Source organism: Nicotiana sylvestris, chromosome 7 (genome assembly GCF_000393655.2).
Source record: "Nicotiana sylvestris chromosome 7, ASM39365v2, whole genome shotgun sequence".
NCBI lineage: Eukaryota > Viridiplantae > Streptophyta > Magnoliopsida > Solanales > Solanaceae > Nicotiana > Nicotiana sylvestris.
In genome coordinates, this window is record NC_091063.1 from 33,136,421 (window position 1) to 33,208,509 (window position 72,089).

The window sequence follows — 72,089 nt, forward strand, 5'->3', positions numbered from 1 at the left end:
GGCCAGCTTACGAGACCACTCGGTCAAATTGGGACCTCATTCGGTAACCAAAAAGTCGCTAAAAATATATATGCAGAAAAATGCCGCTAGTGAGCTCGCCTCCGGACAAAGTGATAAAAATATAGGTATGACACTTACGTGTGAAATTCCATTTCTCAGGATAGGGCAGAAACTCTCCAGGAATGATATCGATCGTCCGAGCTCAAATGAATCGGCTCATCCATCCTCGGTCTTCGTTCTCTTCATCGTCAACAGTAGGAGACTGAGTAGATTGACATTGCAGAGTAATCAAACCTCGATAATGCAGCAGCTGATATAACCTCATGAGATGACTGAGGGTAAAGTCGAGCCTGACCTTCTCTGCAAAGTATCTTATCGTCTATACTATCTTCCAAAGGGATGGGTGAGCCAGCGCCAAGGTAACCTGATATCTCTGACAGAACTCAAGCACGACCCGATCGAGGGGGCCCGATGTAAAAGTGTGCGTATACACACTCAAAAACCCCTCGACGTAGGTCATGATGCTATCCTTAGAGGAAGGTACTTGTAGCACCACCCCTTCCCCCCATCCATAGTATTTTCTGATCATTTCGAGGTGCTCTTCCCCTAGTGATGAGATGAACCTCGACGCGTGCTCCCAATGTCCTTGGACGTTGGGAGGTCTCTCCAAAGTAAAGTCTTTCCTTGATACAAAGTACCGCGAGGCCCGCTCACCGGGCACCGGTAGTGTACTACCGACCGGACGCAGAACAAAAGTAGAACTCCCCTCTCCTTTATGGGTGGATATCGACGTAGCAGTTATGACTACGATAGAATAAGAGGAGGAGGGTATAGATCTGGGCAAAAATTTTGAGTTAAAGCGACGAGAGAAATAGCGCAAAACACCAAGTTCTATGAGAGAAATGCTTCCTCAGAGTAGCAAAATCTCCACTTAGGAAGCAAGTGAATGAATATATAGGGGCAAAGCAGCGGTTGCTCGCCTACCCAAAGGGCCAATTAATCCTGGCCATGGTAACGTCACTTTTTCCTTGGGGAAATGTACTGGCGGGACCACCCGGGATAACCCCAAGGCCCCCTTTTATTAAATCACATGAATACTACTACCTCAAGAGAGTTGAGAGGTTTCGAGACCTCGGGGGCTTCATGACATCGCAAGCACCGGCCCCAAAGCATCCATCAACCTAACTTCAATATAGGACCCAATTTCAGGGGTCCCAATTATTCCAATAATGGGCTCCATAGGATTAATATTTCAATTCAAAGATTAGCTCTGCAAGAACAGAAAGATATGAAGTATGGAAAAACTTGGGGCCGAAAAACCCTTTTTCATTGACAGAAATATGTTTACAAGGGACGTCTTTACAAAACTCACTCCCCCGAGAGTACATGCACAGAAAGGAAAAAGGAATAAAGCAAAAGCAACACAAGGCCTACTCTTCATCGCCACTCTCTTCTAAACCATCTCCAGGATCCTCATCTGGAGCGATCAAAAGTGCCAACTTTCTCTCCAACTCTCGAGCATCCATAATTCCAACTGACAGATCGATGCCTTTGACCTTGATCTCCTCCAAGGTTTCTCTCCTCGCCTCCGCCCTAGCATGTTCGATGTCCCAAGCTAGTTTATGCTCGGCCTTTATCGATACATCACAGTCTATTTGATTCACCGTGGCTGCGTCCTACAAGTATATAGCAACATTTCCTTCGATCTCGGACTTGGCCGCAACCAGCGTGACAACCTACTTTCGAGTATTTTGGAGAAGATCGTGGGTCGATGCCAACTCTGAGGTAGCCACCTCATTTTGTTCCTTCAACCCGTGGATCTCCTTATCCTTTTGCCCAATCAGCAAATCCCTTTGACCGATTTACGAAGGGAAAAGTAAAACCGTCAGTATCAAATTATGGGAGCGAAGAAAATACCCATGCATAACAAAATACCTGCTCGGCAAGGGTAGTTTTTTCTCGGAGTGCTCCCTCCAAAGTAGCGTGGAGCTCACCTGACTCTTTCTCCTTCCGGGCAGAGCGAGCTTCCGACTTTCGCGGTCTCAAAAACAGCTTCTCAAGTTCCTTCTCATGACATGAAAGCTCCTCGTTAAACCTGGAGAGGACATGATCATAAATCCCCTTACACTACAGCAAAACATAGAGTTAAAACAATGAAGAAAGATGCTCGAGACTAAAGGAAATATACTTAAAGCAGCTATCACCTGCTACATGAACCTCTCCGCCACCTTGAGAGAGCCAGGAGCGTCAAGATCGACGTTCTCGCTAACATCGTCAAGAATATTGCCGTGCGTGCCTCCCCCTTTCAGAGGACCCCTGTCTTTGGCGGCTTTTGCATCTTGAGCATCCCTTATCTCCCCTGACGAGAAATGAGAGCCGAAAATGAAATCATCTATGTCACCAATATCCCCGAGGAGCAACTCCTGCTCTTGGAAATCTTCGGGTCGAGACCCTTCAGGGTCAGCAACAATGGTCCCCCCAGCGGAAACTGCACCAAACTCCTCGAGGGTCTTCGATCTATGGAACCGGCTTGAGTCGGCCATTCCCGATTCAGTAGCCTTCGGTCGAGGCACTTGTGTGGCTCCCGTGCTCGACCTCATCCTCCTACCAGCTGGTACTCATCATCATCATCATCCTCAACGCCGGGACTTGCTCCGGAAGTTGAAGCTGAGGTCCTAGCAACTGCTCGAGGCTCGCGTGACTTAGGTTTATTTGCCACGGGAGGATCGGCAATTGCCTTACCTTTCTATTTCTTGCCCTTTCCGGGCTCCGAAGTCTCCGTCTCACCACCACGGGTGGCCTCATCAGCATATTCTCACCAAGGCTTGCACGAGCGTAGTAACCGTAATTTATTAGCACAAACGATATGGGGAGAAACATAAATCTAAGGCATAGGTGGTAAGGAAGCTTTACCGTGATTCTTGGCCACCCATAGCTTCTTAGCCAGGTCGGTCCAAGATAGAACATGATATAGGAATGCGATGTCAAACCGTTCGATCCACCCCGACAAATCCGAGACCACTTCGGAGTAACAAGCGGTGGTTGCAGGAAACACAAAGAGGTCATTATTTCGGAAGAAAGGAAAGAAGATCACAAAATATGACTAAGGAAAAAATGCTTATGTTGTGTGTTCCACTTCTCTGGGAAAGGCATCCTCCCGACCGGAATTATGTCTGAGGTTTTCACCTGGACAAACCTACTCTTCCACCCTCGGTCCTTCCCCTCGTCGGTGATCGAGAAAAATAATTTTTTGGTCGATGGTGAAGCTTGATCAAACCTCGATAAAATCAAAGGTTGTACAACCTAATCAAATGGTTGAGGGTAAAGGTCTCACCCACAACCCCTTCAGTGAAATGGTGGAGCATCAAGACTATCCTCCAGAAAGAAGGATAGATTTGGCCGAGCGTCACTTGATATTTGTCACAAAAATCGAGGATAACCAGATCTATCTCTAGAGGAGAGGATTCAGAGGAATTGACAGGACCCAAAGTGAATGGGTAAGTATACACGTAAAGGAAGCCAACCTTGTGATTTGTTATATCTTATTCAGGGCTGGGAATCTCCACCTCTACTGCCTCGTTCCATTGGTAGTCAGTCTTTATCGTCTTTATGTTGGTCACAACACTAATGTATCAGGACACGTGTTTGCATCGGCCCGATGTGGATAAGGTGTTATCAATGGTAAATTCCTTCGACATATCAAGCTTGGTAGGAGTACATTTCTCCAAGGTAGGTATCACTTTGGGTTTCCCTTTAGACTTTCAAGATGAAGAGGCAACCTCGTCCTTTCGAGGAACCATCTTGAAGGTTCTGGCCATGATGATGGCGAAATTTCTCTAAGAAAAAAGAAGAAAGGATGCAAGTAGGGATGGGTCTAGCTTTGCAAATCTGGAGTAGTTGGGAAAGTAAGAGTTATCCAACAATTGGTGAATTTATAGTAACCTTGTGGGAAGCAGAAGGGACGAACTAGTAGCGGTTCGTGGGCTTCTCGATAGTCACATTTGACGGCAACCCTTGCGCAGTTTTTGGGCATGGCATTTAATGCTCTGGTAGGCTGATGTCACAATGATGATGCCCTCGGGTTAAAAGCTCATAATCATTTCTCATCGCTCCTCTATAAGAAACGCAGGGACTATTTGTATACGGTGAAATTAGAGGGTCCAATTTCTCATCATCGAGGCACCTGAGAAGGCCGTCTCGAACTCTCGAGGCTACAAGGTTATGTTTGAGTTTCCTCCCTCGAGGTTCGTCGACGCTCGACCTTGGGATAACATTGACCATGGCTATGATAGAGATGGGGAGTTCCCAAGGCACGTGGCCAGGACTGACAGAGCCTAGTGGACTACTCTAAACCCGAATCAGGGCGTCACCTAGCTGTCCCATCCCTATATCTTTGTAATTAATGAATTTTGTACAATGCTGGGATTCCCTCCTATATAAAGGGATCCTTGTCATTTTGTAAACTTCTGTTGATCCAATTTCTCCACACAAAATATACAAGAACATTCTCTTTCGCTCTCTAACATATTCTCTTGATATTATTGCTCCCATTTATTATCTTCGTTATTGTTCATCATTTAATGCTTATCATTGGCCATAAAGAGCCTTCGCTAATTCTATTTTAACTATTAGTCGTATTCCGCCCCCCTCGATAGCTCCCTGCCAAGCTCCGAAATTGACCTCGAGGCCCCGAATCGACAGGCTCGCGGCCCTTATAATTGACCCAATAGTTTGATTATCGCCCTATCCTTAACTATTATTTCGTTTCTAAGTCTTACATACATAGCATTGACTGCTTAACAACTAGCATAAAAATAGATCACGTAATTTTAGAGTACCATAAATAAATTTAATTGTTATTACCATTTTCAGGATAAACATATTTCTTAAGAGTCACGATGTCATATCTACGAGACTGAATTCCCCATATTGGGGTTCACTCTATTTATCTTGCCCAATCTATTGATTTGTTTGTATCCTCTTATCTATCCATAACCATGCTCTTCTTGAATCAACTACTAACTACTCGTTGGCCCATTCTCATATCAATATTCTGCGTAATCTCTCTTGGGTTATTTCCTTTGTCTTAACTTACATCTCTTACTGGCTCCTTATTTATGAATACCATCTCAGGCAGGAACCCTTACTTCATCTCTTTGACATTATGTTTTCATAATGTTGTGGAATCGTAGCATATCTGTAGGATTCAAATAAGTGCAATCTCATTCCTTCCTCATTTTTAATCACATTCTTCCCTTACCATTCCATAGTTACTAGAACCACTTAATTCTAACTTAATGTCACATCACTCCATATTCCCCCTTTAGGGGAGTAATAATATTTAGAATTATCTACCTATAGATGTTTTACCTCTTTGTCTTTGGCATCTTTTCACATCATCGATGACCCTTACTCGCCTTGCGTTAATTATTTTGGACCAAGGATAACAAATTTCCTTAATCGCGAGGGTGTAACTGGCACATATAATCCCTTAAGCTTAACTTTGTTTACCTTTCTTGCTTTAGGAAAGCATCTTCCTGAATGACTTTTAAAGGTTATTCTTTTGTCGTCCATTCTACTATCACCGGAACGCAATCTCTGAATTCTCATGATGTCGACTATTATCAAATCACTGAGTCCCTAATTCATTTTTCGTTTATCTTGTTCACCAATCCATACTTATTTCTATTATTCTGGGGTTTAACTTTTCTTTTTGGTAGTTGCATTGGAGTAACGAACTTATTTTCTTGAAATGAGGATATGACTTTATGTCTTATACTCTTTTGTTGTTCAAGGCTTGTCACCTCTCGTCCTTTCCCTCACTTGACTATAGACTCCGTAATACTATTATATTTTTTATCTACCGTTGTCATCCATGTATCACGTCTTACTCATAATGCTTCATTTACTCTCTTTGTATTTCCCTTCTAACATTTGTGTCTATCACTTTATTCTGAAAACTTCAACAAGACATTCTTTTGCCTTTAGCTCCACTTGCTCCATCCACTGGCCCTTCAGGTTGCCAAACATTCTCTCTCTACTAGGGACGGGAGCAACACTAAGATAATATTTATCCCTTCCAGGCTTCCAGTGCCTATCTTTGTAGTGCTCATATCTAGCTGTACTATTTTAGAGTGCACCATCTAGATATCTCATAAGGAGACCTGTTACCAAATTTGCAATATCCTTGAAAAATGCCAACTAACACAAATAATCCTTTCACTATTTTGGGTTACTCTAACCCCAGTCGGATCCTGATATCTCGTCTTCTTTTAAACTATACATGTCAGCCCCCATAGGGCATAACTGAAATGAGTGTTATCAATTGTATATACCTCTGTTATTGTTGAAGGTAACTCAAAAGGCTTATATTAATCTGCCTGAATTGTAAATGCTGATAATCTTCATTAACTGGGTGGCTCGTACCTTTCTTTACTTGTCCAAACTTGTATCTATCTTCTGAATCTCTCATTGCCTTTCACGATAGTGGTGGATAGATATTTTTACCTTAAGGCTCCTTAACAAGAGGCTTACATGTCTTAGTACACACATAATCTACTAAAGACCTAACATTTACTCATCATAAGCATCATGAAAAATCATGTTCCCGTAACTCGACTCTTCCATAGCCACATTCAATCTCTTACAACTTGTCTTTCTGGATGTAGGTATCGTCTCATTACGATTAGAAGTTAGGAGTTTGAATTCTTATAGGTGAGCTCTATAACACGATCTAGAGTAAGAAGAAAGAGTGATAGTCCTAAATGCCTTGTAGCCTCCTACTTATAAGTGTGGTTCACGACACACCCATAAACAAGACTCTACTAGATACGGCTTGTAGACTCCCTAGGACATAGTTTCTCTAATACCACTTATGTCATGACCCAAGCCAATGGGCCTCTACGGGCACCAGTACCTTACACAACCGAGTACCAACGTAATATATCTTTCTTATTACATCATCATACGTAAGTGGGCCAGAAGAGGCGTCATGAGATAACCAGAGTAAACATGAGGGAATACCGGACATTGAATGACCTAATTTGATATAGAAACTCATACTTGTGACATACGGGCCTATAATGCCAATGTGATCCATTATATACTTAAAATATAGGCCGACAAGGCCATACAAGTATCTGTATATATGACATCTATCTACAAGTCTCTAAAAGTACATGCTTATCATAAAGGTTGGGACACGGCCCCGCCATACCAAACAATACACGTCTAAATCATACTGATCAAACAAGAAACTCTGGAGCAAATGGAGCACACCAACATCTTCCGCTGAGCTGATAGCCTACTTGGAGGACTCTCGACCTGTCTATCGGGACCTACGGGCATAAAACATAGCGTCCCTAGGCAAAAGATCAATACATAAGAGACATAAATGAAACATATAATAAAGAATTCCGCATGTAAATCTAAATAACTTTGTAGATTTTGAAACATTTATAATTCCATGCACATGCGTATAAATGTCATGTCATGCATAGGTATAGGTGTACATAACATCATCAAGCCTATGAGGGCATCCCATCATATCATCTCGGCTACTATGGGCAAAATCATCAACGTATACTAGTTGATCAGGTGGTGCTGCATATATAACGCCGTAACCTTTTCCCATATCCTATATATATATATATATATATATATATATATATATATATATACGCGTATATAATGTCGTTTGATCATGGGTCAATGTATATGTATAAATGAATGCAATGCATGAGAAGTATGTCAATAAAATCTCTTGGAACGTCATAAGACCATTATACCTCTGATTAATATCATGAAATAAACTTTATCAACTTACGTATTTTTTGAGACCCATGAATAAATGATAAAATAATAAGACATATGAGAATTCAAGAACATAGGCACCTCTAATACTTCTATGAATAGAGTCATTTATGGAAGTTGTGCATTTTGCTCGTTTCGTTTGTGTCGTATAGATCATGCAAAAAAGAAGAAGGGATAGCCTTAACGTACCTGAGTCGATTCTCTTGATAATCCTTCTAACATACGTTAATTGCGACAAAACACGTGACAACAAGATTGGAGTAGGGAAAAATTCGTATGATATTCTTGAGAAATATTGCAGCGTACTTCCTTATAATTGTAAAATCTCATGTTTCTTAAGATGCTATGAAATCTCATGTTTTTGAATTTTTGAAGATCCATGAAATCTCACGCAATTGAATTCTTGAAGATCCTGAAAGCTTACGTTCTTGAATTCATGAATATCATGAAAGCTTACGATCTTGAATTCTTGAAGATCATGAAAACTTATGTTCTTGAATTCTTGAAGATCATACTTTAGCATTTGATATATGCTAAAGTATAGAGGCCTTATATTTAATGGTTGTGGGCCCCACTTCATGTGGTGGCTTAGCCACTTATCCCTTAATCTTTCCATCTTATTAACAATGGTTTTAAGAGTCATAAATGGGGATAAGGGGTGTTGCTATGTTAGAGAGCCTTTTAGGCTTATCCACCCATTCTTAATTATCTTGCTAATCTCCCATTAAATTAATAATTACCCAATTATCCACATAATTAAGAATTATCTCAAATTACTTAATATACTACTCACTTTTAATACACCTTATACATCTTACTATCATGGTCATGTGGTACCTTGTATGACACTAGTCCATAAAGACGGGGTATTATAGCTTGAACCGCATTTTATCTCAAAATGTCAAACTTCAACGAAACTCGTCTTTTTTTTATTTGCTTACCCTCTCACCTTCACGGATTTACCTATGCCTTGTTTGAAATAGCATAATACTTATAATCCCAAAATAATCTCATTCCCGAGCTTACATCAATTAACTTACAACAATACTTTAACGTACAAAAATACAGGATATAACATCTCATTTATGAGCTTTCATCAATTTATTTATGGCGTACTTTCACGTACGAAAATATGGGGTGTAACATCAACTATACCGTTATAAAGAAAGAGATCTTTGCCATTGTGTATGCAATTGAGAAGTGTTGCCCATACTTGATGGGTGCAAAAGTCATTGTCCACACGGATCATGCGGCGCTTCGGTATCTTATGAGAAAGAACGACTCCAAAGCTCGGTTGATGAAATGGGGGATTTTGTTGCAAAAGTTTGATATTGACATCTAAGATAGAAAAGGTTGTAAAAACCAAGTGGCGGACCACTTGTCTCATTTGGAGGGGGGGAGGCCGCATGATGGCCTTGAAATCAATTACTCCTTCCCCGATGAGCAATCATTGGTTATTTCAATGAAATAGGTGCCATTGTTTATGAATTTAGAAATTTTCTTGTGTGTGGAATCATTCCGGATGAGTTCTCTTCAAACCAAATGAAGAAGCTCAAACAAGATTGTCAAGATTACTATTGGGATGAGCCATACCTATTCCAGATTTGTACAGATGGGGTGATTAGAAGATGTGTACTGGAAGAAGAACAAGTTAAAATTCTTGGGGCTTGTCATTCTTCACCATATGGTGGTCATCATGGTAGAGCGACAACGAAAACCAAAGTGCTTAGTTGTGGTTTCTATTGGCCCCTTCTTTACAAAGATGTAATGAATGTCAAAGGGCCGGTGGAATCTCAAAGAAAAATGAAATGCCGCTCACTATCATTTTGGAGATTAATATTATTGATGTGTGGGGTATTGACTTCATTGGTCCATTTTGAGTTCTTATCTAAAAACCTACATCTTGGTCGCGGTGGATTATGTGTCAAAAAGTGTGGTGACGTTCTTGAAGAAGAATATTTTCACAAGGTTTGGTACTCCGTAGGCTATTATAAGCAATGTGAGGCTCACAGTTTTGCAATAAGGCTTTTGACACTTTACTTAGCAAGTATGGTGTTACTCATAAAGTCATGACTCTCTATCATCCACAAGCTAGCAGTCAAGTCGAAGTCTCCAACCGGGAGATAAAGAGTATTTTATCCAAAAAGGTAAATGTTAATCGGACAGATTGGTCCAAGAAGCTTGATGATGCATTATGGTCTTACCGAACAAATTACAAAACACCTATCGGAATATCGCCATACTGGTGAGTGTTTGAAAAAGCTTGTCATCTTCCGATGGAACTAGAGCACAAGGCCATGTGGGCTCTAAAGAAGTTGAATCTTTATTGGGATGCAGGCACTAACTTGAGGTTTGCACATTTGAATGAATTGGATGAATTCTGGTACCATGCTTATGCAAGTTTGTCCTTGTACAAAGAAAAGATGAAATATCTTTGACAAATACATTTGAAACAAAGTGGGAGGACCAATTCGTCAACCTGGAAGCTTTCACTAGCTTCCATACATGGTGTCCAGAAAGGTCGCTAACCCTTAAGCGACAGTTTCTGCTGAAAGATTTGGAGAGGTACAACCCAGCAGTGTTGAGACAGTTCAGTAAATGCAAGGGGTGGATGTGGTTCACTCACAGTGTAGTGGATGCCAAAGAGTATCTTGTCCGTGAATTCTACGCAAATGTGGCTCATATGAAAAAGAGGACAAAGGTAACCAAAGTGTGCAACCTCAAAGTGAGATTTGATAAGCATACACTCAACACATACTTGGGCTTCGAAGATGTTAAGCCGAAGGAATATTTGGAGAAGTATACACTGGGAGACGCAGCATGACCTTGAAGAGCGGAGATTTTAGATACACTAGGGCCACCACCACCATGGATTGCCACTGGTGTTCCTATTCACCAGAACACTTTGAGTTTCGAGGCGAAGGGTTGGCAAACCTTTGTCTACAGCAGACTGGACTCGAGCCAGAATGAGACTCACCTTCTGGTCCATCGGGGCAATTACTCACCTTCTGGTCCATCGGGGCAATTCTGCTTGCTTCTATTATGGTTGGGTACCCTATCAATGTGGGTGTCGTGATGTTAGCCAACATCTTAATGATTGCTTGACTAGTTGACTTGTCCTACATGTATTCCAACACTATTATAGAATATCTCACTAATGCATGGGTAGAGCCGAGGGATTATGATACAAATGGGAGGCTGAAGAAGCCTTTCTCTTGGTACTCACTGAGGGATGCGAACAACCCGAAAAGGAAAGGTCAGCCTTCTACCACCACAGGAAAGTCTAATGAGCTAGTTGTGGTAGTTACTGAGACAGTTGATATTCTATCCACTTCGGCCGAGCCTTTCTTTAGTACCTCAGTTATGCCCCTGCCATTATCTACAGCCCCTAATGCAGTTCTTGCCACAACTTTCACCTCGGCTTTGAAGCCAGGCCCAATGCCTACAGTCTCACTTTCTGTACTGCGAGTCTTCGAGACATTGGAGAGTCTTAACAAATAGATGCATACAACTACTACAACGATGTCTGACTTATCCAATATTGTTGTAGCACAATCTACTACTCAGGCACCTCAGTTTCCCCCGGCCGTTGAAGAGACATTGAAGAAGCTCCTAGAGAACTAGAACACAATTATGGCTACATTGGTACATGACGGGTCAGTGATCGAAGATCTAGGAAAGGAAGTAAAGAAGATGAGAAAATCCATGGATAGCAAGAAGTCAGTGGACAAGCTCCGAAGAGAAGTGAACAGAATTGCTCCAGCCGGAGATCTTCCATTTGACATGTTACTTGACCCGAACTAGTCGGCTCCAGATCCTGCAGCCCCATTTGTATCGGTAGCACCAGCTGACCAATCTGAAGTGCCAGACCTTACTGCCGACACTGCTGAGGCAGCGCGTCAAATGTTCGCCAAACCAGCCACACCTAGAGTCGATGATGATGAGATTCATTTGGCTGAGCCATAGGGCGATGATATTGTTGGGGACACAATAATGTCCAAGGAGCTATAGAGAGTTTTCTTCACTCTTTTACTCTTATTTTGCTAAGCATTAGGGATAATGCTTGTTTTTATTCGGGGAAGGGGGATAGGGTAGAGTATATTTGATACATTTGATACATTCTGAGATAATTGGACTTTAATAACTTGATAATATTATCTCTTTTCTTATTTTTCTATCAAATAGAAAAGTTAAGGTTTCGACCTGGCTGTTTTAGGACATATAGTATAGACTTTACATACTTACCAATGCACTTTTGTACTGAAAAGAGTACTTGTCTCTTCCATTTGCTTCTAAAGCATGATGATTCCACGTGTCTTTTAATCCAATAGAGACAATATATTACATTTACATTGCTATCTTGATATCTCTCTTGGGTCCATTTCTATTGTTTTGTTCTCTTTGCTTCTGCTGAAGTTTTTTTGAGTATTTGATTTGCGTCTATCAACATATTTTGTATGTCTTCTTTGACTTTTTTCCTGGGTTTTGTGAGTTTGCTTCTGCAATTTCCTTTTGGTGTATTTTCTATCTCAATTTTGGTGCATAATATATTCATTTGTTATCACAATATTTTGTGACTGTAAAACTTTCGTAGGTCTAGCCTGATACACAGAGCACTTTATGTGTTTTTCTATTTATGAATTATTTGATAAGTGGAAAAATTATTTTTGAATGTTTGACTTAAATTCTGAATTGTATTCATCCGCTTTAAGATTCCTAGGAATTTCTTATGTTTCAAGTAATTGGAAAAACGGTTTCAATTATGTTCTGTCAATATGTAAGTTCATACATGTCAAAGTATAATAAATTGATAATACCTCCTAATGTGTTTTAACATCTTTTTTCTCAGGGGAAAATTCTTAGAGGCGGCTAAGGTTCTAAAGTGGATTGAAGCTGACATTACAGTTTTCCACATATTGAGCTAACAAAACTTAATAAAATCAGAATTATGTTATAGAAAGAATTTAGCTTTGAACTCTTTCTTCCTTTTGCAGGAATATTGTGGCTAAAGATGGACCAAGATGGAGAAAGACATGTAAGTTTGCCCCTTTTTATTGTATGTTTGACTGTTGTTATATGTAAATTTTTACATTCAGATTCCGGGTTAGAATATAATACTTTATCTATTAACTTCCTTGCATTTGGAGTTCATATATGAGGATAAAATATGTTCTTGGATATTATAAAATTAGCAAAATCTAACTATTGATATGAATTTTCCGTTTCTTCTAACAAGGATGCATAATATCTAGTTCTTTTTCTATCCTTTAGGAGAGTAGTTTGACAATGCATAATAATCTTTGCTAAAATTATCAATGTAGATATGTCCTGAACTTGAAGAAAACTACTTAAATAAAGTTCATCTGCCGAACAACCTCTTCATATTCATTTCACTAGAGCATAAGCAACTAAAATTCAAGCTCATTTGTTCTACTTATAATCATAGGGAGGCGAATTAAGTAGATAATAGAACTTTAGGTTTTGTTGACTCAAGTCTCAAGGTATGAGGACATATGCTTATGGTGTGTTATAACCAAGTTAAAAGAAGAATTTTATAATTGAAAGATCTCACAACAGTATAATAATAAAATAAATAAACAAGACTGGATGGTACATGAAATGTATTTTTTCCTTTTTGATGACCTAGATATTGGCGAATCCTTGGGACCAACTGCAACCTTCTATACTCATGAAATTTAAATACCGCACTTAGTTCGCATGGCACAAGACTCAAACTTGTGGGATAAGCTACAATTCCTCAATATTTGCCACTTGAACTACGCCCTCGGGCTGGTATGCTAGACGTATTGCCAATGTATCATTTGTGCATCTTCACTTTCTTAGCATTATGTTCATATGGCATAGAATAATTATAGGAAGTAACCAGAACAACTCAAGTTTATGTGTATCTAGTGAAATATGACAACACAATGATTTGAAAGAGAAATTGTAGGTTGTGGTGTTAATATATACTCCATGTCTACTACATATAGATATTTTGCTTATTCTTTTTAAATTCAATTAGCAAATTAAGAGCATCATAATAGAATCACAAAATTCAATGCAAAAATATATAAAAAAGTAGACTAACAGGCAAAATGACCACCAAGTCAATTTTTTTAGTTACCACCAATGTTGTCAAATCTTGGATGAAGTGAGTTTTTTGTCTGAACTTAAGGTTTTACATTTAGGTATTTACTACATTGTTTAACTAACTGTATGACTTTATGTCACGACCCCAAACCACCCTGGTCGTGATGGCACCTATCACATTACTAGGCAAGCCGATTCAACATTTACAATACGAGTTCTTTTATAAATTCATTTTTCTAATCAGATAAGTCTCAAATCTCTCATTTATAATCTATATAAAAATATGTGGAAACAAGTACGTAAATACATCAACATAGTGCGAATCTTGTGTCACTAGTCATGAGCCACTAAGTACAACTCAACATTGTCTGCTTAATACAAAACAAGTCTGAAATATAAAGTACTAGGATAGGAAGGAGAAAGGCAGGGCTGTGAACACCGTGCAACTACCTTGCTAATTCCGAAAATACACAGAAGCTGCTGAAAGCTCTCACTCTGATTCTCTACTACCTGGATCTACACACAAGGTGCAGGGAGTAACGTGAATACGCCAACTTAGTAAGTAACCAAATTAAATAAAGTTTGAGTGCAGTGACGAGCATTTAAAATCATATGCATACTTTATTAAGAATCTCAAAAGAAATATCGAAGTCAAAATCTGCAGTTCGATAACCAAATGTCTCGTAAAAACTCCAGTTTCAATGAAAATCCTTTAAAGCATTTATTCAACATTTTTCAATAAAGGCTCAGTATGAAAGAACAGTGAAAACATAGCATCTCATAAACAAGCCCCTCGGGCAAAGTATCACTCATAAGTATAACCCCTCGGGCAAGCCTCTCAGTCACTCGTGACTCGACTCTCGTCAGTCAATGCTCACACCCAACACTCCCACTCAATAGATATCTCATAATAATAACCGATGCGGCGCATAACCCGATCCATAATGTATAGTCGACTATGCTCACTAGGAGTGTACAGACTCCGGAGGGGCTCCTACATCCCAAGCGCTATATCGCTGTGGCGCGCAGCCCGATCCAACATATCGCTGTGGCATGTAACCCGATCCATATATATATAAATATCGTTGCAGCATGCAGCCCGATCCATATACATATATAAATATCACTGCGGCTCATAGCCCGATCCATAAATATATATATAATACTCACCATCGGGTCCTCGACCACTCTCTCAGTCATTAACCTCACAGCCACTCGATCATTTCAGTGAAAATTAGGGAACTCAGCTTAAACAGTTTTCTTATATTTGAAAGAAGAGTAATGAAACTGAATCAATAATAAACAGGTAAAATCATGACTGAGGATATGCTTTCAAATCAAAACAGTGTGAGAAAAGTAGTAAAACACCCCTAATGGTCCAAATAGTTCGGTACAAGGCCCAGAACATGGCATTCCGCCCAAGTTAACAGATTCATTTCTAAAACACATGGATATCATATAAAGTTTATCAAAATATGTAACTTTACAGTTGCCACGGGACGTCCCAAATCACAATCCCTACAGGTGCATGCCTACATGCCCGTCACCTCATTTATCAAAACAGTACAAACTTCCGGGGTTTCATACCCTCAAGTCTAGATTTACAATCCTTCCTTACCTCAAACCAGATAAAATCCTACTCCGCGATGCCCTTGCCTCTCGACTCGGCCTCAACTCACCTTGAATAAATCCAAAATCAGAATCATAACATCAATATAAGCTAAGGGAACAAAGCCCACGCGAAAATAATCAAATTACACCATAAATTCCAAAATTGGACAAACCCGACCCCCGGGCCCACATCTTAGAATCCGATAAAAATCACATCAATAGAATCTTTATCCTCCCACGAGTCGATACATACCAAGAACATCAAAATCGGACCCTAAATGGCCCCTCAAATCCCCAACGGAAACTCTCCAATACTAAGCCCTAGTTCTCCAATTTTAAACCCTTAAATTCCAATAATTTCAAGCATAATCAGTAAGATAATGCCATAGAATGAAGTATTGGGTTCAAAAATCATACCTCCAAGCTTTATCCCTTGAATTCCTCTTCAAATCCTCTCAAAAAGCTCTCAACCCGTCTCAAAAATGGTGGAACAAAGCTGAAATTCACAAAAGCGGGTTTATATAGTTTCTGCCCAGGCATTTTTGCACATGCGCACAAATTATTGCATATGTGGTCCGCACTTACGGAAAAATCTCTGCATCTGCGGATTTTCACTTAAAACCCCTCGTCCGCACCTGCGGTCAATCTATCGCACCTGTGGGCTCGCAGGTGTGCCTCAACTCCCGCTTCTGCGCTGCCCAACCGCATCTGCAACCTTCCTCGCTTCTGCGGTCTTTGCACCTGCGGTCCCCTAACCGCATATGCGGTTATGACAGAACTAGTAGCTTCAGCTGCATTCTCCAACTTCCAAACTTTCCGATAACCATCCGAAATCATCCCGAGGCCCCCAGAACCTCATCCAAAAATACGAACAAGTCACATATCATCAAAAGGTCTATCAAACCTCCCCCGAATTATTTGAAATTTTTCACACACATCAAAAATGACATAACAAACCTACTCAATTTTCGGGAATTCATTTCCAACCCTGATCTCAAAATTTCCACTACCAACCGGAAAACGTCAAAATTCCAATTTCACCAGTTCAAGCCTAAATCTACCACGGACCTCCAAAATACATTCCGTTCACGCTTCTAAGTCCCAAAACACCTGACGAAGCTATCCGAACCATCAGAATTCACATTTGAGACCTTCTTCCCATAAGTCAACATCCAGTTAACTTTTCCAACTTAAGCTTACTCAAAAGAGACTAAGTGTCTCATTCCTCTACACAACCACTCTGAACCCTAACCAAACAACCCGATACCACATAATACAATTGAACAACACATAAAGAATCATAAATGGTGAAAATGGAGTGGTAACCCATGAAACGATCGGCCAGGTCATTACATCCTCCCCCTCTTAAATAAATGTTTGTTCTCGAACGAGTCAAGAAACATACCTGAAGCCTCAAATAGGTGAGGATATCTGCTCTGTATCTCCTGCTTGGTCTCCTAGGTGGCCTCCTCTACTGGCCGACCTCTTCACTGCACTTTCACTGAAGCTATATACTTTGATCTCAAGTTTCAAATATGACGCTCCAAAACAACTATTGGCTCCACATCATAAGTCAAATCACCTTCTAACTGAACCGTGCTGAAATCCAAAACATGAGACAGATCACCAATATACTTCCGAAACATAGAAACATGAAATACCAGATGCACACTCGACAAGCTGGGTGGCAAAGCAAGCTCATAAGCCACCTCCCCAATCCTCTGAAGCACCTCAAAAGGACCAATGAACTGAGGACTCAATTTACCCTTCTTCCCAAATCTCATAACACCCTTCACGGGTGAAACCTTTAGTAGAACATTCTCCCCAACCATGTAAGACACATCACAGACCTTCTTGTCAGCATAAATCTTCTGTCTCGACTGCGCTGTACGAAGCTGCTCCTGAATCACTCTTACCTTGTCTAAAGCATCCAATACTAAGTCTGTCTCCAAAATCCTAGCCTCGCCTAGCTCAAACCAACCAACTGGAGATCTATACTGTCTCCCATATAAAGCCTCATATAGATCCATCTGAATACTCGACTGATAACCATTGTTGTATGCAAACTCCGCGAGCGGTAGAAACTGATCCCATGACCCTCTAAAATCAATTACACAAGCACGCAACATGTCCTCCAATATTTGAATAGTGCACTCGGACTGCCCGTCCGTCTGAGGGTGAAAATCTATGCTCAAATCCACATGAGCACCCAACTCTCGCTGCGCGATCCTCCAAAACTGTGAAGTAAACTGAGTATCCCTATCTGAAATGATTGAAACTAGAACCCCATGCAGGCGAACAATCTCTCCGATGTAAATCTCCGCTAACCACTCTGAACAATAGGTAGTTCACACAGGAATGAAGTGCACGGACTTGGTCAACTAATCCACAATCACCCAAATAGCATCAAACTTCTACAAAGTCTGTGGGAGCCCAACTACAAAATCCATGGTGATCCACTCCCGCTTCCACTCTAGAATATCTATCTGCTGAAGCAAGCCACCCGGTCTCTGAAGCTCATATTTCACCTACTAACAATTGAGACGCCGAGCTACAAATCCCACAATATCCTTCTTCATTCTTCTCCACCAATAATGTTGTCTCAAATCCTAATACATCTTCACGGCACCCGGATGGATGGAATACCGCGAGCTATGAGCCTCCTCTAGAATCAACTCCCGAAGCCCATCTACATTGGGCACACATATCCGGTCATGCATCCTCAATACCATATCATTACCAATAGTCACATCTCTAGCATCGTCGTGCTGAACCCTGTCCTTGAGGACAAGCAAATGAGGATTATAATACTGGCGCTCTCTGATGTGATCAAACAAGGAAGATCGAGAAACCACACAAGCTAAGACCCGACTGGGCTACGAAATATCCAACCTCATGAACCTATTGGCCAAGGCCTGAACATCAACTACAAGAGGTCTCTCCCCAACATGAATATATGTCAAACTGCCCATACTCATCGCCTTCCTACTCAAGGCATCAACCACTACATTAGCCTTTCCCGAATCATACAAGATAGTGATACCATAATCGTTTAGTAGCTCCAACCATCTCCGCTGCCTCAAATTGAGATCCTTCAATTTAAATAAGTGTTGGAGGCTACGATGATCAGTAAACACCTCACAAGACACACCATACAAATAATGCCTCCAAATCCTCAACACGTGAACAATGGCAGCCAACTCTAGATCATGAACAAGGTAGTTCTTTTCAAGGGGCTTCAACTGACGAGAAGCATAAGCAATCACTCTACCCCCTACATCAACACATACCCAATACCAACTCTCGAAGAATGACAATACACTGTATATGAACCTGAAGCTGATGGCAAAACCAATACTGGAGTTGTGGTCAATGTAGTCTTGAGCTTCTGAAAGCTCGCCTCACACTCATCCGACCACCTGAACGAAGCACCTTTTTGAGTCAATTTGGTCAAGGGTGATGTAATAGATGAAAATCCTTGAACGAACCGACGGTAATAACCTGCCAAACCAAGAAAACTGTGAATCTCTGTGGCTGAGGATGGTCTGGGCCAGCTCTAAACTGCCTCTATCTTCTTCGGATCAACCTGAATACCCTCACTGGACACCACATGTCCTAGGAAAGCCACTGAACTGAGCCAAAACTCACACTTGGAGAACTTTGCTCAAAGCTTCTCCTCCCTCAATCTCTGCAACACAACTCTTAAATGCTCCGCGTGCTCCACCTGATTATGCGAGTATACCAGAATATCATCAATGAATACGATAACGAACATGTCGAGATAAGGCTGAAACATGCTATTCATCAAATGCATGAACGTTGCTGGGGCATTGGTCAGCCCAAAAGATATCACAAGGAACTCATAATGAAAGTCGTCTTAAGAATATCTAAGTCTCTAATCTTCAATTGGTGATACCCTGATTGGAGATTAATCTTGGAGAACACTTTCGCTCCCTGAAGTTGGTCAAATAAATCAACAATACAAGGCAAAGGATACTTGTTCTTGATTGTGACTTTGTTCAACTGCCTGTAATCAATGCACATCCTCATCGTGCCATCCTTTTTCTTCATAAATAGAACAGGCGCACTCTATGGCAACAGACTAGGCCAAATAAACCCCTTATCAAGGAGTTCCTGAAGTTGTTCCTTCAACTCCTTCAACTCCATCGGTGCCATACGATATGGTAAAATAGAAATGGGCTGAGTGCCCAACACCAAATCAATACCAAAATCAATATTCCTTTCCGGGGGCATGCCTGACAGGTCTGCAGGAAACACATCCGGAAAGTCCATCACTACCGGGACTGAAACTATACTAGGAGTATGTGCACTGACATCCCTCATAAAAACTAAGTATGAGAGTTAACCTTTCCCAACCATCTGTGGGTCCTTCAAAAATGAAATCACCCTACTAGGGACAAAATCAGTCGAACCATTCAATCTGTGGTACATCCGGCAAAGCCAACGTCACTGTCTTAGCATGACAGTCCAATATAGAACTGTTACACCTCCTTTTTACGTACCCGAGAGGGTACAAGGGAGTTTTTTCCAATTAAAGGACAATCGAAACAGGATTGGTTTATTTATTTCAGAGTCGCCACTTGGGAGATTTAGGGTGTCCCAAGTCACCAATTTTAATCCCGAATCGAGGAAAAGAATGACTCCATATTACAGTTTGCGTACCAGAAATCCGGATAAGGAATTCTGTTAACCCGGGAGAAGGTGTTAGGCATTCCCGAGTTCCGTGGTTCTAGCACGGTCGCTCAACTGTTATATTCGGCTTGATTATCTGATTTTATACAAATATGAACTTATGTGCAAATTTTATCTTTTAACCGCTTTATTATTATTGTTTTTAAAAGAAATGTGAACATCGCTTAAAACACGTCTTTGGACTGCGTCACATGAAATGCACCCACAATCCGGAACACGTTTTATTTGATGTTTTGGGATTTGGATTCGGGTCGCATGAAATGCACACCCAGGCTTAAGAAAGTAAAATATTAAACACGCGCCTAAAGAGACTATCGCGTTATTATTTTGGGGAAGACCGTGAAATTCGCTAAACGGTCCTTCCGAATTCTAATTAAACCATACATTTTGTGAGGGCCCCGCAATCTATACGTTTTATTTGGCGAGGCTCGTCTCATTTTTATTTTTAAAGGATAAACCTACAATGACTATATTTTCTATGTCGCGTTTGTCTCTACTAATTGAAAACAGAAATAGTCCTAGTTAATTACATGCTTGCAGATTTATTTATAGCAGGATTCAAAATGCTTTTACAGAATACAGAAAACGTGACTACGCATACGGACAGCTGATTGAACATTACGGGCCCAAATCCAGCTCATGCGGGAAGGGCCAGACCTGGGCCACTGTTTGTTCGATGCGGGCCTGCTTGGTCTGTTTTGACCCGGGCTCGACCTTCATGAGGTTGAGACTGCAAGCTTTGTGTTCTTTGTTCTAGAGTATGGTTTACCAGTTATATGAGACCATTTATTAGAAGGGAAAGAACTTAACTAATAGTGGATAGTTTTCATGCTTAGCCTACATTAAAGAATATACGACACAATTAAACTAAGTCTAAGATACAACCCATTGCATTGGGAATATTTTCACCTAACAACATACATATATAAACTAACATTCAACTAATCTACATTGATATATACTAAGCATGCAGGCTACTTCTATTATCCAAACAGGAATGAAAATTATTATACAGTACATGATATTTAATGTAACAGTCTATGTATATATAAACATCTGCAGATCCTCTCCTTTACATTCATGCTCAAACTTTTCAAGTTACAATGGTAGTATATTTGTGTACCTGGTATAGAGAACAAAAGGAGGAAGAAAATGATCAGTTGAGTGGTACGCAGCAAGCACAGCAACAACAGATAATACAGCCCAACACAGCAACAATCAAACAGCCACAAAGATGGAGTTCACACGTTGGTCGAGCAACAGACAAATAATCCCAGGAAACGGGATGGGAAACAAGACCAATCGAGAAAAGAACCAGAATATTTTGTGCTATAGCCAACAAAAATTCAATAACCACCAAAGCTCAGCAAACAACCAGCACAGTTTCAAACAATCAGGGAGACTAAAACTCAATGTACAGCACACAGAAACTCAATGTAGTAGCAATCACAGCTGAAGATACACAGACTTCTCTTAATGGAACAATAACAGCCCCAGCTAGGATAACCAACTTGGTTTCTTTGTGCAGTTTTTGGACAGTGTTAAGTTAAAGTATTTCTGGAAATTTCTTTCTGTTTTTTTTCCAGCTTTCTTCAACTCACTAGACCTCTCTCAAGACTAAAATTTCCAGCCCCTTTTAAGTTCTGAAAACAGTTTATTTATAAGCCAACAAACCAGTGCAGTCAAGCTGCCTGGATTCTGCCAATTGCAGACTGCCCATACCTATTAAATCCCATGCCTAAGCATCGTTTTGATGCCAGCCATTTTGTTCCCCATGCCTGGCTTATTCCTTTTGTTCAAGAGTTATGGGTTCATTTACGTATTCATTTTAACCCCATACTCTTGTGTCTTGTTCCCCATTGGCATTAGTTTAATCCTAATTTAGTACCCTACTTGTCAGCTCACTTAAACTAAGCTTTTCTGTTCTTTTCGAACCCCAGACTACCCTTGTTAAACCTTGATTATTACTGCCCTAAACCCATTGCAGCATCAGGGCATTTTGAACTTCTGAAAGTTCAAATTCAGGACTGCCCTGGACTGAACCTTTTCAGTCATTTTTGCAATGCAAACAAACCCATTTCAAACAATGTCGGGCATTCAGTCATTGACATGGTTCAATTAGTCATGTGTAATTATTAGCTCATTTGATCCATTGTTATAGAAAACTAATCGACGACGTTTATCGAGTCGACTATACTAAACATAATAGGTAATAATCAGTCGCTCATATAAACAACACGTACAGGGTCCCGAATGACTTCAAATATTTTTTGTTCAATTACTGGGAACCTATATGAGTTAACTTATTTGACTATTAATCTAATTGACGAGCATGTATATCACAGAGTACATTCAGAACACACATAGAAAGTCAACCGACCAAATAAAAGGTCTTTGACAGAGACGGAAGAAATTAGAAAATTATCAGACAATAACAAACAGTCACAACAAAGCATGCTAACAACTCAATCAAAACTAAAATAAAGAGAAGGGAAAACTTACCGAAAAAGTTTAAACCAAACTGACCCAAATCCATCTTAGCTTCGACCATTTGAGGCCGAACAAACTTTAATCAGGGTGTTCTCACACGAGAACACCTTGATTAAGGTCTATTAGACCTCAAACCCCTGTTAAGACCGGCCGGATTCCAAGGCTATTCGTGTTCTAGGTTTTGGATCTTCAGATCTGGTTTTTTAGGAGTTTTGGGTAGATTCGGACCAAACCAAGTCTGGTTTGGTCACGAGGAAGGTCAGGGGAGTGTCTAGTACGAAGATGGTGAGGTTTGGTATAAGTCAGAGTTCGACTCGAATCTTCAAATGAAGATTCGAGACGAAGGAAGGTGATTCGAGGCTAGGGGTAACAGATCCATGTTCAGAAGAGTGAGGTGGTCCTAGGGTGTTCAGGAGGTGGTCACCGGCGTTCATGCCGCCGGGTTCTGGTGAAAGGGAAACTAGGGTGGCTGCTAGGGTTTCGGGGGTTCAGGGCTTGGTGAAGGAGATGAGTGAAGGGGGGTTCGGATAGGGGGCGTGGGGTGTGAGGGAAGGTTTATATACGGAGTAGAGGATTGGATCCGGGACGTTAGATCAGATGATCTCAACGGCTTGGATCTGATGGTGAGGGGTGAGACGAGGTCGTTTGGCATTAAAACGGGGTCGTTTGGATTTAAGTGAGGGGTTGGGTAGGATCGGCTAAACAGGTCGGGTTACGGGTGCGGATGTGGACCGTTGGATGGGTATGGTTGAACGGCTCATATCAGACGCCCTATGCGGCGTCGTTTCGGGAGGTGCCTGGGCAGGCCTGGTCTGGACCGGGTCCTTGGACGTGGCTGATGTGGGCTGAACTTGGGCCTCAATTCAAAAATAGGCCCAAGTCCGATTTACTGCACCATTTGCATTCTTTTTCTTTTGTTTTCCAATTTTAAAAATACAACTAAATTAAAATGAACTTGCTACATCCAACTAATCAATACTTAACACAATTATTTACACACATACTAAAAAATTCTAAATGGTTAAATCACAACCTGAAATAAAAGATGCACACATATTTTTTGTGAATTTTCTTCTTTTTTTTTAATGACCGAATTATGGTTTAATTACCATGACATACATACTTTGTATTTTTATCGGTAAGATTAAATGCAAAATGGACAGACCCACAAATGACTAACAGCACATGTCACGAAAAAATTGGAAATTTGTACAGCGAGGTCACTGGTCACTATTTTTGTTTTCTTTTTGGAGCGTTTGTCCGTGAAGCAAAAATCACGTGCTTACAGCTGCCCCTCTTTTCCCGAAGACACGAAGGGTTTTCGCGCAAAGATAAAGCGGGCGATTTTTGCTCGTCTGAGTACTCTGCGTGAAGCATTTTTTGAAAAAGATTTGACCAAACCTTTACTTCAGAGGTTTCCTACATATCCTGGGCTGAACAGGAATCAGGCCAATATAGTTCGGGAAATTTTGGTAGCTGGGACTACCGTGTGACTGTAGAGCTCGCTGTTGTTGTGCGCTGTTGCATGTTGCTGCAGGATGCTACCGCTCACCGATCTCCTTGTTACATTGTTCTGAAAGGAAAAACAAGAAGCTAAGCTAGACTATGGATCATGAGATCTCATCTATCCTCGACTCGTTCTTGTTGCCTTGCTTTCTTGTCGGCTAGCGCTTTCCTCCGATGCCTTTATTTTGTGAACTTGGGGGATGATACTGGTCCTTCGCCTTTTCTGAATGTCAGTTTTCATCACTTCGCTTGATCTGCTGGGAACATGGCCCTCTTCTTTAAGCCTTTCAATGGTTTCTTCAGTGGTATGGCTTTCTTCATCAAAATTGTTATGTTGGGCATGCTATAACGTTCCCAAATTGTGCATTCCTTCTTCCTTTTGAATCGCGCGCTTGCCTTTGCAGCCTTCTGCTTCTTGGTGCTGGGGATTTTATTGTTTCCTGCCAGGGGATCTCTATTGTAACCTTCCGCCTTCAGGTGGGGTTACTGATTTCCAAAATCTAGAGCTGAAAAGTATTCCCGCATTTTACTAGTGGGCAACCTAGAACTTAAATGTATTCCCGCATTTTACTGGTGGGCGACCTAGAACTTAAAAGTATTCCCGCATTTTACTGGTGGGCGACCTAGAACTTAAATGTATTCCCGCATTTTACTGGTGGGCGACCTAGAACTTAAAAGTATTCCCGCATTTTACTGGTGGGCGACCTAGAACTTAAAAGTATTCCCGCATTTTACTGGTGGGCGACCTAGAACTTAAAAGTATTCCCGCATTTTACTGGTGGGCGACCTAGAACTTAAAAGTATTCCCGCATTTTACTGGTGGGCGACCTAGAACTTAAATGTATTCCCGCATTTTACTGGTGGGCGACCTAGAACTTAAATGTATTCCCGCATTTTACTGGTGGGCGACCTAGAACTTAAATGTATTCCCGCATTTTACTGGTGGGCGACCTAGAACTTAAAAGTATTCCCGCATTTTACTGGTGGGCGACCTAGAACTTAAAAGTATTCCCGCATTTTACTGGTGGGCGACCTAGAACTTAAATGTATTCCCGCATTTTACTGGTGGGCGACCTAGAACTTAAATGTATTCCCGCATTTTACTGGTGGGCGACCTAGAACTTAAAAGTATTCCCGCATTTTACTGGTGGGCGACCTAGAACTTAAAAGTATTCCCGCATTTTACTGGTGGGCGACCTAGAACTTAAAAGTATTCCCGCATTTTACTGGTGGGCGACCTAGAACTTAAAAGTATTCCCGCATTTTACTGGTGGGCGACCTAGAACTTAAATGTATTCCCGCATTTTACTGGTGGGCGACCTAGAATTTAAATGTATTCCCGCATTTTACTGGTGGGCGACCTAGAACTTAAATGTATTCCCGCATTTTACTGGTGGGCGACCTAGAACTTAAATGTATTCCCGCATTTTACTGGTGGGCGACCTAGAACTTAAAAGTATTCCCGCATTTTACTGGTGGGCGACCTAGAACTTAAAAGTATTCCCGCATTTTACTGGTGGGCGACCTAGAACTTAAAAGTATTCCCGCATTTTACTGGTGGGCGACCTAGAACTTAAAAGTATTCCCGCATTTTACTGGTGGGCGACCTAGAACTTAAATGTATTCCCGCATTTTACTGGTGGGCGACCTAGAACTTAAAAGTATTCCCGCATTTTACTGGTGGGCGACCTAGAACTTAAAAGTATTCCCGCATTTTACTGGTGGGCGACCTAGAACTTAAATGTATTCCCGCATTTTACTGGTGGGCGACCTAGAACTTAAATGTATTCCCGCATTTTACTGGTGGGCGACCTAGAACTTAAATGTATTCCCGCATTTTACTGGTGGGCGACCTAGAACTTAAATGTATTCCCGCATTTTACTGTTGGGCGACCTAGAACTTAAATGTATTGAAATTGTTTCCCCGTTCTTCCGAGAAAATTTTTGACAATCGGCAGAAAATTTTTTGCCCCGGTTTTGGTGATTTCCCTGGCGTTGCGTCCTGCTGCCATTGTCAATCCTTTGTTTTCCTGCAGCAGACAAAAGGATTTAGTTAGTTTTAATCGTGGTGGGAGGAGGTGCCTTTCCGGCGGATGATTTTTCTCTCTTCCCCTTTTCTTGCTCTATGCCTCCATAATTGGTTGGTGGACAAAATTGCTTGCTGGGGGTATCCGGCCTGCTGGGGATTGGTTTTCAATTTATCCCCTTTTCTGCTTTCTCTTTACAGTACATGCTGTGGGAGTCTGCTCTTACTCCCGAAACCACTCCCTTTAGGAGTTTACCTCCTCCAAAACCGCAGGGCACAACACTGCATTGCCTGGGGCCAACCTTTAGGACTGTTGGGGTTATCCTGCATTGGATGAATCCCCCTTTGGACTCTGGTAGTAAGCTTTGAATAATCCTTTTCAAGACAAATTTTTAGGAAGAGAAATAAAAGATAGAAAAAGGAGAAAATCTTTCTGAACCAATATTTGGTGGGAGAAGAAATTCAGAAGAACTTATCTGGAGGACATGACTGGTCCCCGTGATCATGACGTGCACCATAGATTCTCGACCCAGTCTAGTTGTATCAATCGATTTGCCCGATGGTCTGACTTGCTGGGGATGATAAATGAGTGTCCATTTCGTTGCGAATGTGGTCGCTTTTTGTTGATCTGTCTTGTCGCCTCATAGTGCCCTTCGAGGGGTTTTCACTAATGAGACTCTCTCTTTTCTCTCATCTCCCGGCGCCTTATGGTGCCTGTGAAGGTTTTCACCAATAAGACTCTCTCATTTTATATCTCTCATCTTACGTCGCCTTTCGGTGCCTGTGAAGGTTTTCACCGATAAGACTCTCTCATTTTATTTTTCATCGAGGAATCGGGGTGTTGTCGATACGACCCTCTCTTCTGAAGATTCCTTTGACCATCAATTCCTTCCCAGTCTTATGATCCTCTTCTTTGCTGGAGATCGGGGTATTATTCTCGGCTTTATTTGCCTAACTTGGCATCTCTTGGATATTGATCGGGAGGTCTTTTGGACGTCGATGTTGGTTTTGGTGTGGGGGTAAAGAAAGGCTTATTGAAAAATGAAATAATTTCGACGGGTGATCTGCTACAACTTTTGGAATCAAACCTTTGTTGGAACTTAAAACATAACCTCTGCCCCAGTTTTCTTGCTTGGGGATTTTTTTTTTTTTTACACTTATGTTGAGCTACGTGCGTTACGCACACTATGCCTATTATGCACACTATGACCGAGCCGTGAGGCGCCTACGTATCCTCTTCGAGGAATCAGGTCAAACGTAGTTCCCACCTCGTGGTTTTTATCTTCTTCTTTTTCTTTTTTTTTTTCCTTTTTTTCTTCTTTTTTTTTTCATTTTTTTTTCATTTTTTCTTAAAAATTATCTTTTCTTCTTTCTCTTTTCATATCTTTTCCGTTAGTGATTCCAAAAGAGGGGTATGAAAGAATAACTTAAGGCTCAAAAGGGGGAAACAAGGGTTAAAGTGTTTGGATAGAAGAAAGAATTGCCTCCGTCATCTCATTATCCAATAAATACCAGATACAAACAAACGAACCAAAAATTGCCATAATTAAAGAAATTACGCATAATATCTCTTGACTGCATCAGAATTGATAGCCATGTCGACACATCTCCCCTCGATATCTGTCAAACACAAAGCACCGTTGGACAATACTCTGGTCACGATATAAGGCCCTTGCCAATTTGGGGCGAATTTGCCTTTTGCCTCGACCTGATGTGGGAGGATCTTCTTCAATACCTGCTACCCTACTTCAAACTTCCTGGGGCGCACCTTCTTATTATATGTTCTCGCCATTCTCTTCTGGTATAGCTGACCATGGCACACTGCTGCCAATCTTTTCTCATCTATCAAGCTCAACTGTTCCAATCGAGCTTTGACCCATTCCTCATCATCAATCCCGGCTTCAGCGACAATCCGGAGGGACGAAATTTCAACCTCCGCTGGTATTACGGCCTCAGTTTTGTACACCAACAAATAAGGAGTTGTACCTTTGGAAGTCCGGACAGTAGTGCGGTAACCCAACAAAGCAAAGGGTAATCTCTCGTGCCATTGTCTGGACCCTTCCACCATCTTTCGCAGTATCTTCTTGATGTTCTTATTGGCTGCTTCGACCGCTCCATTCGCCTTGGGACGATATGGGGTGGAATTGCGGTGTGTAATCTTGAATTGTTGGCATACCTCTCTCATCAGGCTGCTGTTAAGATTCGCACCGTTATCCGTGATGATTACTTTTGGGATCCCAAATCTGCAGATGATATGGGAGTGCACAAAATCCACCACTGCCTTTTTAGTTACCGACTTGAAGGTTTTAGCCTCAACCCATTTGGTGAAGTAATCAATGGTCACTAGAATGAACCTATGACCGTTGGATGCTGCCGGCTCAATAGGTCCAATGACATCCATGCCCCATGCCACAAACGGCCAGGGTGCTGACATCGTATGTAACTCTGTTGGCGGAGAATGAATCAAATCTCCATGTATCTGGCACTGATGGCATTTCCTCACGAAAGGTGATACAGTCGTGTTCCATGGTGAGCCAATAACACCCTGTTCGAAGGATCTTCCTTGCCAATACATATCCGCTCATGTGTGGCCCACAAACTCCAGCATGTACCTCTGCCATAACCGTCGTGGCTTGACCGGCATCTATGCATCTCAACAATCCCAAATCCGGGGTTCTTTTGTACAATACTCCTCCGCTGAGGAAGAAACCATTCGACAAACGCCGAAGGGCTCTTTTTTGGTCTCCAGAGGCATGTTCTGGATATATCCCCATTCTGAGGTATTCCTTGATATCATGAAACCAGGGTTCGCCATCTGCTTCTTCTTCTATGGCATTGCAGTAAGCGTGCTGATCACGGACCTGGATGTGCAGAGGATCAACATACATTTTGTCAGGGTGGTGCAGCATTGATGCTAAGGTGGCCAAGGCATCCGCAACCTCATTGTGAACTCTCGGGATATGTTTGAACTTCACCGATCGAAATTGCTTGCTCAGATCATGCAAGCATTGTCGATATGGTATGAGCTTTAGATCTCGCGTTTCCCATTCACCCTGAATCTGATGTACCAAGAGGTCCGAGTCTCCCAAGACCAAGACGTCTGGGACATCCATGTCCGCACCCAAGCACAGACCCAGAATGCAAGCTTCATACTCGGCCATATTATTGGTGCAATAGAAGCGTAGTTGAGCCGTAACAGGATAATGGCGTCCTGTTTCAGAAATAAGTACTGCTCCTATTCCAACCCCTTTCGCGTTTGCAGCTCCATCGAAGAAAAGCTTCCAACCCGGTTCCTCGGGTAACTCTAACTCATTTGTATGCATTACCTCCTCGTCGGGAAAATACGTTCTTAAAGGCTCGTATTTTTCATCAACAGGATTCTCTGCCAAATGATCGGCCAGCGCCTGGGCTTTCATGGCTGTCCTCGTCACATAGACGATATCAAACTCTGTGAGCAGAATTTGCCATTTTGCCAAACTTCCCGTGGGCATAGGTTTCTGAAAGATATACTTCAATGGGTCCGAACGGGATATGAGATAAGTAGTATACGAAGATAGGTAGTGCTTCAACTTCTGAGCTACCCAAGTTAGGGCGCAACATGTTTTCTCGAGTTGAGTGTACTTGACCTCATGTACTGTGAATTTCTTGCTAAGATAGTAGATGGCCTGCTCCTTCCTTCCTGTGTCGTCATGTTGCCCCAGCACACAACCAAATGAATTTTCCAGGACCGTCAGATAAAGAATTAAGGGCTTCCCTGGCTTAGGCGGGACCAATACGGGTGGATTAGACAGATACCCTTTGATTTGGTCAAAGGCCTCCTGACACTCTGCCGTCCAACCTACCGCAGCATCCTTTCTCAGCAACCGAAATATGGGCTCACAAGTTGCTGTGAGTTGAGCGATGAACCTGCTGATGTAATTGAGTCTACCCAGCAAACTCATTACCTCTGTTTTGTTCCTTGGCGGTGGCAAATCTCGGATGGATTCAATTTTGGATGGGTCTAACTCAATCCCCCGTCGACTGACGATGAATCCTAGCAACTTTCCTGATGGAACCCCGAATGCGCATTTGGCCGGGTTAAGCTTGATATCATACCTCCGGAGTCTTTGGAAAAATCTCCTTAGGTCTGCCACATGGTCCTCCTGACGCCAAGATTTGATGATCACATCATCGACGTACACCTCTATTTCTTTGTGTATCATGTCATGAAACACAGCAGTCATTGCTCGCATGTACGTTGCCCCAGCGTTCTTTAAACCGAACGGCATTACCCGATAGCAGTAGGTTCCCCATGGCGTAATAAATGTTGTCTTTTCCGCATCCTCCTCGTCCATTAGGATCTGATGATAACCGGCATAACAATCTACAAAGGATCCGATCTCGCGCCCAGCGCAATTATCGATCAAGATATGGATGTTGGGCAATGGAAAATTGTCCTTGGGACTTGCTTTGCTGAGGTTGCGGTAGTCGACGCACACCCTGATTTTCCCATCCTTCTTTGGAACTAGTACCACATTGGCCAACCACTCAGGATATCGAGTGACCCGAATGACCTTCGCCTGCAACTGCTTAATCACCTCTTCTTTGATCTTTACACTCATTTCTGTTTTAAACTTCCTTAGCTTTTGCTTGACCGGAGGGTATGCCGGGTCAGTGGGCAATTTGTGAACCACTAAATTGGTGCTTAATCCAGGCATATCGTCATATGACCATGCAAAAACATCCTTGAATTCCATGAGGGTTTTGATCAATTCTTCCCTGACCTTCGGCTCAATGTGGATGCTGATTTTGGTTTCTTGGACATTATCAGCGTCTCCTAGATTTACAGCCTCAGTGTCATTTAGGTTAGGCTTGGGTTTTTCTTCAAATTGGCATAGTTCTCGGTTTATCTCTTCGAAGGCCTTATCTTCGTCATATTCAAATTCATCGTCGCAAACGACCTCTTGCATCATTGAGTCGGATTCAGATTGATTTATTAGACTAGGTCGAAGATCCGCTGTGCATGCCATGTCATTAGAACCAGTAAAAAGAGAACTGTTCAGAAAGAAAAAGAAGAACAAAACAAAATTAAAATGGGACAAAAGAAGAGAACTTTATTAAACTTGCGGGATAAAAGGGTTCACACTTTTACAAAAACGAAAGTAAAATTTGGATTACACCCTGGAATAATCCGAACAAAACAAAACACACAAAACATAAATCAAAGCCTACTACCAAGACTCCCCTCGGACAGGAAGAGGAGTAACTGTCCAATTGTTGGTCTTGGCCTCAGGCCCCACAAACTGTATCTCTGTTCTGCTAGAACCTTCTCCAGCTTCTACCACACTGACATCAGCGAATAGCCTCTCAAAACTCTGATTCAGGTCCTCATTTATACCGATCAATGGTCCTAGAATCTTTGGGACCGGTGACCCCTTGGCACTTGCTTTGACAAAAGACCTTGAGAGACGTGGCACCGGTTTAGGCAGAAACCACACCTTCCTCCTCATTTTTCGCGCTTGCTTCCTATCTGCTGCGGTTGGTCTGAACCCCAATCCGAAAGTTTCCAGATTTTTAGGCAAGGTGACAGGTTGGACAATCCCCTGCAGCTCGACTCCCAGGCCCTTTCCCGGCACAAATCCATTCCCCAGCATTTCTGAGATCATCATGACTGTTGCGGCAGCTACCCTAGGGTGCGGGATGATTTCTCCTTCAGAAATTTTGTTGGTCGACCCTGTATCGAAAATTTGGTAGACCCAAGGACCTTTGTCGTCAGCGGTCTCTATGAAAGGTACAATGGCGCCACCCATGGTGCACGCCGGGTCCTCGCCGTGTAGCATGACCTCTTGTCTTTCCCACTCGAACTTTACCATCTGATGTAGGGTGGAGGGCACTACTTTGGATGCATGAATCCATGGTCGTCCTAACAGTAGGTTGTAAGACACTGTGGCATCTAACACCTGGAACTCCATGGTAAACAGGACTGGACCGATGGTCAATTCAAGTACAACATCCCCCACAGTGGCTGTTCCGTTTCCGTCGAATCCTCGGACATAGATGTTATTCTTGTGGATTCTTCCGTGGTCGATCTTTAACTGGTTCAGGGTAGATAGTGGACAAATATTGGCACTTGAGCCGTTATCCACCAATACTCGAGTTACCACCGAGTCTTCACATTTGACAGCTAGGTATGGAGCTTTATTATGCTCCGTACCTTCCACCGGCAGATCATCATCTGAGAATGTTACCCTGTTTACCTCGAAAATCTTGTTGGCAATGGTTTCTAGGTGGTTTACAGAAATCTCGTTGGGTACATGAGCTTCGTTCAATATCTTCATCAAAGTCCGTCGATGCTCCTCAAAATGGATCAGTAATGACAGCAACGAGATCTGGGCCGGTGTTTTTCTCAGCTATTCGACCACGGAGTAGTCCTGCACTTTCATCTTCCTCAGGAACTCCTCAACCTCTTCTTCGGACACAGGTTTCTTGGTTGCAGCCAGGTTGGTTCTTCTTAGCTCCACTGGAGAAAAACAACGACCTGATCGAGTCAACCCTTGCGCTTCACAACTGACTTCTTCCACCTGTTTTCCTTTGTATATCACCACCGCTTTTTCATATTTCCAAGGCACAACCTTGCTATCAATCATCGGCAGCTGGACTACAGGCTTTATGGTGACCAATTCTCTATATGCCCCCTTCAACACAACTGCAGGTGCGGGCGGAATCCCTGATATTACCAACTTGTTTGGCTCGGGTTTGCTTGTTATGGCAGACGGGCTCTTACCCAATATCACTACTGGCTTGACGCCTTCTCCCTGCGACTGTACCCTCGTTCCTCCACTGGTTGAGACTTCCTTCGGGGCGGCCTGGATCATCATCACTGTTTGTGAGGGTTTTCTCAACTCTCCTCCCTCATATACTAACTCAATCATGTGAGTCTCGTGGTGCGCTGGCAGTGGGTTCTGGTTGATGTTAGGAGCTTCCGGTGTCTGGACCTCGATCTTATTGGTGTCAATAAGATCCTGTATGGCATGCCTCAATTTCCAACACTTCTCGGTATCATGCCCGAGCATCCCGGAGCAGTATTCACAACTTATTGATCGATCCAAATTCTGAGGTGGGGGATTTGGTTCTCGAGTCTAGACAGGACTAACCAAACCCAATTGCCTCAGCTTGTGGAACAAAGCAGTGTAGGTTTCTCCCAACTCCGTGAAAGTTCTTTGTTTCCGCAACCTGTCATTCCTAGCATCTGGATTTCCCCAAAAGCCTGCCCCTGAAGGGTTTCTATACGCCCTCGGTGGAGGATAGGTGTTTTGTGGTGGTGCATATATGTTCTGGGGAGCCGACGCGCACCATTGCGGTCGAACCGGAGGCGGAGTGTATGCCTGGGCTTGGTGTACGGAACAATGAGGTTCTCGAGGTGGATAGAAATTTTGGGGTGGGTTGTATGGGTAGTTTGACCTGTGAGGTCTGGGTTGGTTGTAGTGTGGTTTGCCAGCCCTGGACCAACTGCCTGCCTCGATCGTGGCAACCTCTTCTTTCTTTCTTCTCAGCGCACTTCCCGTACCGCTCTGAATATCCTGGGTTGTGGCCTTGAGTGCCGAGTAGTTCAAGATTTTGTCAGACCTCAGACCCTCTTCTATCATGACCCCTATTTTGACCACCTCGTTGAAGGATTTTCCAACCGTTGTCACCAAGTGACCAAAGTAGGTTGGGTCCAATGTTTGTAAGAAATAGTCAACCATCTCTCCCTCTCTCATGGGAGGATCGACTCTAGCTGCTTGTTCTCTCCATCAGAATCCGAACTCGCGAAAACTTTCCCCGGGTTTCTTCCCAGTTCTTAATAATGTGAGACGGTCAAGGACTATCTCGAGATTGTATTGGAAATGACCTGCAAAAGCCTGCGCCAGATCATCCCAAGTATACCACCTACTGGAATCCTGCCTCGTATACCATTCTAGTGCAGATCCGCTCAGACTCTGGCCGAAATAAGCTATCAGTAGCTCATCCTTGCCGCCTGCCCCTCTCATTTTGCTACAGAATCCCCGCAAATGTGCCATGGGATCACCGTGCCCTTCATATAAATCAAACTTAGGCATCTTGAACCCAGCCGGGAGCTGGACGTCCGGGAAAGGGCATAGATCTTTGTAAGCTACGCTGACTTGGTTGCCCAGTCCGTGCAGGTTCCTGAAGGACTGCTCCAGGCTTTTGAACTTTCTCAATACCTCATCCTGTTCAGGGGCTTTAACCGGCTTTTCAATCTCTGCCGGTACTTCCAAGTGCGGATTGTAGGCATGTGGCTCGGGAGCATGAAACGTAGGCTCGGGGGGATAGTATTGTGTATCGTGAGCCTGAAACAATGGCTCACTGGTCGCTCTTTGCAAGAGGGCTGATGTGGGTCCCACAAAAGTGGGAATACTGGGTGTTGGGAGAGGTTGATGGGGTGGTGGAGCTTGGGAATCATGAGGGCTTCTTTATTGATGATAACGGGGATTTGGAAGGCTTGTGGAAGGGCCGGAGTGAGGGTATTCCGGCATGTGTCCCAGTGGCTCAGGGGTCTTTTGTGCTTTGGCTAGGGCTAGCTGCATTGCATTCATCTCTAGTCCCATCCTTTCGATCTTTTCCATCGCTTCCTTTAACAACTGGCTCATCGGCCTTTCTTCCTCATTACTATTCTCTGAAGTAGTCATGCTTGTTGCTACCGGTACTTTGGATCTGGTTTGATAGGAGTGTGTTGCCAGAGTTCTTTAACAACTAACTTGTCTGGAATCAGACAACAACAAACTTTGTTAGCGTTAGAGTTTAACAGATTTGATCACAACACGTAAAGGATGCAATGCTCCTAGGCAGTTAACCGTTTCTACATGCTTTGCTTCAAACAACATGCGTCATCCCGGCTTGCTCATTTGTCCTTTTTATTTGTATTTTCTTTTCTTTCTTTATTAAAAGCGGTCGAATATTATGGGGATTGCCTACGTATCACGTCCCCGCGCGAATCAGACCAGGCGTAGTTCTGCCTTAAAGCAAAGAAACACAAAATTCTTTTTGGAAAATTCATTCTCAAAATTTTGCTATTACACATTACTTCAAACAAATAATAGCAATAGTACAGATTCCTATCTGATTAAAAGAAAAGAGAACAACATATGGGAAAGCGACAAAGCTAAATAAACAAGACATCGACCAAAGATTAATATTCCAACTTAAGGGCCCGCGAGGCATCACTCGGCCTTTTTGAGGCCCTTGGTGTGAGGTCCCTCTGCAAGCTCTTCAGGTCGTTCATAATCCGGTGGACGCAGCCCATGATGGAAACAAGAAGGGTCTTCCGAGGTGCTCGCTCACATGCTAAGCATTTCATGAAGATGTAATGCCCAATTTCGTCAATTCTTCCTCAAATGTTGTCCCTTTCAATGAACAATTGCCTGATTTGTCGGTTCTTCAATCCCAGTGCCTGAGCATTGTCGGCAAGTCGATCTTGGAACAACTCCATTTGTCTTTCCATGCAGGCCATTGCATCGTAACAATGTCTTCTGCCGGCCTGAGCATCTCGTGCTTGTTTGACTATCCGATCATGTAGAGTGGAGTTCGTCTTCCTTAATATCCCGATGCTCATTTCATAATCCCTTATGACTTGTTGCAGACGCTGCTTCCGGGCCATTGTGTACTTTGCCCATCTAACCTTCATCCTTGCTATGCAAGCTTCTGATTGTTCTAATTCTTCTTGGCTTTGGACGACCTGATTTCTCAAACTTGCTATCAATCTTTCGTCAGAGCGACACTTCTGTCGGTCAACGTTATTCTTACTGGCTTGGCGAAGGCGGGCCTTCAGGGTTTGGTTTTCTTGGGCTAGCTTGTTTCTTTCAGCCTGCTCCGAGGCGTATTGCACATTGTTCTCAAATACAAGCCTTTCAACTTGTTGCTTTAGTTTCCCGATTTCAAACCGGTAACCTTCCTCCCTTTTTAACCATCCCCATTGCTCCTGTGAATCATCTGTGAAGTGTTGGACGTGGGCTCTTTTAGCAGGTCTTTGCCGAATCTGAAACCTTCTTTCGAACCAAGCATCGTACTTTGGGTCTACCTCACCTTTAGCTAGTTCTCGCACCATGGTCTTGGGTTCCAAGAATCTACATTCGTGCCACAGCTTTCTAATCTTCCCCTCGGGAAATATGACTCCCGGGCTCAGCTTCAAAGCGTGCTTGCTCAGATCTTCATCAGTAGGGATTACTTGAAACCTGCCCAGCTGTCGTAATACCCGATGAGGGGCATATGGCTGGATGCTGCGAAGTCCCATTAAGAGAACATGACATTCTTCAGCCGACATGTAGATCACCTCAGTATCAATCAACCAACCAAATGCCCATTCAATTTGGTCAGCTGTTGTTGACCTTAACCGTGTAAACCATGCTTCGACACCTTCAGGAAATCTGGCGCCTGCTATGCGCTTCTCGAATCCGCTGATACAATTCCTCTCGGTCAACCCGTGGTTAATGTATCCTACTTGGTGATGGAGGTGTTCTTGCATCCATAGCTGAAGTAACAGATTGCAACCTTGGAAGAACTTGCCTCCTTCTCGGCATATAGTCAGAGCTCGGTAGATTTCGGACAAAATCAAAGGAACCACAATACTGTTGGTTCTTTTGATTGCAACGTCGTCCATCCCTACCAGGCCTTTCTCTATCTTTTTATCCTTCCTTGGACAGAACACGACTCCCAAGAACGCTGTGATGAAAGCCAAAGTACGTCTTGCTTCCCATTTGTTTCTGTTCCCGCCGTGAGTCAGTCCAAGGTTTGGTTCCTCGAAACCCTGCGGAGCTCCGTACCGCTGATACAAGAAATGGAGATCACAACATCCTTTTGATAAATCGTCATGTTGTATCTTCCGACTAATGCTTAGTAGATACAGAAACGCATGCGGAGACACTGGCCTTGGCGAAAGTAAATATTGCCCTCTTAACCTCTCATTCAATCCCGCATATCCGGCGACTTCCTCAAGTGTTGGTGAAAGTTCAAAGTCAACAAAGCGGAATACATTGCGGGTTGGGTCCCAAAATGGTATTAGAGCTTCAAGAATATCTGTCCTCGGCCTAACACCCAACAAATTGACAAAACCTCCCAATATTCTTCCTACTATCCCTTTGCTATCGGTTTCCAAGTCATTCCACCACATGTGGAGTTGTAGAGGGACCTCGCTGAGGGCCGAGAATGGTTCATTTTGCTCTGTGCTCATCCTGCACATTTATTAAGGTGACTTTTTAGGCGAAAACAAAACCTTTATTTTGACTCTAAACAAAAATCTTTGAAAACAATCAAGAAAACAATATATGTATTTATATACATGTGTATATATATATATATATACATATTTATATACATGTGTATATATATATATACATATATACTTTATGGTATATCATTATTGGTAAAATGAAAAAGGGAGTTGGACCCGATGAGGGTTGCCTACGTATCCCACATCCGGTGAGAATCAAACCGACGTAGTTCGGGTAATAAACCAACTAGCTTATTTATTTATTATTATTATTATTATTATTATTTTTTTTAAAAAAAAAATAAAAAATAAAGTAAACTAAAATAAAACTCATTCCTCATTCTCAGCTTGCTATTTTTCTCTTTTCTCTTTTCCTTTATTTTTAGTAAAACAAACTATTAAAATAAATATACCCATTTTCTCTTCTATCTGAACTTTGTCCCAACATTCAAAACTAGTCATCATGCATGTTTGAAGCAAATAAATGCACAAGCAGTGAGCAGGATGCATCAGGATGGCCTTTTCTGTTTCAGGTTGCTATTCCTAGACGGACCCAACCCCTGTGTTGAGTCCCCTAAGTCAAAAATGCACATGATGCAAATAAGCGTTCCTACTAGGGATCCGGCATGAAGTTGAGTTATTCTAGGTTCAGAACCTGGGTGTTTGTTCTAGACCTGGCTTACCCGAGCGGACAGCTCGAGCCGAGGGGGGCAGCGTACCAGGAATACAGAAGCTTCACCGGCTTAGCAACTTGTCCGAACCTCGTTCTAAATTAGGATTTGACACTATACAGAAAAGAAGTCATACGAAGTACACCCTTCTTCATGATTTAGAAGACTCAGAAAGGATATGGGTTTCGGCACAGTTTATATACAGCTCACGTAATATCAAAGCGGTAAAAGGCAACCAATTAGCACATTAAACACAGATCATGTAACAAAATCAGATAAAGCTGAACATAACAATTTATTCTAAGCTCGAATTTCTAACCCTGAACCAGTGGTTCTGGGTCTTCAAATCCCCAGCGGAGTCGCCAGAGCTGTCACACCTCCTTTTTACGTACCCGAGAGGGTACAAGGGAGTTTTTTTCCAATTAAAGGACAACCGAAACGGGATTGGTTTATTTATTTCAGAGTTGCCACTTGGGAGATTTAGGGTGTCCCAAGTCACCAATTTTAATCCCGAATAGAGGAAAAGAATGACTCCATATTACAGTCTGCGTACCAGAAATCCGGATAAGAAATTCTGTTAACCCGGGAGAAGGTGTTAGGCATTCCCGAGTTCCGTGGTTCTAGCACGGTCGCTCAACTGTTATATTCGGCTTATTTATCTGATTTTACATACAATTATGAACCAATGTGCCAATTTTAACTTTTAACCGCTTTATTATTATTATTTTACAAGAATGTGAACATCGCTTAAAACACGTCTTTGGACTGCGTCACATGAAATGCACCCACAATCCAGAACGCATTTTATTTGATGTTTTGAGATTTGGATTTGGGTCGCATGAAATGCACACCCAGGCTTAAGAAAGTAAAATATTAAACACGGGCCTAAAGAGACTATCGCGTTATTATTTTGGGAAGACCGTGAAATTCGCTAAACGGTCCTTCCGAATTCTAATTAAACCATACATTTTGAGAGGGCCTCACAGCTTTATACATTTTGTTTGTCGGGGCTCGTCTCATTCTTATTTTAAAAGGATATCCTATAGCAACTACGTCTCTTGTCGCGTTTGTCTCTACTAATTGAAAATAGAAATAGTCCTAGTTAATTACACGCTTGCAGATTTATTTATAGCAGGATTCAAAATGCTTTTACAGAATACAGAAAACGTGACTACGCACACGGACAGCTGATTGAACATTACGGGCCCAAATCCAGCTCATGCGGGATGGGCCAGACCTGGGCCACTGTTTGTTCGATGCGGGCCTGCTTGGTCTGTTTTGACCCGGGCTTGACCTTCATGAGGTTGAGACTGCAAGCTTTGTGTTCTTTGTTCTAGAGTATGGTTTACCAGTTATATGAGACCATTTATCAGAAGGGAAAGAACTTAACTAATAGTGGATAGTTTTCATGCTTGGCCTACATTAAAGAATATACGACACAATTAAACTAAGTCTAAGATACAACCCATTGCATTGGGAATATTTTCACCTAACAGCATACATATATAAACTAACATTCAACTAATCTACATTGATATATACTAAGCATGCAGGCTACTTCTATTATCCAAACATGAATGAAAATTATTATACAGTACATAATATTTAATGTAACAGTCTATGTATATATAAACATCTGCAGATCCTCTCCTTTACATTCATGCTCAAACTTTTCAAGTTACACTAGTAGTATATTTGTGTACCTGGTATAGAGAACAAAAGGAGGAAGAAAATGATCAGCTGAGTGGTACGCAGCAAGCACAACAACAACAGATAATACAGCCCAACACAACAACAATCAAACAGCCACAAAGATGGAGTTCACACGTTGGTCGAGAAACAGACAAATAATCCCAGGAAACAGGATGGGAAACAAGACCAATCGAGAAAAGAACCAGAATATTTTGTGCTATAGCCAACAGAAATTCAATAACCACCAAAGCTCAGCAAACAACCAGCACAGTTTCAAACAATCAGGGAGACTAAAACTCAATGTACAGCACACAGAAACTCAATGTAGTAGCAATCACAGCTGAAGATACACAGACTTCTCTTAATGGAACAATAACAGCCCCAGTAAGGATAACCAACTTGGTTTCTTTGTGCAGTTTTTGGACAGTGTTCAGTTACAGTATTTCTGGAAATTTCTTTCTGTTTTTTTTTCCAGTTTTCTTCAACTCACTAGACCTCTCTCAAGACTAAAATTTCCAGCCCCTTTTAAGTTCTGAAAACAGTTTATTTATAAGCCAACAAACCAGTGCAGTCAAGCTGCCTGGATTCTGCCAATTGCAGACTGCCCATACCTATTAAATCCCATGCCTAAGCAGTGTTTTGATGTCAGCCATTTTGTTCCCCACGCCTGGCTTATTCCTTTTGTTCAAGAGTTATGGGTTCATTTACGTATTCATTTTAACCCCCATACTCTTGTGTCTTGTTCCCCATTGGCATTAGTTTAATCCTAATTTAGTACCCTACTTGTCAGCTCACTTAAACTAAGCTTTTCTGTTCTTTTCGAACCCCAGACTACCCTTGTTAAACCTTGATTATTACTGCCCTAAACCCATTGCAGCATCAGGGCATTTTGAACTTCTGAAAGTTCAAATTTAGGACTGCCCTGGACTGAACCTTTTCAGTCGTTTTTGCAATGCAAACAAACCCATTTCAAACAATGTCGGGCATTCAGTCAGTGACATGGTTCAATTAGTCATGTGAAATTATTAGCTCATTTGATCCATTAGTTATAGAAAACTAATCGACGACGTTTATCGAGTTGACTATACTAAACATAACAGGTAATAATCAGTCGCTCATATAAACAACATGTATAGGGTCCCGAATGACTTCAAATATTTTTTGTTCAATTACTGGGAACCTATATGAGTTAACTTATTTGACGATTAATCTAATTGACGAGCATGTATATCACAGAGTACATTCATAACACACATAGAAAATCAACCAACCAAATAAAATGTCTTTGACAGAGACGGAAGAAATTAAGAAAATTATCAGACAATAACAAACAGTCACAACAAAGCATGCTAACAACTCAATCAAAACTAAAACAAAGAGAAGGGAAAACTTACCGAAAAAGTTTAAACCAAACTGACCCAAATCCGTCTTAGCTTCGACCATTTGAGGCCGAACAAACTTTAATCAGGGTGTTCTCACACGAGAACACCTTGATTAAGGTCTATTAGACCGCAAACCCCTGTTAAGACTGGCCGGATTCCAACGCTATTCGTGTTCTAGGTTTTGGATCTTTAGATCTGGTTTTTTAGGAGTTGTGGGTAGATTCGGACCAAACCAAGCCTGGTTTGGTCACGAGGGAGGTCAGGGGAGTGTCTGGTATGAAGATGGTGAGGTTTGGTATAAGTCAGAGTTCGACTCGAATCTTTAAATGAAGATTCGAGACGAAGGAAGGTGATTCGAGGCTAGGGGGTAACAGATCCATGTTCAGGAGAGTGAGGTGGTCCTAGGGTGTTCAGGAGGTGGTCACCGGCGTTCATGCAGCCAGGTTCTGGTGAAAGGGAAACTAGGGCGGCTGCTAGGGTTTCGGGGGTTTAGGGCTTGGTGAAGGAGATGAGTGAAGGGGGGGTTCGGATAGGGGGCGTGGGGTGTGAGGGAAGGTTTATATACGTAGTAGAGGATTGGATCCGGGTCGTTAGATTAGATGATCTCAACGGCTTGGATCTGATGGTGAGGGGTGAGACGAGGTCGTTTGGCATTAAAACGGGGTCATTTGGATTTAAGTGAGGGGTTGGGTTGGACCGGCTAAACAGGTCGGGTTACGGGTGCGGATGTGGACCATTGGATGGGTGTGGTTGAACGGCTCTGATCAGACGCCCTATGCGGCGTCGTTTCGGGAGGTGCCTGGGCAGGCCTGGTCTGGACCGGGTCCTTGGACGTGGCTGATGTGGGCTGAACTTGGGCCTCAATTCAAAAATAGGCCCAAGTCCGATTTACTGCACCATTTGCATTCTTTTTCTTTTGTTTTCCAATTTTAAAAATACAACTAAATTAAAATGAACTTGCCACATCCAACTAATCAATACTTAACACAATTATTTACACACATACTAAAAAATTCTAAATGGTTAAATCACAACCTGAAATAAAAGATGCACACATATTTTTTGTGAATTTTCTTTTTTTTTAATGACCGAATTATGGTTTAATTACCATGACATACATACTTTGTATTTTGATCGGTAAGATTAAATGCAAAATGGATAGACCCACAAATGACTAACAGCACATGTCACGAAAAAATTGGAAATTTGTACAGCGAGGTCACTGGTCACTATTTTTGTTTTCTTTTTGGAGCGTTTGTCCGTGAAGCAAAAATCACGTGCTTACAAGAACGACATGGAGATAGCCAATCCATGCCTAATATCACCTCAAAGTCTACCATAAAAAGCAACAAAAGGTCCACTCGGGTCTCCAGACCCCCACTAGTCACCACACACAACCGGTATACACGGTCCACAATAATAGTATTGCCCACCGGAGTAGATACACGAATAGATGAAACAAGAGACTCATGGGGCGAATCAAAATAATGAACAAAATATGATGACACATATGAAATAACACAGATACATCTCTGTGGCAAACTGAGACAATACCTATAATCACGACATTTAAAGCAATAACATCTAGTCTATCTGGGAGTGCATAGAAACGAGCCTGACCACCGCCGGATTGACCTCCGCCTCTGGGGCGACCCCTAGCTGACTGACCCATACCCTTGGCTGCCTAAGCGGGTGGTGAAGTAACTGGAGTTGAAGTCGAGGGCTGACTCCTCTGATAAGCTGGACCCCTAAAAAGATGAGGACACTGCCTCCTCATATGTTCGAACTTTCCACACTCACAACAACTCCCTGGAATTGGAGATAGGGACTGAAGGGAACCTCTAGTACAAGGTTGACTAGCAGAAGAACCTGACATGAAATAGCCCTAAACTGATGGAGCACGGGACGAACTCTAGACTGGAAGACCACTAAGTGATGAATGGCCCTGATGAGATCTGTGAGAACTATGGTCCGATGATGCCCCACGATGAACTAGGCGAGCCGACTGAGCATGTCTGAATGGACGGCCTCTACCGTACTGAAACTGGACTCTCGAAAGACTGCCACCAAAACTACCAGATCATCGAGACCTTTTGTCCTCCCTCTCATCTCGCTCCTGGTAACGAACTAACTCAGTCTTGCAGGCAATATCAACAACCTGCTCAAAGGTAGTACCTAACACCATCTCTCTTGTCATAAGAATCTGAAGCTGATACTTGAGGCCATCCACGAACCTCCTGATTCTCTCTTTATCCGTAGGAACCAACCGTACAACATGACAAGCTAGCTCTGAAAATCTCATCTAATACTGCGTCACAGTTATATCATCCTGACGCAACTACTTGAACTACCTGCGCATCTACTCTTTGCGAGACTATGGCACATACTTCTTAAAAAAGAGAGCGGAGAACTGCTGCCATGTAAGGGGTGATACATCAACATGCCTATGCCTCTCATAAGCCTCCCACCAAGTAAAGCCAACTCCTAAACACAGGAAGGTAGTGAACGAGACCCCACTGGTCTCCAAAATACCTGCGGTCTGAAGCATCCTTTGACACTTATTTAAGAAACCCTAGGCATCCTCGCCCTCTGCACCACTGAAGGTTGGAGGCTGAAGTCTACCAAAACTCTCCAATCGACGTTGTTCATCGTTATACATAACTGGTACCCCATAATCCTAGGTTGGTGCAACCGGTTGGGCTGGAGGTGCCCCTAGTGTCTAAAGTCCCTGCATAAACTGCTCAGGTGTGTGAGCAGCGGGAGTCTGAGTGTCTCCCCTGGCCTGAGAAGTAGTTGCAGCCCTAGTAACTAAGACCACCTGAGCCAGGCCAGTGCACACTGATAGAATCTGGGTTAGGGCCTCCTAAAGGTCTGGAATAACAATCCGCACAGTCGGTGCCTGAGATGTTCCTGCTGGAGCGACCGTAACTAAGACCTGATCATGAACTGGGGTAGCTGGTGGATCTGCAGGTGCTTCCCTAGCTGTTGTGGGGGCTACACCCCTGCCCCTACCACAGCCTCGACCGCGTCCTCGGCCTCTAGTGGCCCCAACGGGTGGTACTAGTAGTCATCCAACATGACCGATAGCATGTGTCCTCACCATTTGTGAGAGAATAGAATAATATAAGTTTAGTACCAGAATTAATAGGTTCGCACGACAGGAATTTAAAAAATGTGAAGTTTTTCCTTAAGGTTCTGCAGCCTCCTGACGATAAGTACAGACTTCTCCGTACCGATCTGCGAGACTCTACTAAACCGGCTCATGACCGTGAAACCAATTAACCTAGGCTCTGATACCAACTTGTCACGATGCCCAAACCACCCCGGTCGTGATGGAGCCTATCATAGTATTAGGCAAGCCGATTCAATATTTACAACATCGAGTTCTTTTATAAATTCATTTTTCTAATTAGATAAGTCTCAAATCTCTCATTTATAATCTATATAAAAATCCGCTGAAACAAATACGTAAATACATCAACGCATCCCGAATCTAGTATCACTAGTCATGAGCCACTAAGTACAACTCAACACTGTATTTTTAATACAAAACAAGTATGAAATATAAAGACTAGGATAGGAAGGAGAAAGGCAGGGTTGCGAACGCCGTGTAGCTACCTTGCTAACTCCGAAAATATACAAAAGTTGCTGAAAGGTCTCACTCTGATGCTCTAGAACCTAGATCTGTACACAAGGTGCATGGAGCAACGTGAGTATGCCAACTCAGTAAGTAACCAAAGTAAATAAAGTCTGAGTGCAGTGATAAGCATTTAAAATTATATGCATAATATATCAAGAATCTCAACAGAAATATCAAAGTCAAATGTGTAGTTCGATAACCAAATGTCTCGTAAAAACTCCAGTTTCAATGAAAATCCTTTAAAGCATTTATTCAACATTTTTCAATAGAGGCTCAGTATGAAAGAAGAGTGAAAAAAGAGCATCCCATAAACAAGCCCCTCGGACAAAGTATCACTCATAAGTATAGCCCTTCGAGCAAGCCTCTCAATCACTCGTGACTTAATTCTCATCATTCAGTACTCACACTCAGCACTCCCTCTCAATAGATATCTCATAATAATACCCGCTGCAACGTGCATCCCGATCCATAATATATAGTTGACTACACTCACTAGGGATGTACAAACTCCGGAGGGGCTCCTACAGCGCAAGCACTATAAGGCCGCGGCACACAGCCCGATCCAACATATCGCTGCGGCATGCAACCCGATTCATATATATATATATATATATATATATATATATATATATATAGGCATCACTGAACTAGGTACTTTCTGACCAACTACCCAAACGGAAAATGGGAATGAGCAACTCCAACCAACTTTTTTGAAGATGTCTGCTGCGGATGTTTCCTATGGTTTACGGGCAAGAGAAGAGAGAATCACATCAAGTCAATATCAATAGAAAGAGGTGCTTCTAACTAATTATGTCTGAGCCTTGAATGAACTACATTCTCTTCGATTCCTTTCCTGAACCAGCCCTAGACCTCTTCTTTTGAATGTTTTCGGAGCTACTTTTTCAGTTGCAGGTGCTGCTACAACTAATTGGTTCTTCATTTGATTGGTGAACAAAGGAATTTAGTGCGGAATAGTAAAGAAATATAAGATAATGACTGTTGACAACTTTCAAAAGAAAAAAAGAGTGAATAGGGCTTATGGATCATCAACACACCGGCTAAGAAAAAGTACGTAAGGGATACGCCTTCCAATTCTCATGTCTTAAGCACGAGAGATTTGTTCCAATTTTGTTGAATGAGATACTTCACCAAGGAAGTAGCACCTGACCTTTACCTTTAAGGTTCCGATATTAAGGCTTTAGGTCCAACAGAGGTAAAATCCTTTGATAAGAGCTTTTGATAATATTTTGAGTTCTCGTGCCTGTCCTGGTCTCTGGTAAAGATCAGAGAATTTTAGTAGTTTCCGCGAATATTAATGATTTTATAGTGGCATAGCTCCAGACATGGGCTTCTTCCCTTCATTATATGGCTAGCCGGATGTTTAGCAATAGGGTACCATTACTTAAGTATCTCGGCACTTGGGCATAGTATAGGTTTGCCACTTAATCCACTATTAATGTACCAATGGTGGTAGTCCTTCTGGTAAGAATAATATGAATTGGATAGTCATAGACTGGGTTGACCACTAAATCCACTAGTAATGGCATGCTGGCTAGAAGCATAGGAATTTGTAAGGTTTGTTTGTATTATATGTTGCTATTACCAGTAGGGTTTTCCACGAATGTAAGTTGTTTGACAGCTTTACGCTAATCCACACTAGCTAACTTTACACATATGAACTCCATGGTTTATTAGAGGAATTTTATTCAGGAACCTCCTATAACCATATTTTCCCCATCTCTGATGATGAAATGGATGGTTTAGCTAATTGACGTGCCACCCTCTTACCATTGAGTATCAGCATTCAATTAGAAACTTCAAAAGAAGAAATTAGTGCTATAATATCATCAACAATGTGTCCATTGATAGGCTCAGGTCTTGTTGGAGCACGGCTCCCACATTGCACTGCCTGTCTCCACATCTATTCGGTAAAAGAAAGCTTCCAATGCTAGCCTCATTCCATAGTAGACAGCCTAAGCTTCGACAACTCCAGCATCAGTGGCGTGGAAATGACTCTTTGACATAGCTAAAAAGATGGTGCCAATTCAGTCCCTTAGTCCGAAACCTAATCCAGATGTCTTAACCTCCTTTCAAAGAGCTCTATCACAATTGACTTTAAAGAAGTCATTCGAGGCAAAAGGGAAACTATAGCTTATCGCTAATTGCTTATACCCGCTTGTCCTGGTAGTGAGCTCCTCTCCTTACAGACAAGTGGCTTTCACACCTTGACTAAAATTTTCTATTCCCTTTCGATCGGCCGTAAAAGGAAAAGAGAATAACTGAGATAGTGTGCTATGCGCAGACTAACTTGCTGCTTGCTTTCTTTGAGGAATTTTTGAGTGAAGGGCGATGCCAGTCAATTGAGACTCTTTTTACTACTTAATACATAACAGACTTTCATCAATCATAACTCAATTCTCATCTTCTCTAGTGGGAGTTCTGATCCTGAATAACTAAATAGCGTTAGTGAGGATGCCCATGCCCAGTCCCAGTAGCTTTTCTTTCAGCTTCTTAACTGCGTGGGGCCTTTGGAGAAGCAAGTAATCCATTTCTATATCTTTCCTCAGGTATTAAGGTTCCTACCCTTCTTTTGTCACGAGCTTTTTCCATTCTCTTTCTTTTTTTAAGGATTGGAATGGAATCTTTCGCTAATGGTCTAACTAGCTCCACCCTTTTGATGGGGGAATGTACTTCATGTCCTAGCTTTCCTTTCTTTTAGGGCCATTTCCTTCGCCCTTTCTTCTTAGTCTGAGCCATATCCCTCTCGTCCTATTGTGTTAAGTTAACTGTAAAGTCTTGGAAGTTAGGGTTTTGCAATCATTCCAATCCCTCTAATCTTGGCAGTTTATTAAGCCATTCTGCTATCATTATAGTTGTTAATGAAGTGACTGCCTGGTGTTCAATCGTGTAATTGGCATCATAGCCAATGAATGTCCTCAACTCAAAGAAAGGGAATAAGAATGATTATCAGCATGTAAAAAAACCTTGGGTCATTGGATACCATTACTTTACGATCTGTCGTTGGACTCAGGGGTTTATCTCATCTGAAGCTACCATTTACTCGGTGGCACTTGAATTGGAAGTTGGTACTAAGTGAGAAAATGGCTCTAATGAAACTAACTGTATTTCAGCTCGTGCATACAAAGAATCATTCTATCCTTTCGTCCCTCGCTGCCTTAAGGCATACCTTTACTCCTAAGACCGGATTCATTCACAACAGCTTCTCCTTCCCTTGCTTCCCCGTTCTTCTCGAATATCATATATTTTTACTATAGTATAAAAGCCTTAAGTAGGGCTCCTATAGCTCTTACCATCAAATAGACTCTCTTCATTGTATTGAATAGTCTTTCTATCTCCCCTTTTCTTGGGGTTTTAGAAGGAGTTGCTATTGTTGTTTCTTTCCAGTTGCTATCCTAAGGGGGGCATCATCAATTCTTGATGCTTGAAAGCAGCTGTTCCAGATAGTTTTCTTTGAAAGCTGGGTTAGAGGGCCAAAGCCTAGTTTCCAAGTTAGCCTTCAAGCCAGAAAGTCTGCATTTCCTCTTAGTATGAGAAAGCCAGGTCGAGAGCTAGTTCTATTTATCAATCAAAGAGTTAGAAAGCTAGCTTTAAGCAGGCCAGTCTAAGTTTGACTTCGTCGCTAGGATTCTGGGGATCGGCTTCGCGAGGCCATTTCGGCCTATTCATGGCTAAGCTCTGTTGGGAGTACCTTTCTTTAACTAGGTGAAAGAGCAAATCAGACATTTCATTTCTTATTATAAGAAATTTGAGAGAGCGAATGAGATTGATCGAAAACATAATATGAATTGGATGTGTGAAGCATGCTGCCAGCTCTTTTCAACTGGTGCAACCGGTTGGGCTGGAGGTGCCCCTAGTGTCTGAAGTCCCTGCACAAACTGCTCAGGTGTGCGAGCAGCGGGAGTCTGAGTGTCTCCCCTGGCCTGAGAAGTAGTTGCAGCCCTAGTAACTAAGACCACCTAAGCCAGGCCAGTGCATACTGATAGAATCTGGGTTAGGGCCTCCTAAAGGTCTGGAATAACAATCCGCACAGTCTGTGCCAGAGATGTTCCTGCTGGAGCGTCCGTAACTAGGACCTGATCATGAACTGGGGTAGCTGGTGGATCTGCAGGTGCTTCCCTAGCTGTTGTGGGGGTTACACCCCTGCCCCTACCACAGCCTCGACCATGTCCTCGGCCTCTAGTGGCCCCAACGGGTGGTACTAGTAGTCATCCAACTTGACCGATAGCATGTGTCCTCACCATTTGTGAGAGAATAGAATAATATAAGTTTAGTACCAGAATTAATAGATTCGCACGACAGGAATTTAAAAAATGTGAAGTTTTTCCTTAAGATTCTGCAGCCTCCTGACGATAAGTACAGACTTCTCCGTACCGATCTGCGAGACTCTACTAAACCGGCTCATGACCGTGAAACCTATTAACCTAGGCTCTGATACCAACTTGTCACGATGCCCAAACCACCCCGGTCGTGATGGAGCCTATCATAGTATTAGGCAAGCCGATTCAATATTTACAACATCGAGTTCTTTTATAAATTCATTTTTCTAATTAGATAAGTCTCAAATCTCTCATTTATAATCTATATAAAAATCCGCTTAAACAAATACGTAAATACATCAACGCAGCCCGAATCTATTCTCACTAGTCATGAGCCACTAAGTACAACTCAACACTTTATTCTTAATACAAAACAAGTATGAAATATAAAGACTAGGATAGGAAGGAGAAAGGCAGGGTTGCGAACGTCGTGTAGCTACCTTGCTAACTCCGAAAATATACAAAAGTTGCTGAACGGTCTCACTCTGATGGTCTAGAACCTAGATCTGTACACAAGGTGCATGGAGTAACGTGAGTACGCCAACTCAGTAAGTAACCAAAGTAAATAAAGTCTGAGTGCAGTGATAAGCATTTAAAATCATATGCATACTATATCAAGATTCTCAACAGAAATATCAAAGTCAAATGTGTAGTTCGATAACCAAATGTCTCGTAAAAACTCCAGTTTCAATGAAAATCCTTTAAAGCATTTATTCAACATTTTTCAATAGAGGCTATGAAAGAAGAGTGAAAAAATAGCATCCCATAAACAAGCCCCTCGGGCAAAGTATCACTCATAAGTATAGGCCCTCGGGCAAGCCTCTCAATCACTCGTGACTTAATTCTCATCATTCAGTACTCACACTCAGCACTCCCTCTCAATAGATATCTCATAATAATAACCGCTTCAACGTGCATCCCGATCCATAATATATAGTTGACTACACTCACTAGGGATGTACAAACTCCGGAGGGGCTCCTACAGCCCAAGCACTATATCGCTGCGGCACGCAGCCCGATCCAACATATCACTGCGGCATGCAAACCGATCCATATATATATATAGGCGTCACTGAACTAGGTACTTTCTGACCAACTACCCAAACGGAAAATGGGAATGAGCAACTCCAACCAACATTTTTGAAGATGTCTGCTGCGGATGTTTCCTATAGTTTACGGGCGAGAGAAGAGAGAATCACATCAAGTCAATATCAATAGAAAGAGGTGCTTCTAACTAATTCTGTCTGAGCCTTGAATGAACTACATTCTCTTCGATTCCTTTCTGGAACCAGCCCTAGACCTCTTCTTTTGAATGTTTTTCGGAGCTACTTTTTCAGTCGCAGGTGCTGCTACAACTAATTGGTTCTTCAGTTGATTGTTGAACAAAGGAATTTAGTGCGGAATAGTAAATAAATATAAGAACATTACTGTTGACAGCTTTCAAAAGAAAAAAGGAGTGAATAGGGCTTATGGATCATCAACACACCGGCTAAGAAAAAGTACGTAAGGGATACGCCTTCCAATTCTCATATCTTAAGCACGAGAGATTTGTTCCAATTTTGCTGAATGAGATACTTCACCAAGGAAGTAGCACCTGACCTTTACCTTTAAGGTTCCGATTTTAAGGCTTTAGGTCCAACAGAGGTAAAATCCTTTGATAAGAGCTTTTGATAATATTTTAAGTTCTCGTGCCTGTCCTGGTCTCTGGTAGAGATCCGAGAATTTTAGTAGTTTCCGCGAATATTAATGATTTTACAGTGGCATAGCTCCAGACATGGGTTTCTTCCCTTCATTATATGGCTAGCCGGATGTTTAGCAATAGGGTAACATTACTTAAGTATCTCGGCACTTGGGCATAGTATAGGTTTGCCACTTAATCCACTATTAATTTACCAATGGTGGTAGTCCTTCTGGCAAGAATAATATGAATTAGATAGTCATAGACTGGGTTGATCACTAAATCCACTAGTAACGGCATGCTGGCTAGAAGCATAGGAATTTGTAAGGTTTGTTTGTATTATATGTTGCTATTACCAGTAGGGTTTTCCGCAAATGTAAGTTGTTTGACAGCTTTACGCTAATCCACACTAGCTAACTTTACACATATGAACTCCATGGTTTATTAGAGGAATTTTATTCAGGAACCTCCTATAACCATATTTTCCCCATCCCTGATGATGAAATGGATGGTTTAGCTAATTGACGTGCCACCCTCTTACCATTGAGTATCAGCATTCAATTAGAAACTTCAAAAGAAGAAATTAGTGCTTTAATATCATCAACAATGTGTCCATTGATAGGCTCAGGTCTTGTTGGACACGGCTCCCACATTGCACTGCCTGTCTCCACATCTATTCGGTAAAAGAAAGCTTCCAATGCTAGCCTCATTCCATAGTAGACAGCCTAAGCTTCGACAACTCCAGCATCAGTGGCGTGGAAATGACTCTTTGACATAGCTGAAAAGATGGTGACAATTCAGTCCCTTAGTCCGAAACCTAATCCAGATGTCTTAACCTCCTTTCAAAGAGCTCTATCACAATTGACTTTAAAGAAGTCATTCGAGGCAAAAGGAAAACTATAGCTTATCGCTAATTGCTTATACTCGTTCGTCCTGGTAGTGAGCTCCTCTCCTTACAGTCAAGTGGCTTTCACTCCTTGACTAAAATTTTCTATTCCCCTTCGATCGGTCGTAAAAGGAAAAGAGAATAACTGAGATAGTGTGCTATGCGCAAACTAACTTGTTGCTTGCTTTCTTTGAGGAATTTTTGAGTGAAGGGCGATGCCAGTCAATTGAGACTCTTTTTACTACTTAATACATAGCAGACTTTCATCAATCATAACTCAATTCTCGTCTTCTCTAGTAGGAATTCTGATCCTGAATAACTAAATAGCATTAGTGAGGATGCCCATGCCCAGTCCCAGTAGCTTTTCTTTCAGCTTCTTAACTGCGTGGGGCCTTTGGAGAAGCAAGTAATCCATTTCTATATCTTTCCTCAGGTATTAAGGTTCCTACCCTTCTTTTGTCACGAGCTTTTTCCATTCTCTTTCTTTTTTTAAGGATTGGAATGGAATCTTTCGCTAATGGTCTAACTAGCTCCACCCTTTTGATTGGGGAATGTACTTCATGTCCTAGCTTTCCTTTCTTTTAGGACCATTTCCTTCGCCCTTTCTTCTTAGTCTGAGCCATATCCCTCTCGTCCTATTGTGTTAAGTTAACTGTAAAGTCTTGGAAGTTAGGGTTTTGCAATCATTCCAATCCCTCTAATCTTGGTAGTTTATTAAGCCATTCTGCTATCATTCTAGTTGTTAATGAAGTGACTGCCTAGTGTTCAATCGTGTAATTGTCATCGTAGCCAATGAATGTCCTCAACTCGAAGAAAGGGAATAAGAATGATTATCAGCATGTAAAAAAACCTTGGGTCATTGGATACCATTACTTTACGATCTGTCGTTGGACTCAGGGGTTTATCTCATCTGAAGCTACCGTTTACTCGGTGGCACTTGAATTGGAAGTTGGTAACTAAGTGAGAAAATGGCTCTAATGAAACTAACTGTATTTTAGCTCGCGCATACAAAGAATCATTCTATCCTTTCGTCCCTCGCTGCCTTAAGGCACACCTTTACTCCCAAGACCGGATTCATTCACAACAGCTTCTCCTTCCCTTGCTTCCCCGTTCTTCTCGAATATCATATATTTTTACTATACTATAAAAGCCTTAAGTAGGGCTCCTATAGCTCTTACCATCAAATAGACTCTCTTCATTGTATTGAATAGTCTTTCTATCTCCCCTTTCCTTGGGGTTTTAGAAGGAGTTGCTATTGTTGTTTCTTTCCAGTTGCTATCCTAAGGGGGGCATCATCAATTCTTGATGCTTGAAAGCAGCTGTTCCAGACAATTTTCTTTGAAAGCTGGGTTAGAGGGCCAAAGCCTGGTTTCCATGTTAGTCTTCAAGCCAGAAAGTCTGCATTTCCTCTTAGTATGAGAAAGCCAGGTCGAGAGTTAGTTCTATTTATCAATCAAAGAGTTAGAACGCTAGCTTTAAGCAGGCCAGTCTAAGTTTGACTTTGTTGCTGGGATTCTGGGGATCGGCTTCGCGAGGCTATTTCGGCCTATTCATGGCTAAGCTCTGTTGGGTGTACCTTTCTTTAACTAGGTGAAAGAGCAAATCAGACATTTCATTTCTTATTATAAGAAATTTGAGAGAGCGAATGAGATTGATCGAAAACATAATCTGAATTGGATGTGTGAAGCATGCCGCCAGCTTTCATCCTGAGCCTGGATCAAAATCTTCATGCAAGGAATAGAATACGCTCTTTTCTTTGAAGGACGTTAATCAATAGTTCAGCGAGCCTCGCTTCTTTTCTTTGTGTTTTTATTTTATTTTATTAGACTATATGAGTATTCTTAAACGAGTGGAACGATCTAAAGAATAGCCTTCGGGAGATAGCTATGAATTTCTCTTAATTGACTTTTCCTTTCAAGCTTCAGTGTGAAAGTGAACGTAGAATGTAAGAGAAATTCAAATGTTATAACTCCAGTACGTCAGGAACCATCAGAAAAAGAAAGACTATCCTAGAAAAAATTGTATAACTTGGATAAAGTATTCCCCTTGGGTCCCGTTCTCAATGAGACTCGTATATAGGGAATTAAGATAGGGAATACTTTCCTCTGTAAAAAGGATCTGCTGAGCAATAGGTTCTATGGGAGGCAGCTCAAAGTCCAAACCTGGAGTAGTTTCTTTATAAACCCGTACAAGCATTTCTACTTTGGATACGATTCTTTCTTTTAGCGTATCTATAGTCAATTGATTGAGCTTATTCCCCATATTAATGGAATTTAGATTTCTGGCCTGTCCAGCCCTAAAAGCCACAAGAAGGGCGATAGACAGGGTTAACCCTAGAGATGTGATGTATTCTGAAATTAGCAAGTCCATTGCTTTGATTCATTTTCTTTTCTTTTTCCGCTCCCCCGGGAAAAGACTTGTCGGAAATCGCCGGTGGTTGGTCCGGAAAGACATGGGACTTTTTGGGCGTAAAAGTGCTTCTCTTACGATATTTCGAGTTGGATGAAAAGAGTAAAGTTACAATATCATATATGTTGTTCGAAACTATCTTACTTTGAAAGGGGAAGTCGGCGCCAACAATCGAAAAGCTATTGGGTAAGTCGTGTGGCGCATCAAATCTTTCAAGAGAAAGAAAGTGCCCTTCAGAAAGGAAGAAGAAGCGTAGAAATCAAACTCCTCGGGTGCGTCTGCGCTCAGTCTCTGTCTGACGGCCCATTACCTAAATCTCAATCTAGCTGAAAAGGGTAGCTTTCTTTCTGGTCTGACGGCCTCTTCTTCGTCTAATCATTATACTTGCAGCAAGAAAGGGGCTTTGGAAAGATAGTTCGCCAGGTCTTTATATTTGTATAGGATATAAAAGCAAACGGTCTCGTATATGAAGAAAGAGATTGTTGATGTTAGTATACTAATCTATTCATTGGTAGGGCATTTCTTCCTGTGACCGCCTTTCCTACCAAAAAGCTAACCTAACAAAATCCGGGTTTTTTCTAGACTAGACCTTCGGGATTTTTTTAGGGTTCATACATGCATTGATCCAGTCGAAGAACCTTCTCTAGAGCGACTACTTCGCCTAGACTATCTTCCTGCCCACCCCCGGTTCTCTATGCTCGATTCCACAATCAATCCCAGATCCATCTATTTGAGGGAGGTCCAATTCAGCGCTCTTCTAATTTCTTAGAAAGGTTCAAGAACCCCTTTTACATCTAGGGCTCATCGAAGCCCTATTCTGTGTATATTCAGGAACAGGGCTATTAAATGGTCGGGTAGTTCACTCACTCCCAGTGCCTACCATTTCTATATACTTTTGAAAATAGAGAGGTAGTATTTTGAGGGTAGTATTTTATCATGGTGTCAGATCCTAAGTTTTTATGGATTCCTTCTTTGTTACCAGGGTCGACCCCTAAGCCATAATGTCTCAAAACGAGGAGGCCATAGAGAAACCTTTTTTTATTCCTTTGTTTCGAACTTCGTAAAGAACTCCATTCTATCTCTCCCTCGTTACGAACCAAAAATTGGGGTTGCACCCCAGTTATACACTCCCTTCGTTCTACGAACCCTTGTTGATTCTGAACTTTGTTCATGAAGGAACCGGACTTAGGGCCAACCCTTTTTTATGTGCCGCTTTACCCTAAAAGGAAAATGAGCTTTGCTCCTCTGGGTGCTAGGAGCTCCCGTGGTTCGCGAGAAGGAAAAAGTATGTTGCATCTGGCACGAGATGATAAGGATAGAGCTTCGTCTATCGATGAACAGCGGATTGACGAAGCTCATGGCATTGCTTTGTTTTTCTCTCCTTTCCTATCAGCGAGTTCTAACCCTTTTGTTTGAAATTTCTTCGTTTGTACTGAACCGCTTGCAGAATCAAATCCTGTTCCACAATGTCCTATATCAGCTATACATCCTCCTTTCATTTATGTAGGAGACGTCGCCAGTTCTATGGGCTTTGGCTTATGTAGATCAAAAATGATGAATGGGATTATGGCACTCCACTCGCCGCCAATGTGGAAGGATGCTGTCGAAAAGAATGGAACACTATTTTGCTCTATTGGATGCGTCGCATCCCGTATAACAAGCGAGCTCTTTAAACTCAAATTCAAACATGTGGGTGCAAAATGTTATCCTGCTTTATTATTACATAGCAATAGAAGCCTGCTTATGCTGCTTCGGCGGTGCTTTTTTGCCTTCTCTTCGCTCTGGAAAGGAGCGCTAGTGGACACGGGGAGGGAGCAGGTGAAGCGTGTCGTTTGTAATGGAAAGAAAGATACCACTACTTCACCTCTTTGTTGGACCGCCGGCGCGAACACAGTGGTCTCTGACCAGGACCAAGAACCAATTCGAATTTGGATCTTGCCATGTCGGTAGTTTTTAACCATAGGCATTTTGCCAAGAAGTTGGTGGGCTTATCATGAATTAGGTTGGGGTGGCTGGTGGTTTCGGGATCCCGTGGAAAATGCTTCTTTTATGCCTCGGGTATTAGCCACAGCTCGTATTCATTCAGTAATTCTACCTCTTCTTCATTCTTGGACCTCGTTTCTTAATATTATTACTTTTCCATGCTATGTCTCAGGAACCTTTTCAATACGGTCCGGATTGCTAGCTCCCGTTCATAGTTTTGCTACAGATGATACACGAGGAATATTTTTATGGCGGTTCTTCCTTCTAATGACCGACATATCTATGATTCTTTTCTCCCAGATGAAGCAGCAGGCATCGGTCCGTAGAACCTATAAAAAGGAGATGGTTGTGGCGCAAAGTACTTTGCATTCAGCCATGCCACAGTGACCCCGAAGCGATCTTCTTCTAGTTGCAGGATGAAATCTGACAGCCAATTGCTGGTTCTGAATAACCAACCCAATAATAAGCTCAATTCTTCCATAACATAAGGGGGAGGGCGACCATAAGCTCACCAATTAGGATGCGTGACTGACGCATCTTTTTTTCAAATGATCTGGGCATTTTCCTCTGGGCTAGGAGGGCTTCCACTAGGGAAGGGCACCTGCTCTCCAATTTCTATTCTTTGTTATTTGTATCGAACTTATCTGTTCCAAACGCGAGAGTCATTCTTTCAATTTAGTAGAGTGAGAATCCCCCTTTTAAGAGTATACCGGGGCCATACTTCTAAGAAAAAAGAAAAGTAGGGCAATAGTTGACTCTTCACACTTACCTCATCTCAACTTTCATTGAAAACCTCGTCAATAAGATGATCAAAAACCGTTCAGTTCTCCCTTCCTCTCCTCTCTTTAAACTGAGAAAGAAGAAAGAAGGATCGAGTCTTGCAGATCTACTGCTTCAAATTTATCGAGCTGGGTGTTGCTTCCTTCTCCTAGTTTTGTGTGTCTTTTTCAGCGATCTCAATGTATTTCAGATTCTGCTTTCATCTGAAGATGAAGGAGACATCATTATCTCACTTGTCTTGGTTTAGTGTTTCGACCCTAAAAGCGTAGAACATACTCATTTGATGTAGGGATCGGGGAATGAGCTTCACAACAAAGAGTATAGGTGAATGGTTCGATCTTCTTGACTCTGCCCCTAAAAAAAGAGCGGGAAGACCTTTGACCTGTGCTGGGGAGGGATTGGGGTCAATTTTCTTTAGGACTTTAGTCCGTAACAAGGCTCGAAGACCTCCGGCTGGATTTGAAATGGATCAGGTAGGTCATATCGATCCATATATATATATATATATCGATGCGGCATGCAGCTCAATCCATATATACATATAAATATCATTGCGGCATGCAACTCGATCCATAAATATATATAATCCTCACCATCAGATCCTCGACCTCTCTCTCAGTCATTAACCTCATAGCCACTCGGGCATTTCAGTGAAAATCAGGGAACTCAGCCCAATCAGTTTTCTTATATTTGAAAGTAGAGTAAAGAAACTGAATCAATAATAAACAGGTAAAATCATTACTGAGGATATGCTTTCAAATTAAAACAGTCAAAGGAAAGTAGTAAAATACACCTAAGGGCCCAAACAGTTCGGCACAAGGCCCCAAACATGGCATTCCGCCCAAGTTAGCAGATTCATTTCTAAAACACATGGATATCATATAAAGTTTATCAGAATATGCAACTCTACAGTTGCCACAGGACGGACCAAGTCATAATCCCTACGGATGCACACTCAGACCCCCATCACCTAGCTTATGTGTCACCTCATTTATCAAAACAGTACGAAATTCAGGGGTTTCATACTCTTAGGTCTAGATTTACAATCGTTACTTACCTCAAACCGGATGAAATCCTACTCCACGATGCACTTGCCTCTCACTTGGCCTCAACTCGCCTCGAATCTATTAAAAATCAAAAACATAGCATTAATAAACGCTAAGGGAACAAAGCCCACGCAAAAATAATCAAATTACGTCAAAAATCCCAAAATTGGACAAACCCGACCCCTGGGCCCATGTCTCGGAATCCGATAAAAATCACATCAATAGAATCCTTATCTTCCTATGAGTCCATACATACCAAGAACATCAAAATCAGACCCCAAATGACCCCTCAAATCCCCAATGATAACTATCCAAACCAAGCCCTAATTCTCCAATTTTAAACCCTTAATTTCTAATAATTTCAAGACTAATCGGTAAGATAATGCCATAGAATCGAGTAATGGGTTCAAAAATTTTACCTCCAATCGTTATCCCTTGAATCCCTCTTCAAATTCTCTCAAAAAGCTCTCAACGCATCTCAAAAATGGTGGAACAAAGCTGAAATTCGCGAAGACAGGTTTATATAGTTTCTGCTTAGGCATTTTTGCACCTGCGGACAAATTATGCATCTACGGTCAGCACCTGCGGACAAATCTCCGCTTCTACAGATTTTCACTTAAAACACCTCATCCGCACCTGCGGTCAATCCACCGCACCTGCGGGCTCGTAGGTTCGCCTCAACTCCCGCTTCTGCGCTGCCCAACCGCATCTATGGTCTTTCCTTGGTTCTGCGGTCTTTGCTCCTGCGGTCCCCTAACCGCAGGTGCAGTTATGATAGAACAAGCAATTTTAGCTGCATTCTCCAACTTCCAAACATTCCGATAACCATCCTAAATCATCCCGAGGCCCCCGGGACCTCATCCAAAAATATGAACAGGTGACATACCACTATTCAAACTTATTGCAACCTTCGGAACGCTCAAAACAACATCGAAACACCATATCACCCTCGGATACAAGCCTAAGGATTCCAAAACTTCTGAATTCCGTAAACGATCAAAAAGTCTATCAAACCTCACCCGAATGACTTGAAATTTTGCACACACATCACAAATATATAGTGGACCTACTCAATTTTTCGGAATTCCATTCCGACCCCGATATCAATATTTTCACTACCAACCGGAAAACGCCCAAATTCCAATTTCTTCAATTCAAGCCTAATCTACCACAGACCTCCAAAATAAATTCCGATCACTCTCCTAAGTCCCAAATCACCCGACGAAGCTATCCGAACCATTAGAATTCACATCCGAGACCTTCTGCCCATAAGTCAACATCCGCTTGACTTTTTCAACTTAAGCTTACTAAAAGAGACTAAGTGTCTCATTCCTCTACACAACCACTCTGAACCCGAACCAAACAATCCGATACCACATAATACAACTGAACAACATATAAAGAAGCAGAAATGGGGGAAACAGAATGGTAACTAATGAAACGACCGACCGGATCGTTACACTTTAGAGTTGCTTTTTGTTTTTGTTTTTTTGTCAAGAAAAATTGAAGCTTTTGTTCATTAATTCAATTTACGGATACTGAATGGAGTTATTTTCAGATCTAAACATCCTCAAAAAATTTTTATGTTTAGTCTTTATATAATGGATATAGAAGTTTGATACGAGAAGTTATATCTCCAACGCAAGGACATGCCTTTTCATTATATGTGGTTGTTGTAAGATAATAAGAAGTATGACTTCTATCTGCTTTGAGGAGGTGTCCCACTCATGAAGGTGGGATGGTTTGATGAATTAATGGTCGCTGGACTAATTGTTGCTAGGATCTCTATTGATGCAACCCCAGTTCGTGTTTTAGTAAAAAATACATTTACTCAATTGGTTCTAGATACTGCATCAACATGCAGGTTTACTTATTGCTTTTGAAGTGAGTTAGAAGTTGACACTTATGATGCTTGCTATAATACCGGTAGTTGAATAAATGGGTATGTTCAAGTCAAATTCATGAAAGTTCAATCAAATACATGAGTTTGTTTGAGTTGCTGGTAAAATTAAAACATAGGGGTAATCAAGAATGTAAGTTTCTCTCGAATACCAACTAAATAAATAGATTACCCAAGATAGAAATCTTGCTAATAGTATCTCAGATCGTTAAATCATTATTATTTCGACGTTAATGTTATTGATTAATGTTATTTTTCATAGGTTATGTTTGAGGAAGCAGGTTTTGTTTTGAATGATGTTGCTGGGAGCATAAGAATTGTTGCGTCATTTTGTGCGAAAGAAAAGGTCATGAAAATGCGTAGAAGACAGAGGCAAGGCCTACTAAATGCAAAAAAAAGTAAGATTTCTTATTTGCAGGTAAGGTCTGGTCTATCAATTGCAGCTTGGCAAGTATTTTTCCTCTGATAATGACAACTATATTTGTGTACCAGTCAAGTTTATTGGAACCAAGTATAGCCAAGGTGGCTATGCTTCAATATTTACTATTCCGGACAAGAAATCGGGAAATTCAAGTGATGATTCTCGTATTACATAGGACACTCTGATGGGAGATTTTGTGAGCTACAATATGCAATCTTCAGGTATCCATGAAGGCCACATATTTAAATTTGTGGAGTCTTTTGCGTGATCATTCACTGTGGAGGGTGAATTGACAATTTGATTTTGTTGATTTGATATCTTCTTTCTCTTGAAAAAATAATTATAAAGATTTTTACTATTGGGTAATTTATTGGTGAAGTATGAATGGTATGCAAATCTATGAATTTTGGAGAACATATAATTTAAGAGATGTTTGAATACGGTTCTTAATTAGAGACATGAATTCAATTTTACATTGTCAAATGACAAGCACCATTTTGCAATAAAAATTTGCAATCAAGGTTGAACGCTACGACATTTGAAGTATCTTATCTTTTATTTTTTCTAAATATTTATGGGCAGGAAGCATCATGGAAGCTCCAGTACAAGAATTGAAAGAAGATTTGGATAGTCATACCATTTAATAGTATTTTGTGGATCTTACGGAAAGAGAGAGATCTACACATGTCTGAAGCCACAATTGATGTTATTAAATTAGATTATTCTGTTTTAGTTCAAAATCATATGAACATTATTTATCTTTGACGATGTATGCTGTTATGTTGTGATTTTGTCTAAATCTAATTTGATGAAATTTAAATCTCTGCAAATTCATAATAAAAAGGTTTATAACAATAATTTCAACTTTCACAATATTGGGACGGCCTATTCCCACCTAGTATGTATATATATTCTCTCTCTCATTATGTATATTCATTCTATCTTTAGTAGTTTTGTTCATTAGCTTCTTTATCTTTGTTTTGCGCATTAGCTTCTTTTTATGTTTTAGTAGTGTATTAGCTCTTATTTTGTTTAGTAGCTTCTTTTTATGTTTTAGTAGATATAAGACTTTAGTTTTCTTAATACCACGGTTCTTTCCAAAAGCAATCGTTCTGTAAACCGGGTGACTCGTCCCAATGCTAGATGTCGTCACAACTGATAAGTAGGGATTTGGACCGCTTATTTGCTCTCTTTTACTTGCGTTTTAGCTCAAAAATGCTTAAAGGTATTCTCGAAAATTAATAAAATGTGCTTGCTTGCAGGAGTGTTGCAATATGAGCCAATGAAATCAAAATCAACTCATAAAGGAGTCAAAATTGGACAAGGACAAAAACAAGGCAGAAAAGGCCCACAGTGCAGGCCGCAAAAATATTGTACGGCCGCAGAAGAATAGTTTCAGAGAGTGGTTTTAGGCAAACTGAAGATATGCAGACCGCACAAAATTGTGCGGTCACAGGATGTCAAGTGCGGCCGCACTCACAATTATGCGGTCCATAGAAGAGAAGAATCAGGGAGCTGGGTTCAAGTCCCAAGTCAAGGAGTGCGGACGACATCATTTTTGTGCGGCCGCATAATCAAGAGCACGGCCGCACTCAGAATTGTATGGTCCACAGAAGTCCTGCAAATCTAGAGCTCGAGTTCAAGGAGTATGGACCACACTATAATTGTGCCGCCGCAGAAGCAAGAGTGCGGCCGCACTCAGAAATGTATGGTTCGCACAATCTCTGCAGGGGCATTTTTGTCAGATATTTTCATCTTAATATAAATAGAACTTTTTGTCATTTTTAGGTTAAGTTTAGTTTTGGGAAGATCACATGAGTCGTTTTCTTTACTGTTTTGAATAATTTTTTACTAGATTAACTTCTAAATTTTAGATTTTCTTTCTCTAATCAATTATTATGCATTCTATCTTAATTTCTTCATTTTTAATGAATAGCTAAATTTCTAGCTAGGGTTGTGGCCAACCCTAGTATGGGTAATTAATGGGTGTTTGATTTAGGGCTTGTTTGAGATTGGGTTAGTGATATTTAGCCATGTTCATGCTTGAATTCAAGAATTAATGGTTGCAAATATTGATTCATCCCTATTTCACTTAGTCTCTACTTAAGTAAGAGAGACTAAGTCTATAAAAACTTGGCTAGCAAGAAATTTAGGTGAATTCAAGATATTAATAGCCCCAATTAAAGGGTCTAATCTAGAGATAGTAAAACCCGACTTGAGCATATATCACTTATTTTGTGCAATACCCATTTGGACTTGAAAAAGTCAAATTGGAAAAAATCACTCAAACTACCGAGAGGTATAGAGTGGGTAATTGCATGTGATTTCTATATTATGACCCCGACTAATCAAACTTGCCCTAGAGTTTACAACCCGTTAACCACCTAGGTGAAAGTCGTGACCCTAGATCTCTTATTATTTGAAAAACAACCAAAACTAGAAATATTGTCTCCTAGTTTAATATTTGCAATTAATAGCTTAAAGTAGAAGTAAAATCAACAAACAAGAATGTGGAAGTGTAATTTGAGGCAAATCATACAACTGCACTAAATATATACCTAATCCCAATTCTAACTCCCTAAAGGATAGACCTCGACTCGCGTTGGTCTTATTATTGCTTCGACCGCCTCACTACCTATATTTGTGGTGTGAGATTGGGCGGCATCAACAACCTTCTTATGGGAATGAGTATGTTTTGTGTTTAGTAATAATAGTAGTAATAATGAATAAAAAGACCTAAATAAGTTATGCTCGAAGTGTCAACCATGCTTCAATTGGCACTTACACACTTAACTACGTGCTTATGGTTAGAGATAAGGTTTCCAAAAGAAATAGTTCTAGTTGGTGACTTTGTGACTCTTGTATTGACTTTAGTAAATATCGAGTGATTTAAGTGGACCATAGTGATATTTAAATTTTAATGTGGTCGTTGTGGTCCCTTGACTCTATCCTCTTTTACAATATAGTTGCGTGAGGGGTGAGATAAATTGTAGTTAGTCCAAGTATTCATACGAAGGATCCAGAACTTACCCCGAATGTGTCTCAAAGCGAAATCCTAAGTTTTGCTGGGTTTGAAAAGTGAATGTAGGATCTCCTTGGCCCGTTTGAGTTTTTCTATTTCCAACCAATGTCGCTATCCCTAGTCAACCTCTTTGAGCCTCTAGCCTTTCTCATTTGATAACAATGTTACAAGCCTTTACACATTTTGTCGTGACCCTCTCTTGGCACCTGAGCTTTCCTTAATATTTTTATGATACAAATGAGTTAAAATATAAGTTTGGGGAAGAGATGAGGAAGTTGAAAAGGGTATCAAGGCACAAAAAAATGATCTTTATGAGAAGAGAAGGCAAGAAAAGAAAAGAACAAAAAAATGCAAAAAATGAATAAGTGGAAAGGTTGAACGGATTCAAAAAGAGGTAATGATCCCAAACATGGAGAAATCGAAAAGGGAGAAAAAGAATGTAATGATCCAGAAAGAGTGACGCTAAGTCTCTCTAGTCCCCAATGAAAAGAAAGTACCTCTAAGAATTGGCAAAGTGTGAGCCGAGATATGAAAGATGGAATGCTTAAGGAAAGGTGTAACCACTTACTCATACAGTATCCTACCCTAACCCAAAAGACTTAATTACATCCCGAAAGAAGTCCTACTGGATTTTAAACCGAGTGAGCTTACATTAGTGGGCATCTACATGAGGGGCAAGCCTATGGTACTTGAAACCGTACTTGTGACATTTTCTTGAGAAAGATGAGTGAACCTTTCAGAAATATTTGGATTGAGTGCTAAATTTCTTAAGTAAGCTTGGAAAATGTAATGTAGAGGAGGAAGAGTTTGGAGCCCACCATGGCTTGCATGACAAAACAAGAGTCTTTGATGAGTAAAGTCAATTCTTAAAGCTCAAATGTCACAATAGAACTATATGTATATGAATGTTTGACTTGTCACCTTGTTGATAATGCATGAGTAGTGTGGGTAATTGTTGGTCACAACTGATGTGTGAATGACTCACCTTTGACTCGCTGAAATGATCTTTAACTTTAGGAGGTATGAACTAATTTATTTGCTTGAGGACAAGCAAAGACGTAAGTTTGGGGAAGTTGATAAGTGGGAATTTTGTCTGCTTATTAACAACTTTTTCTTTTGTTTTAGTCCGAAAGTATTGAATTGTATTCCTGAAACTAATGAAATTGTGCAAATTACAGGAATGCTGGAAGTTTGGTGTCCCATGATGAAATCCAACTCGAAAAAGGAGTGTTCTGGAACACAAGGCAATAAAGGGCGCAGAAGCAAAGATGTGCGGTCCATAGAAGAAATCCTAAAGCTGCAAAAGAAATTGCGAACCACAAAAATTTCATCTGAGGCCGCAACCCAAGCTAAAGAGCCCATCAGGAGTTTCAGCAATGTGTGGACCGCACATGAATTATGCGGTCGCATAACTGGTTATTTTCAAGTTTAGAGAATGTGTATAAGTCCAAATCTTGAAGCATATGTGAACTGCGGACCGCACAAGAATTGTGCGGCCGCAGAAGTTGCCTCGCGGCCATAATCCAGAAATATTAAGCCGTAGAACTCATCTTCCTACTTGCTGAAGAAATCTGCGGAACGCACATGGAATTGTGCGGCCGAAAAACCTTTCGAGGGGCATTTTTGTTTGCAATGTTTAGCCCAGTATAAATAGACGAGTTCCACAAATTTAGGTCAAGTTTGAAAATCCAAAGCTATTGTAGCTGTTTCTTTTTACTATTTTAGGAGGTTTTAGTTTATTTGAGTATTTTAACATTAGATTTCAACATTTTAATCTTCCATTATGAATTTTAATTAGATTTTCTTCTTTATTTTCTGCAATTTCTATTATGAGTAGCTAGATTTTTACTAGGGTTTGTGACCCAACTCTAGTGTGTAAACCTTATGGGTATCTAATTTAGTGTTTTTTTATGATTAGGTGTTGATTATATAGCTTAGTGGTGACGACCCGGCCGGTCGTCTTAAGAATTAACGTCCCAATCCTCTATTAACTACTTTTCCCATGTTTATTTCTGCTACTTTTATTTGCCGGGATGTTCGTTTTTGAGTTTCAAAGAGTTTTGGGACACTTAGTCCCTAAATGAGAGCTTAAGTGTTGGAAATTTTACCGTAGTTCGAACAGTGTGAAGACAGCCTCGAAATGGAATTCCGATTGTTCTGTTAGCTCCTTTGGGTTATTTCAGGCTTAGGGGCATGTTCGGATTGTGTTTTGGAGGTCCGTAGCTAATTTAGGCTTGAAATGTCGAAAGTCAAATTTCGAAATTTCCGATTCGATAGTGATATCTGAGGGTCGGAATGGAATTCCGGAAGTTGGAGTAGCTCCGTAGTGTTGAATGTGACATGTGTGCAAAATTTCAGGTCATTCGGACGAGGGTTGGTAGACTTTTTGATCGAAAGCATATTTTTAGAGTTTTGGAGTTCTTAGGCTTGAATTCGTGGTTGATTCGTCGTTTTGATGTTGTTTTAGGTGTTTTAAGGATTGGTATAAGTTTGGACAGCGGTATTGGACTTGTAGGTGCCTTTGGTTGAGGTCCCGGGGGCCTCAGGATGATTTTGGATGGTTGACGGAAGGATTTTGAGTTTGGAGTTGCAGTTGAAGCTATGATTTTTGTCATAACTACATCTACGGTTGAGAGGCCGCATGTGCGACTCTCGCAGATGCGGAATGCAGCCGCAGAAGCGGCCAATGAGGAAGGGGCCAGGAACCGCAAAAGCGGTATGTACCGCACCTCTGAGATCGCAGATGCGGATTCTGGGCAGCAGGTACGGCTGAGAGGTTTTAAGTGAGAACCGCAAAGGCGGTTCCCCAACCGCAGAAATGGTATCACAGATGCGATGGGTGGACCGCAGATGCAGGATTGCTAGACAGAACAAATAAATAGTTGCCTTCGCGAATTTGAGCTATTCTTTCACCATTTTCATCCGGGAAGTGAGCTTTTGGGGAGGTTTTTGAGAGGGAATTCAAGGGAACTTCGAGGAGGTAAGATTCTTGGAACCTAAACTCGTTATTGAGGTGATTTTTATCATTATAAACATGAAAATTTAAGTAAAATCAGTGATAATTAGAGGTTAGGGCTTGACTAATTAGAGACTTTTGAGTGATGATTTGAGGGGTCATTTGAGGTCTGATTTTGGTACTTTTGATATGACTGAACTCGTAAGAGTGTGAGGATTCTGCAAATGTAAATTTTACCCGATTCTGTGACGTTGGCCCCAGAGGCATTTTGGTCATTTTACCTAATTTCACGTATTAGCTTAGAATGTAATTATAGAATCAGTTACTTGAAGTGTTATTTACATAATGCAATTGGATTAAATAGATTTGGGCCATTTGGAGTCGAGTACTCGTGGCAAGAACGTGGTTTCAAGTTGATTTTGAGCCGGTTCGAGGTAAGTGGCTTACCTAACCTTGTGGGGGGACCTTCCCCTTAGGATTTGGTATTATTGTAAATTGAAATGCCTTATACGTAAGGTGAAGAGTGGTACTTGTGCTAGTTGGTGAAAATTCGATTTTCATTAAGTAATTACTGGTATGTTTTCCTTTCCTGTTTATATTACTTGCACTTTAAGCATGTTGTTAGCTTAGGAAGGCGTATCTAAGTGATTTAATTTCTTTAATTGATCAAACTGCTTTACCTAAATTCTGTGCAGCATGCTAGGCTAAAATTACTTGTTTGCCTTAATATGAAATTTGACATTTGCTGAATATTTTCTTGTTACTGCTGTGTATTTACATTTGGGATTGCGGATGTGGGATTCCGGTAGATCCCCTTTGTTTGTTTATTTGGGACTACGGATGTGGGATTCCGATAGACCCCTCGTGCATAGTTATATGGAACTACAGGACTGCACCCGGTAGATTCCCCCAGTACTGGGTATTTACATTTAGGACTATGGAACGGGATTCTAGTAGATCCCTGCACACAATGAGTTGTACTATGGGACGGGATACCGGGAGATCCATTGGATATGTATATTTGGGACTACAGGACGGTATTATAAGAGATCCCCGATTGTTATTTTGGTGCTGAATCGTATTTCTTTCTGTGTTTACCTTGTCTCTGTAATAGTTGTTGTTGCCCTATATATCTTGTGTTACATTAACTGTTGTACTTATTTATACTGTTCTGTTCTACACTGTTGAACTTTATATTTTATTTAACCTCAGTAGGGCCCTGACCTTCCTCGTTACTACCCGACCGAGGTTAGGCTTGGCACTTACTGAGTACCGATGTGGTGTACTCATGCCCTTTCTGCGCATGTTTTTAATGTGCAAATCCAGGTACTTTGACTCATTCCTATCACCCTTAAGGCGAGGTGACTGTTCCAGAGACTTCGAGGTATATCTGCCGCGTCCGCAGATCGAGGAGTCCCTTTCTACTCTCCCTATTGTATTAGCCCTTCTGTATTTCCTTTCCTTGTTAGATATTCTGGAGTTATACACTGGTAGACATTCCAAGGCTTGTGGATTCATGGTTTTCCGGGCTTTGGGAAAAATGTATTGGTTTTAAGAGTTAATATTGTGTATGCCGAGTGGCACTTTTAAATGTTGATTTATTACTCTATTCCTGTTTTAAATTGTTTTTTTTTGCAAATTTATTTTATCTTCCGTACATTAGGCTTACCTAGTCGTAGAGACTAGGTGTCGTCATGATGGTTCATGGAGGGTGAACCGGGCTCGTGACACTTAGTCTCTACAAGCCGATTTATTAGAATCTCGCTGATCAGTACGGAGACGTCTGTACTTATCTATGAGAGGCTATGTAACCGTTAGGAAATTTCCACTTCATTTGATTTTCCTGTCATGCAAGATTTTTGACATCACGATCCTAAACCTATGTCTTCCATTCTCTCACAGATGGTGAGGTCATGTACTACCGGAGATGACCAGGCACCCGTGCGAGCTACCATCGAGGTGCCACTAGCAGTTCCAGCCGGAGTCTAGGCACCCGTTCCTGAGCATGCTTGTTACATTGGTTCAGGCGGGATTGATTCAGGTTTTACCAACTACTTCACATATCGGGGAAGGGACCCAGACTTCCACCACCCCCACTCCAGAGTAGCGAGTTCTCATTGTTCAGGTTCCAGGTGTTATGGAGACATAACCTGTGGTCCCAGTTCAGAGGGTGGTGAGGATCTCTCGCCGAGTAGAGGATAGGTGGGTCTAGGAGAGAGAGGGTAGACAAGGTTAGGAGAGGGAGTATAGGGAATCGAGGAGACCTCGTAGACTGGAGAGGCCCACTGGTCCTTATATTGGAGGAAGAGTACGGCATGGTAAAGGTTTTGTGGGTTAGCCAGCTTAGTTTGCGTCTCAGACTTCACATAGTGTTTTAGGTGTTCAGGGGTCTTAGAGTACCCGTACCGTATAGTTCCCACTGCCACGTCAGTCGCGAGGTTGTTTTGAGTGTGGTGACAAACGCCATGTGGTGAGGTATTTCCCCAGGCTTAGGAGGGGTGCACCTCCACAAACTTCTTAGCCACAGCGTGCCACGCAGAGTTCTCAGGCTATGGTTACAACTCCAGTTGCTACCCCACCTGCTCATCCAGCTAGAGGTGGAGGTCGGGGAGGTAGAGGTCACCCTAGAGGCGGAGGCTAGGCCCGATACTATGCCTTTCCTGCCCTTACCGAGGTTGTTGCCTCTGATTCTGTCATCACAGGTTTTATACTGGTTTGTCATAGAGATGCATCGGTTCTATTCGATCCAGGCTCCACTTACTCTTATATGTCTTCTTATTTTGCTCTGCATTTGGGTATACCTTGGGATTCTTTGAGTTTTCCTGTTTATGTTTCTACTCCTATATGAGATTCTCTTGTTGTGGACCGCATTTATCGGTCGTGTTTGGTTGCTCTTAGTGGTTTTGAGACCAGAGCCGATTTATTGTTTCTCAGCATGATAGATTTTGATATTATATTGGGCATGGACTGGTTGTCTCCCCATTATGCTATTCTTGACTGTCACGCCAAAACCGTGACGTTGGCTATGCCAGGTGTACCGCGTGTTGAGTGGAGGGGTACTTTAGATCACACTCCCATTAGAGTTATTTCTTTTCTTAAAGCTCAGTATATGGTTGAGAAGGGGTGTGACGCGTATTTAGCTTATGAGATATTAGTATTTATACCCCTTCAGTTGATTCAATCCCAATAGTACAGGATTTTCCCGGTATGTTTCCAGCTGATCTTCTGGGCATGCCACATGCCACCTGATAGATATATTGATTTTGGCATTGATCTATTGTCGGGCACTCAGCCCATTTCTATTCCTCTGTATCATATGGCTCCTCCTTAGTTGAAGGAGTTGAAGGATCAGTTACAGGAATTACTTGATAAGGGTTTTATTCAGCCCAATGTATCACCTTGGGGTACTCCTGTCATGTTTGTGAAGAAAAAGGATGTTTCTATGCGTATGTGTATTGATTATTGCTAGTTGAATAAGGTTACAGTTAAGAACTATTATCCTTTGCCTCATATTGATGATCTCTTTGACCAGCTTCAGGGCGCACGGGTTTTTTCTATGATTGACTTGTGCTCAGGTTACCATTAGTTGATGATTCGGGAGCCAGATATCCCGAAGACTGCTTTCAGGACTCGGTATGGTCATTACGAGTTCCTTGTCATGTCATTTGCGCTGACCAATGCCCTAGCAGCCTTTATGCATTTGATGCACAGTGTGTTCCGGCCATATCTTGACTCGTTCATCATTGTCTTTATTGATGATATTTTGGTGTATTCCCAGAGTCGAGAAGATTATGAGCAACACCTGAGGAAAGTGTTTCAGACCTTGATAGAAAAGAAGTTATATGCTAAGTTCTCGAAATGTGAGTTTTGGTTGGATTCCGTGGCATTCTTAGGCCACGTGGTGCTAAGTGAGGGTATTCAGGTGGATCCGAAGAAAGTAAAGGTCATGTAGGATTGGCCCAGACCATCCTCAGCTATAGAGATTCGCAATTTCCTTTGATTGACAAGTTAATACCATCATTTTGTAGAGGGGTTTTCATCGATTGCAGCCCCTATGACCAGACTGACCCAGAAGGGTGCTCCATTCCAATGGACAGAAAAGTGTGAGGTGAGCTTTCAGAAGCTCAAGATAGATTTGACTACAGCCCCAGTTTTGATATTGCCTACAAGCTCGGGGTCTTACACTGTTTATTGCGATGCCTCGAGTATTGGCCTTGGAGAAGTTTTGATGCAGGACAGTAGGGTGATTGCCTACGCGTCCAGATAGTTGAAAGTTCACGAGAAGAATTATCTGGTCCACGACCTTGAGTTAGCTACCATTGTTCACGCCCTGAAGATCTGGCGTCATTATTTGTACAGGGTTCCTTGTGAGATTTATACCGATCATCAGAGCTTGCAGCACATGTTCAAGCAAAAGGACCTAAATTTGCGCTAGAGGAGATGGTTAGAGTTGTTGAAGGACTATGATATCACTATTTTGTATCACCTGGGCAAGTCCAATGTGGTGGCCGATGCCTTGAGTTGACGGGCAGAGAGTTGGGGAGTTTGGCTAATTTACTAACATTGGAGAGACCTATGGCGATGGATGTTCAGGCCTTAGCCAGCCAGTTTGTGAGATTGGATCTTTTGGAGCCTAGTCGGGTTCTAGATTGCGTGGTTTCTTGGTCATCCTTATTTGATCGTATCAGGGAGCGTCAGTATGATGACCCTCATTTGCTTGTCCTCAAGGACAAGGTCCAGCACGGTGATGCCAGAGATATGACTGTTGGTGATGACGGTGTATTGAAGATGCAGGGTCAGATTTGTGTACCCAATGTTAATAGGCTTCGGGAGTTGATTCTATGGGAGACCTACAGTTCGCGGTATTCCATTCATCCAGGTGCTGCGAAGATGTATTAGGATTTGAGGCAGCACTATTGGTGGAGGCGGATGAAGAAGGATAAAGTTGGATTTGTAGCTCGGTGCCTCAACTGTCAGCAGGTGAAGTATGAACACTAGAGATCGGGTGGGTTGCTTCAGCAGATAGAGATTCCGGAGTGGAAGTGGGAGCGGATCACCATGGACTTTGTAGTTGGGCTCCCACAGACTTTGAGAAACTTTGATGCTATTTGGGTGATTGTGGATCGGCTGACTAAGTCTACGCACTTCATTCTTGTGTGTACTACCTATTCTTCGGAGTGCCTAGTAAAGATTTATATCCGGGAGATTGTTCCTCTTCATGGTATTCTAGTGTCCATCATTTTAGATAGAGGTACTTAGTTCACATCGCGGTTCTGGAGGGCCATTCAGCATGAGTTGGGTACTCGGGAGGAGTTAGTACAGCATTTCACCTTCAGACGGACGGACAGTCGAAGAACACTATTCAGATTCTTGAGGATGTGCTCCATGTGTGTGTGATCGAGTTTGGAGGGTCTTGGGATCAGTTCTTACTATTGGCGGAGTTTCCCTACAACAACAGCTATCAGTCCAGCATTCACATGGCACCGTATGAGGCTTTATATGGTAGGCGGTGTAGATCCCCCGTGGGTTGGTTCGAGCCAGGCGAGGCTAGATTGTTGGGCTCAGACTTGGTTCAGGATGCTTTGGAGAAGGTCAAGGTGATTCAGGATAGACTCCGTACAACCCAGTCCCGACAGAAGAGTTATGCGGATCAGAAGGTTCGTGATGTTTCCTATATGTTTGGGGAACGGGTTCTACTTTGGGTTTCTCCTATGAAGGCCGTTATGAGATTCGGGAAGAAAGGAAAGTTGAGTCCGAGGTTTATTGGTCCTTTTGAGATATTGCGGCGTG

At 41.8% G+C, this 72,089-nt stretch overlaps 1 pseudogene; it reads left to right on the forward strand.

Moving 5' to 3' along the window:
- The first annotated feature begins 11,445 nt into the window (after positions 1-11,445).
- On the forward strand, positions 11,446-60,496 carry LOC138872965 (probable cytochrome c biosynthesis protein; annotated as a pseudogene).
- Positions 60,497-72,089: the final 11,593 nt, after the last annotated feature.